The 71,668-nt window shown below is 47.8% G+C and overlaps 1 protein-coding gene across 2 annotated transcripts; it reads right to left on the reverse strand.

Annotated features, from left to right (window-relative positions):
• Positions 1 to 10,332: 10,332 nt before the first annotated feature.
• LITAF (lipopolysaccharide induced TNF factor) lies at positions 10,333 to 51,733 on the reverse strand. Of its 2 annotated transcripts, none has more exons than XM_045819633.1 (4): positions 51,506 to 51,733; positions 19,934 to 20,146; positions 13,553 to 13,709; positions 10,333 to 11,942 (listed from the first exon to the last, which is right to left on the reverse strand). In XM_045819633.1, the coding sequence occupies exons 2-4, from the start codon at positions 20,139 to 20,141 to the stop codon at positions 11,834 to 11,836; spliced, it is 474 nt and encodes a 157-aa protein (XP_045675589.1). In that variant the 5' UTR covers positions 20,142 to 20,146; positions 51,506 to 51,733; the 3' UTR covers positions 10,333 to 11,833. The 2 variants fall into 2 exon arrangements, with proteins under 2 accessions (XP_045675589.1, XP_045675588.1); XM_045819632.1 differs by lacking the exon at positions 51,506 to 51,733 and adding an exon at positions 42,081 to 42,226.
• Positions 51,734 to 71,668: the final 19,935 nt, after the last annotated feature.

Raw genomic sequence — 71,668 nt, forward strand, 5'->3', positions numbered from 1 at the left:
CAAGAGACCTGGGGATGCAGGTCTGCAAGAGCAAGGCAGCCAGGGGGGCCTGAGCCCTTGGCTGCAATGCACTTGGCTGTCACCAAGCCTGCTAGGGGAGACCAGCTTTTGCCCAGGGGGCTGCTAAGTAGCACCTTGCCTTTGTAGGCCTAGGGTTCAGGCCTGAAAAATCACACCTGGTTTTTCCACTAGGAGCTGGACTTCTCAGCTCTCTTACCTAGGGCCTGCTGGGACCAGACAGTTCACTGCTCTCAGCTGGCCCAGGAGTGGGCGTCCAGACTTCGGGTCTGCCTAGGACAGCCACGCTTCCTGTCTGGTGTCTGGTGTCACCCTAAATGGCAGCCCCTTTCGTTCTCTAAAGTTCCCACCTTTGTTTGCAAATAATAAAAGATTTTAGATGACTAAAGAAAACAAGCAATATGTTTAGCGAAGTAGCACACAACTCACTCCTCCGTGAATAGTCACCACAATGAGTAGCTTTTCTAGAACCATAAATTTCTTAGAAAAAGGTCACCATCCACAGATGAATGGATAAACAAATTGTGGCCTTTCTGTACAATAGATAGACCTCTGACCATAAAAACGAATGAACACTGTACAAGGATCAACCTTGAAAATATTATGCTGAGTGAAGAAAACCAGACATGAAAAACCACATACAATATGATTCTATTTATATGAAAGGGCCAGAGCAGACAAATCCAGAGACACAGAAAGTGGATTAGTGGCTGCCTGGGGCTTGGGGAGGCGGGTGGGGCCGGGGGGAAGACTGGGGAAGGCCTAAGGGTATAGGGTTTCTTTTTGGAGCGTTGAAACTGTTGTAATTTTGATTGTGGTGATAGTTGCAAGATTCTGTGATTATGCTAAAAAAACACTGAATTGTACACTTCAAACAAGTGGATTGCTAGTATGATAATTATGTCTAAATAAAGCCATTACAAAAACAATAGTTCCTACCTAAAAGCCCCTAGTCAGTGGCTGCTTACGGAGGAGATTCTGCGTGGAGTCTGAATACATCCTGCGTAGTTGGAGGCCTGCCTGGTTCAGCACGTTCTCCCCAGTATCTTATCTACTCAGAGACCCAGCAGCCACCTGCCTGCCCTCAGCTCTATAACCAACACCTGCTTCCAACCCCACCACGTCCAAAACGAAATACACCTGTCTGGCATTCTATTCGCACCACAAGGAATGAGCTCACGTGAGGACTACATCTCAGGCCTGAGCAGTTACTTGCACCTGCTTTCAGCAAATGGCACATTAATCATGACCCAGGGAGGAAACTCCTCTGCCTAGGTCAGCAAATGCAAGAATCACTCTGTTGGTGGCATTCCCAGGCTAGGCAGGGGGGCAGGTGGCACCCTAGGGCCCACCTGTGGAAGGAATGTGGAGGCTTTCAAATGGCCTGCAGGGAGACTTGCTCTTAGGTGCCAAGCCTGCCTCTTGAGAGGTTTCCTAGCTCACACAGGAGCTTGCCTCTAAAAGTTCAAGAGAGCCAGCCCCTGAATGTTCCAGCATGTTTCAGAGCCTTCCCCTGCATCTGCCCACTTCCCAGCACAGACTCTTTTTTTACTCCTCACCCCGAGGGCATGCTTATTGACTTTAGAGAGGGGAAGGGAAGGAGAGACAGATAGAAACATCGATCAGTTGCCTCTCGTACCCATCCTGACTGGGGACCAAACCCACAACCTAGACTTGTGCCCTGACCTGGAATCGAACCTCCAACCTTTCAGTTCACAGGATGACACTCCAACCAACTGAGCTGCACAGGCCAGGGCCCAGTACAGATTTAGAACTGGAAGGATCAGCCTGCCTCTTTTGAGACAGGAGAGCAACTCAGCCCAGGCAGTTTCAATGACTCATCAGAGCTGAACAGCAGGTCTCAGGTGGCTCAAGTCACCATTCTCGGTGGAACTGCTTTCAGTCTTTTCCCTCTCAAATCCGACGGCACAACTGCACACCTGCTTGAACCCAGTACTGTGCTAATTGCAGAACAGCAGCACTGAGGTCTGGTCCACAAACAACTCTACTCCTGATTTTAAAATAGTATCTAATTAGATGTTACATTCTTTTTTTAAGCTGATTATATTTTTACAGTTGTCTCATTTTCCGCCCTTTCATTCCCTCTGCCCTGCACTACCCCCTCCCGCCAGCATTTCACCCCCTTAGTTCACATCCATGGGTCATACATGTAAGTTCTTTGGCTTCTTCATTTCCTATACTATTCTTACCCTCCCCCTGTCTATTTTGTATCTACCGATTATGCTTCTTATTCCCTGTACCTTTCCCCCCATTCTTCCCCTGTCCCCTCCCCGCTGATAACCCTCCATGTGATCTCCATTTCTGTGATTCTGTTTCTGTTCTAGTTGTTTGCTTAGTTTGTTTTTGGTTTTTCCAGGTTCAGTCATTGATAGTTGTGAGTTTGTTGTCATTTTACTATTTGTATTTTTATCTTCTTTTTCTTAGCTAAGTCCCTTTAGCATTTCATATATTAAGAGCTAGGTGATGATGACTCCTTTAATTTGACCTTATCTGGGAAGCACTTTTTCTGTCCTTCCATTCTAAATGATAGCTTTGCTGGATAGAGCAATCTTGAATGTAGGTCCTTGCCTTTCATGACTTCAAATACTTCTTTCCAGCCCCTGGCTGCCTGCAAGATTTCTTTGGAGAAATGAGCTGTTAGTCTTGTGGGAACTCCTTTGTAGGTAACTGTCTCCTTTTCTCCTGCTGCTTTTAAGATTCTCTCTTTATCTTTCATCTTGGGTAATGTAAGTATGATGTGCCTTGGTGTGTTTCTCTTTGGGTCCAATTTCTTTGGGACTCTCTGAGCTTCCTGAACTTGTATGTTTATTTCTTTTGCCAGACTGGGGAAGTTCTCCTTCATTATTTTTTCAAATAAGTTCTCAATTTCTTGTTCTTGCTCTTCTTCTCCTGGCACCCCTAGGATTTGGATGTTTTAATGTTTAAACTTGTCCCAGGCATTCCTTAGCCTCTCTTCATTTTTTAGAATTTTGTTTCTTCATTCTGTTCTGGTTGAATGTTTATTTCTTCCTTCCACTCCAAATAATTGATTTGAGTCTGTTTCCTTCCGTTTGCTGTTGGTCCCCTGTCTATTTTGCTTTATTTCACTTTTCATAGCCTTCACTTCTTCCTTTATTTTGTGGCCATACTCAGTCATTTCTGTGAGCATCCTGATTACCAGTGTTTTGAAGCCTGCATCTGATAGGCTATATCCTTGTCATTTAGTTCTTTTTCTGAAGTTTTGATCTGTTCTTTCTTTTGGACGACATTCCTTTGTCTCAGTCCACCTGTTATGTTGTAAGGGGTGAACCCTTAGGTATCTGCCAGCATGGGGCAACCCCATTGCCATGTTGTAGTGCTGTGTAGGGGGGAGGGGTCTGAGAGGGAACAATGCCACTTGCTTGGCTCTCGACCTACTTTCAGTCACTTCCCTGCTACCCACAAGTGAGTTGTGCCTTTCTAGTGCTGATTCCCAGGTGGGTGGGTTTGTGCACATTCTAGAACCCCGTGGGCTCTCCTGTGAGACTGGGAGTTTCTCCCACCACCGTGACCCCCACAGGTTTTTACAGCTAGAGGTTTTGAGGCTTTATTTCCCCACACTGGAACCCTGAGTTGCACAGTCTGCCTCGATCCCGTTGTTCCTCCTGGTTTATCCGCATGCGAATGTGGAACCACCCAGTCTGCCAGCTGCTGCCTTGCCCTGCATCCTCTGCACCCTGCTGCCCATCTCCACCCCTCCTACCAGTCTGGATGAATGTTTCTTCTTTAACTCCTTGGTTGTTGGACTTCCATACAGTTCGGTTTTCTGGCAGTTCTGGTTGATTTTTGTTTTTAAATTTGTTCTTATCCTTCTTTTGGTTGCGCAAGGAAGTGAAGCATATCTATCTACGCCTCCACCTTGGCCAGATAGATGTTACATTTGTATTGTGCTTGTTAATGGTTACAGCCTTGATTGAATATCACTCCGATTTGCACTGCATTCACAATGCAGTCTGCCCCCACTTTACTGTCACAGTAAATCATAGAAACTGGCACATACTCATATTGAGGTGAAACTCACCAAACATAATAGCGTACATTTCAAAGTACGCTATTCAGCAGCATTTAGTACATTCACAATGTTGTATGACTTCCTTTGTCTAGATCTAAAATTTTTTCATCTCCCCAAAAGAGGCACTGTGTGAAGTAAGCAGCCACTCCCCATTCCCTCCTCCCCACAGTGCCTGGCTACCACCAATCTGCTTTCTGTCACTGTGGATTCATCTGTTCTGGATAAATGGAATCTTAAAACATGTAGCCTTTGTGTCTGGCTTCTTTCACTTAGCACCATGCTTTCAAGGTTCATCCACGCTGCAGTAAATATCAGTGCCTCATTTCTTTGCATAGAAGTTAGCATATTTTACATTTTAACCACACGAGAAATGTTTGCTTCAACCCACGTATTTAGCCCAGGGGTTCTCAGACGCGGTGACCTTGACCCCTGAGCATATTTAGCAATGTCTGAAAACATTTTTGGTTGTCACAGCTGAGGCGTGTGGCATCTGGTGAGTAGAGGCCAAGGACACTGCTCAGCAATGCACAGGACAGCCCTCAGCACAGCAACGACCCCGACTAGGTGCCAATAGTGCAAGGTCAGGATCCCACTTGGCCCAGGCCTCCCTTCCTTCACTCCAGCTGCTCTGGCCCCAGACCACATGGAGCAGCATTTCTTAAACTTGCCTGACCTTAGGAATCACCTGAGTGCTTTCAAAAACAAACAAAAGTGTATTTCTGGGCTCCCTCCTAGGCCTTCTGAATGTGAATCTCCGTGAGGGGAATGCTCCAAATCTGTATTTTAACGAGCCCAAGGTGTATTTTAGAACCAGGAGTCATTCTGCTACATATTGCTCAGTAGGCCCAGGCAAATCACACTCACTCGGTGTCTCTGTTACTTCATCTGTAAAATGGTGATGTTTTTCTTCTCCATCTGGAAAAGTTCTTGGCAGGATGGGTGAAGACAGTATTCAAGGAAGTGTTTTTTCACAAGATAACCTTATCATAACACACAAAGCAATCCTAAAGTGATAACGTCCTTGCTCCCATTTCCCAAGAGCAAAGGGCCTAATTCTATCTGCTGCTCTGTCCCCAGAACAAGTTCCACACCCAAAAGAGCATTTTCTGAATGCATAGGGGCATGATGGATCCTGTCACCTCGACAGAGCCCTGCAACCCAAACCAGACACCAAGGTCTGCAACCTGGGGACACGCTGGAGCCACATGCTGATGTCCCTGGGTGCCCCCTCCATAAAAACGTTTTCAAAAGTGTATTTTAAGACTGAATTGATAGAAGAATGTACTCCAAATTGAATTTATTACTATAAATTCATTATTATTTTACGCAGGCTTTTCCCCCTGATCAGAAAATAAAATAAAAGCATTTCCCTGGGTCCCTAAAAGTATCGTGGGTCCTCAGCACTTTGCCGGCTGTGCCCAGTGGAGAGGCCAGCCTAAGGCCCAGGGTTCTCTAGGCGATTCTGACTCATTGCTTTGAGGTGTGGCTCAGCACAAGGTTCCTAAATGCTTCCCCAGGGAATTCTGAGTGCAGCCCAGGCTGAGAGCAATCACCAGCCCCAGTCCTACCGTGCGGAGTTCAACTAGAACTGGAATTTCCCAAATGAAATCACCTGCCTGAAGCCTAACACGGGTAGTGATTGACACGGTGGTGAGGCCAGGCGTGTCTTCGTCCAAACCCCCAAAAGGTATTCCAAACAGCTTGAGTATCGGGACTGGGAGGAGCAATCACTTGTGTCCTTCAGTCCCCTAGACCAGCCAGGTGACAGCCATCCCCACTGCTGGCGTGGTTGGCCTGACAGTCCTTGCAGGGCTCCCAAGCTGGAGGTCTGAAGGCACAGGCTGGAGGCTGGGGGCAGTGTACGGGGGAGGGCAAGCCCCCAGACACACAAATGCAGAGCCAGACGCTCAAGGCAGCTAAGACATCCAGGGCCCCCCACACACCACAGACACCTAGGACCTCCCCTAGCGCCCACCAACACACACACACACACACACACACACACGCACTAACACCCAGACCCCTGCCCCCTCACAGAGGTGCACACACTCACACGTGCACGCTGATAAAAGCCTGAGTTGATTTAAGACGGTAAGACAGAGGGTGGGGTGAAGATAAAACAAGGAGGGAGTTAGAAAAACAACAAAGTAGCCCTGACCAGTCGCTCAGTTGGTTGGGTGTCACCCAAAGGTCCAAGGTCACTGGTTAGATTCCTGGTCAGGGCACAAGCCTGGTTTGCAGGTTCGGTCTGCAGATTGGGTGAGAGACAACTTATCTAATTGTTTCTCTCTCACATTGATGTTTCTCTCCCTCTCTCCCTCCCTTCCTCTAACTCTAAAAATAAATAAATAAAATCTTTTAAAAGAAAAACAACACAGCAGGGCAAGTTAACTGATACAACACACAGGAAAGCTCTCAGCGACGATGTCAGCTGGTGGAATACTAACAGAGGACCCGTGACCAGAGGAGCCCGGTGGCTGGGAGCCCGCTGCTGTGCTGAGATTTTGGGTTTAAGCGCATGCAGAGGGCTGGGCCCCCACCCCCCAACCTCCCCACCAGCCTTATGATAAGCATTTTTTCTACCACTTTAATTTCAGACATGACAAGAAATGTAAATTATAGCTTAGAAAACTCTCCTGAAGGGCTGTTTGTGTTCTTGCCATGTGCTCCCTTCCTGCTCTCACAACCTAGAACTCCTGAGAACAGAGCAGTGGAAACCAACCCACTGAGAGTGGAGAGAAATTGTCAAATGTTTCCCACTTTTGCTCTGGCCGGGTGGCTCAGCTGGTTGGAGCATAATCCGGTACACCGAAAGGCTGCCTGTTCGATCCCCGTTGGGGTGTGTGCGGGAGGCAGCTGATCAATGTCTCTCTTCCACAGCCATGTTTCTCTCTCTCCCTCCCTTTCTCTCAAGTCAGTGAATATGTATATTTTAAAAAACGTTTCCCACTTTCCCTTTTCCCAATTTCCTTCCTGGGGATGGCAAGATCTGGTCAGGTGAGCCCAGTTTCCAGAGGAGGTCCCACGCTCAGGGGCAGGCATGCAGTCACACCCTGCAGAAATCCCCTACTTACTGGAAGCCAGCCTGGCCCTTCCTGCTTCTTAAGTGGAAATCTAAAGGCCTCAAACCAAAGAAAAGGATCGTTTCAAGTGCTGCCACTCCTCCCAGGAAAATGGGACTTGGGCGATTCCCCCTAGAGAGGGAGAAACTGCCAATGAAATCGCACGACAAACAGAACAGAAACGAACTTTCCGCACACGTCTTTCAGACCCGTCTGGCACTGAATCCTAAGAGCTGCCTCCTCACCAGGAGAAGAGGACAGAATGATGATAATTTTAAAGGACTAGGGTACCTCATCCAATCTGTACAATATGCTGTTTTCCTGTCCAGTTCCTCCCTGGTTTGCACCAGTTTATGTTAGATTTTCTCACATAACGTCTCCCACTCCCCTCTGCCACCAATTCCACAGCAGGGGGACAGCATCCCCTCTTTGCTGCTCTATCCCAAGCTGGGTATACAGGTCAACAGGGCTGGCGGTCAGATACCTGAGAACTCTGTGTTCGAGTTCATAGCATTTTCTTAAAAGAGGGTCCACACAGAGGGGCTGAGATGCAGCAACCACCCTCCTCATTTTCCAGGCTCAGTGGGAGCCCCAGAAGGATCTGAATGGGGGTCAGATGAGTTGAGGCATCAAGGCAGGCCAGCCCGAGGGGCAGGTCATGCTCTGAGTCCAGCTTTGTTACCACCAGGCTGCTCCAAATGGCTCTTGCAGTAGAAGACAACGAAGTTCTATATAGCAGGGCAGTTCCAAGTGGGTAGCCCTTGCTGGACATGGCTTTGTGGTAGGAAATGTTTAAGAAGCCACCAGGTGGTTCCTCAAGAAGTGAAACTAAATTACCAAATGACTCAGCAATTCCATCCCCAAGAATGAAAACACATTCACAAAAAAGGAAACAAAAAATGGTAAACCCGAGGTCACAGCAGCATTATTTGCAGAAACCAAAAGGTGGAAGTCACGCAAATACTCACCAGTGAGGCCATAAACAAAATGTGGTGTAAACATACAATGGAACATTATTCCACCACGAAAAGAAATAAGGCGCTGACATCTGCTACATGGATGGACCTCAGAAACATGAGGCTCAGTGAAAGACGCCAGAATAACAGGTCATATATCATACAATTCCATTATATGAAATATCCAGAACAGGCAAATCCAAAGCAACGGAGGCAGATATGGCTAAGTGAAAGAAGTCAGTCTGAAAGGCTCCACACTGCACGACCCCCACTGCATGACACTCTGGGAAAGGCAGAACTGTGGGGACGGTGAAAAGGTTGGAAGTTGCGGCTCTGGGGGAGGGAGGATGAATAGATGCAGCAGACGCCTTTTAGGGCAGTGAAACTACTCTGCATGGTACTGTAATGGTGGACACACGCCATTACACACTTATCCAAGCCCACAGAGTATCCAACACGAGTGAACCACAGTGTGAACTACGGACTCTGGGTGACAATGGTGTAGCAATGTCGGCCACCGACTACACCGAGTGAGTCACTCTGCGAGGATGTTGATAATGGGGCATCTGGGTCTGGGGGAGGTGTTTGGGAACTTTCTTCTCGATTTTGCTGTAAACCTAAAACTGCTCTAAAAACATTCATTTTTAGAGAAAAAAGGATACTCAGGTGTGTGAACATTTTCCTCATACTACAGACAGCAAGCAGTCACAAGACAGGTAAATGCACCAGACTGTATACTTGGCCATGAAGTATTTTGTTTTTTAAAATCTTTCTGAGCCTGGGAATCTTCTTTCTTTAAAATTCTTAGACTAAATCTCCCTTCTCTTTCCTCATTCTCACTGGGTCTACCTGAAATTCACTCATGCGCCTAGGAAAAACAGACGACTCATTGTAAACATCTGAGTCATAAATGCAGGAGATAACTTTAATAGGCTCCAAAATGCAAATCGGAATTTTGTAAGTAAAATTCCAATGTCCACACTTAACTCCTAATGGAGACCTTTGAGCCCAGGAAGTCAGAGAAGGACTTTAACACCCCAAATGCAAGAGGCTGTCGCTGGGGAGAAGCCCAAAGCCAGACTGTGTGGGCATATGAAGCCACACTGATAAAGAGTTAAGCACCTGTTGGAATTGGTCTCAATAGCAACCGGGAAGCCAGTGGTCCCAGAAAAAACATTTTCACAGGTAGTGTTGGGTCAGCCAGGAATCAGTCATGTGCTTAAAGTTGGTTTAACAGACGAAATAATGGAATACTTTTTGTTAACAATACACAAACCAACACTTACGTATAAGATCACCTCGCCTAGATGAATTAACAACGTATAAGAAATACAGACATTTGTGGTTTGAAATTGGTAATCTTCTTTGAGGTCCAAGAAGATATAAAGTACTTTCATTAATTGAATGTGACTCAGTGTTTGCAACAAACTAACTCCAAAACCCCCAACAAACTTCGGTAGAACAAAAGAACCTTTAATTCAATGCAAACCTGTACGAAAGCCTGTACTTGAAACAATAAAATGGAATGTCCAATAAACGCTCATGTGAGCCCAGGTTCAAGAGGGGTCTCCAGGCATCTGACATTACTTTATAATTTCCACAGCCTATTTGACGGTCCTGGAAACAGAGTTGTTTTGAAGACTTTGCACATGTAACTAGTAACAACCTGAGAACCCTTCCATATCACCATCTGAACAAAACTGCTACCTGTGCATGGCCTTCCGTTTTGTCAAATAAAAGAAAATCACGTGATCAAAATGGAGGAGAAATTTCTCAAGACCAGAAGACAGGGCTTACATGACGACGTGAGCCACAGCAGGATGACGTTATTTTCCTGCGCCTTCCCAAATGAAGTTTTATCACCAGGTAGCAATAGGGAGGATGACATTCATGTTCCCGGTGGAGTTACAACGCTCTCCTTCTAGCATCTCACAACCACTCCGATCAATTAATAAAGTGTGTTTTGTTTGGAGAATGAATGGGGACAGCTTTCTTCTGTGCATTTTATTAAAACTTGAAAGCTATGGCTGGCTGCCATCGATGACGCCCGTGGAGCTCCGACAGCCTGATGTTCCAGCCTGACGAACAAGCAGCCTGCCCGGCTCACCATTGGTCATCCTGACACCGAGGGACATTCAGGGAGTCTGAAGTTTTTATCAGGAAGGATTTTCTCCTGTTATGGAGCAAATAAAGGTTCTTTGTAACGACGGCTAGAAACACATGAGACCTTTCTTCACACTGTAAGAACTGATAAATAGTTCACCAAATGAACCAAAGACTTTATTTTTCAAAAGCAGATAAACACCAAAGTGCGATGTAGTATCCATATTCGTTGCAAAAAATAATTACTGAAACTTTCAAAATATCAAGTGAATAAGCTGAATCAACGGTTATGATTCTAATTTTCAGCCAATATACAGATTTTTGTTCAAGGTCTAGGCTTGACTTCTACATACTATTATTCACATGCATCCCCTGTGCCTATTTATCATCAAAATGGGGACTCCTGGAAGGCGAGTCCCGCTTTGTCTTGATTTCAAAGATGACACAGCGGCAACCCAAGAACTCTGGCTTGCTGCTTGAGTCCTAGAAATCATGTCTTCCGATGGCATACAACAAATGAGATTTCTGAGAAATAAAATCAGACTTCGGGTTCCCTGGACACAGTTCTGGCCCCCACGCCCTTCAGCACCACGGCACCTGGAAGTGCTCCCTCATGCTCCTCTGTGTCTTCCCACGCACACCACCAGGAGCCCAAAGGGGCCCACGTTCCCAGCTCCGTCATGAAGGTTTTCCAGAACCACATTAACCCAAGTAAAGGCACTGGGTGCAACTGCCCATGACTGTTTTTGTTAAGAAAAAAATATATATATATATGAGAGTGCCTTGGCAAATGGGGAAATGATACCAATTACACAGTTTCAGAAAACGGTTCTATAAATCCCTTCTTTCAAAATTGTGTTCAAAGGTGTTTAAGACCAAAAGGCTGTAAAAACTGTTACTACAAATAATTCCTCCACAAGGAAAAGCCCTTCATGGAACCTGGCTGAGAGCCTGGCACAGAGAGCCGAGGGCAGACGGAGCAGTGGTGCGACCAGCCCCGTGTTTCTAGAATCGTTTATGACCCCATGGATCCTTGTCTGGGGGGTGTGGGTAGTCCCTCCATGTACGTAAAAACGAATTCAAAAATTAAAGTGAATTTTTGTGCTAGTGAAAAGCCTGCGGTTACAGAACCTGAGGGCCAAGGCCTGAGGCAAGCCTTTTGTCGTCAGACGTGAGGACAGACAGACGGACACGATGGTAATGCTAGAGGCTGGCTCGGCCGCATTCAGGCCAGAACAGTCTCAAACATAAGGCAACCTGTGGCTTCTCAGTTGGAGCCCACCACCAAAAAGGCCCACTGAGGCAAGAAAAGAAGCTGGCAAGGCAAATCACTGGAAGATACTCAGACAGGGCAACGATCACAGTGAGATGGGATGACGGCCTAGGGTGGCAGGCAGGTGGGACACCCTTGACCCAGCACTCAAGGTAAATGTCTCTGCATGTCCTGTGCACGACTCCAAGCAGCAATTTCTGGGGTTTGGAAGTGTGTTACTTTTGCAATATTTCCCCCCAAAAGAAGACACAAAGGTGGAACCCCTGGAAGGAAGAGACCACCAAGGCAGAATCTCCATCAGGGGTGGGACTGGCTGAGAGTCGGAGCGGACTCCCTGCCACATACAGCTCCCGTCAGGCCTGGTCGAGTCCTACAAACGCTTGTAGGTGCCCAGGAGAACTTTGCAGTTAGGACAGTAATGGTCCACGTCCTGCAGGGCGTCCACACAGAAAGGGATGAAGCAGCAGCCTGCTACGCACCTGGGAGAACAAAAATAGCCAGATAAAGAATATGTTAGTGACTGAAGTAGTTTGGATGGTGGCAACCCAAGGATACATCAGGAGTCCTAACCCCCCAGAACCTGCAAATGAGATCTTATTTGGAGAAAGGGTCTTTGCAGATATAATTAAGGATCTCAAGATGGGGTCATGCTGGATTAGGCAGGTGGGCTCCCCGAACCCCGATCACTGGTGTCCTTGTAAGAAGAGGGGAGGACACACAGAAATACAGGGGGATGAAAGCCATGTGAAGACAGAGGCAGTGATGTGGCCACAAGCTAAGAACATCTGGACAACCAGAAGCTAGAGGAGGCACAGAAGGGCTCTCCTCTTAGACCCTGCAGAGGGAGCACGGCACCTTAATTTTGGAAAGCTCAGCTCCAGAATTGTGAGAAAATAAATTTCTATTGCTTTTAAACAATAAGTTTGTGGTCATCTGTTATGGCAGCCACAGGAAACTAATACGCCAACTAATGCCAAGCTTGCTCCCACAGACAGACCAGACCAAGTGCATTTTCAAGTCTTGGGTTCTCTGGGCACTTTTCAAAGTCTTACACTGAGGTTAGTGAACTTCTTTTATAAAGGGCCAGACAGTACATAGTTCACATGCCATTGTAGTGTGAGAGCAGCCACAGATAATCCATATACAAATGGTGTGATGTGTTCTGATAAAACTTCAGTGGGCTAGATCTGGCCCTCGGGCTGTAGTTTGGTGACCTGTCTCAGACTGATCACTTTTCCATATGGAGAGGCTGCTTCTTACAGCAACAACCAAATAAAGTTCCCCCAAATAGCGCCCCTTAGCCTATGTAATCAGCAAATACAGGAAGGACCTTCACAAGGCCTGTGGCGTAACAAGAAATAGCCAGTTGTACAAGAGGCAAGGGATCCTGAAAAGAAACGCACAAACGTCATTTCCTTTGAGGGAGAAAACAGAGCCCATGGTTTTCTGAGATTCCCAGGGCCAGGAATAAGGTGGCTGCCTTTATCTGTTTGGGAAAAAAAATTTAAACTGTGTTTCTTCAAATTTCTCCCAGAACAGAAAGTTACTATCTCTTTCAATATAATACCCTTGGTGCAGACATAAATATTTACACAATCCCCTTGTGGATGCAATGGGAAAAATACTTGGGCTTGTAAAGGGACAAAAAGTTCTGAACAGATGACTATCAACTATTTTAATGTACGGATTGTTTAGAGCTTCTCTCAGAGTGAGGCAAGCACTGTTACTGAGGTCATGAAATTCTGTAAGAAAAAGAAATCTCTAGGGTACCACCCTACACAGATGCAAATGGCCTTATGCTTGTCCCTACACGCAGGGAATGGTTTGAGCAGATGAGCAAGAAGTGATGGGACAGCAGCTCCTGGGCATTGATATGCTTAGGAGCAGTGCTTTTCCACAGAAGATGATTTCTAGTTAATACGATGGGAAGAGGAGCCACTGGTGTAGAGTGGGTAGAGGCCAGGGATGCTGCTCAACATCCTCTACGCACAGGATGGCACCCCACAAGACGGAAGTGTGTGCTACAGGTGAGAAAGGCTGTGAGAGGAATGTGGGACAGCCGAGGGGTCTGAATGGACCCCAGACTTACCCGAGCAGGCACAGGCTCCCACAGGAGAGCCAGGTGAGGGCTCCGGCGTTATAGGACAGCTGGGTCACAATCATCTTGTTGCAGGAAGGGCAACACATCTGTACCGGGCGGTCAAAGAAGGAGACAGGCTGCTGCACGTAGACTGTCTGCACAGCAACTGATGGAAGGGAAAAGGACAGAGCCCGATTGGTAACAAGGAAAACGTTTGGTAGGCGACAGAAAGATACCGGCAGGGTCTTGACAGTGATTTGCACACCCATGTTTACAGCAGCACATTCACGATAGCCAAATGTCTGTCAGTGGCTGAATGGAACAGCACAATGTGGTCCATCCATACAGTGGAATAGTATTCAGCCTTTAAAAGGAATGCAGCTCTGACACATACGACTCGGGGGAACCCTGATGACGTCATGCTAAGTGAGATAAGCAGCCACAAAAGGACAAGCACTGTACGATTCCTGTCCATCAGGCACCTAGAGTTGTTCAATTCACAGAGACAGACAGTAGGTGGTGGTGGCCAGGGGCTGCAGGGAAGGGAACAGGGGGGTGTTTAATGGAGACCGAGTTTCAGTTTTGCAGGATGGAAAAGTTCTGGAAATGGGTGGTGGCAGTGGTTGCATGACAATGTAAGTGTAGTTGATGCCACTGAACTTACACTTGGAAATGCTTAAGACACCGTGTATTTAAAAAAATGGGGTGGGGCAGGCCCAAGGCTGCCGACATCTGGGGCAGCCACCATCAGGGAGCCCCTCAGGGGCCAGGACCTCTTTGCCAGCGTGGATTCCTCAAGTCAGGACTGCGTACCTAAAGCAGTTGCAATTTTTTTTACAGCCTTTTCCCCAAAATGATTTGTAGTTCTGTGTGTAGCACTTTGCCCTGATACAGGTGCTCCACAATAAAAACCAAATCTAATATTCAAAAAAAAAATAGGGGAGGTGACAAAAAGAAAAAAAGAAGAAACTGGCAGATTTCCAGAAATACAATTTGAGGGGGCGCAGAGAGCTGCCACATGAGAAGTGGAGGAAAGGACTGTGTGCCTGGAGGAGGGACTTGGCTCAGCTTGGCCAGGCGTTCAAACACAACTGTCTGTGCAATCATGTGGGAGCTTATTGAGAATGCAGGTTCCCAGGCCCTGCCCCCAACACAGTCTATCTCTGCAGGTCGGACAGGGTCCCCAAACTGCATTTAAAGCTCCCTGAGTGGTTCTATGAAGGTGGTCTACAGATGGTAATTTCAGAGACCATGACGTGGTGGGTTTTTGTCCCCATTTTCTTCACCCACAGATTAGTGGTGACCAGGGGCTGGGGCAAGGGGAGCAGGGAATGCTAACAGGTACAGGACTTCTTTCTAGGGTGACGGAACTGTTCTGGAATCAGTGCTGACAGCTGCGCAACGCAGGGAACAGACTAAAACCACCGAGTTGCACACTTGAAAACACTGAACTTTATGGCCTGGGAATTATATTTCAGTGACACAGTTATTTAAAAAACAGATGTAAACAGAGTTGTTTTTAGGATTAAATAAGAGAATGCTGGTAAAGAAAGAACCTCACACCATGCCTGGTACAGAGTGGCCCCTCAATAAAACAATTCCCTCTTTTCACAAAGAGCCTCCTTTATCAAGTCCAGTGCCCAGTGCAAAGGCTGGAGCGCACGGAGCCAGGGAGCACTGGCCCAGCTCTTCGGGCCGAGGCAGGGAGCTGTGCTTGTTACAGGGTGCAGCCAACAGGGGGGACCCCAAATGGGCATTTAAAATGGGGTCCGGAACTCAAGGTGTCCAGGAGATTTAAGGATGTCCTCACCACCCCACCCCCAGGTGTGGGTTGGGGGAAGGGACAAATGGAACAGGGCCATTGGGAGCTGTTTTGCATAGCAACAGCCTTGTAGCTAACCTCTGGTGTGGTCATTTAACATATCTATAGCCTTTGGCTGGTCACTTAGATATGTTAAATAGCTGTGGCCATGCTCTGTGCCAGGGGAATGGAAGTAATTACCCCACCAAGATATGACTGGGGGGCAGGTTCCCCCAAGTTACAGCACCTGCGCGGGAGCTTGGAGAAGATTGGCTCCATAACATGGGGTCACACCTGCCCAGACCCACGATGGCGACCAGAAAAGCTGGAAAAGACAGCAGATGGAGGACAAGTGTGCCCGAGTGTGGGAAGAGTCGAAAATGGGGCTGCAGAGGAAGATTGGCGCGGGGATTTAAAACCCAGATGCAGCAGCCATTGAGGAGAGAACCACGCAGCCTTGACAGAGTGGAGACTCCCGCAGCCCTGTGAGAGAGAATCACCATGCGGCTTTAGCAGAGAACCGCCACTCGGCTTTGGCAGAGTGGCGACCCCCACCCCCCTTGCAGCCATTGCGCAGGGGGAGAAGCACGCGGTTTTGGTGGAGTGGGGACTCCTGTGGCCCTGGGAGAGAGGACCACGTGCCTTTGCCAGAGTGGGGACCCCCGCAGCTTTAGAAAGGGGAACCACCACCTGGTTTTAGCAGAGATCCCGGGGACTCAGCTGAGGGTGCCAGGAACCCAGGGAGGTCTCCCAGTTGAGACGGAGTACTAACTGGGAATAACCAGAGGACTGCCTGAGCCATGGACTTCTATTTCCTTTCCTGAGATACGGTACTCTGGACTGGGCAAAGGGGGAAGGAAGGAAGGACTGTGTCTGTTTGTGGGTGTTTTAAGGGGCTTGAGGATTTTTGATAAAGACATCAGGTCACTACTTTAAGTTTTGTAGCATTAAATAAACACTTCCTTTCCTTTTCACGAACCTCTGGCATTGACAGACATCTTTCCTCTGGCGGCGGACATAACGGACCTGGGGGCTTCTTTTAATAATAGTATATCGTCCCAGGCCCCCCTTGTTTGTTCTGTTAACATGCTGACAGTGGAAGGGGTATGTGAAATCATGCTGAAAGAGAAAACTCGGTGGCAGGCAGGCACAGACATTCACAATCATCACAAGAGCAGCTAGGTTCTTATCAGTCCCAAAGCTCTTTGAGTTTTACATGGTCTTTTTGGTATTTGGCAAAGTTGTTTAAGCTTGTATTTCTGACAAAGTGACTTCCTTCAGTTCCTTTTTAGGCTGCTGGAATGCCATTGCTGTCGTCTACGTAGTAGATGGGAAATTAACGATTTCCCAGCACTAGCTGAGCCTAATACTCCTTGGGAGGCCTAGAAATCTGGGTGGAGCCTCCCAGAAAACACCGTCAAAGAAGCCTGCTTTAGTACTCACGTGTAAATTATATTGATTTTTTTTTTGGTACAAGAATGAGTTATTTATTGAGCAAAGAGTGAGGTAAAAGTCAAGTTATCTTGTCCTCTCCCTTCTCCAGGGGTCAAAGTTACTTGAGCACTTTTATCAAATAATTACTGATTAAACTTGATTTCATTTTGAGAACTCATTGGTATAGGTGCTTGATGAGCCCTAACTCACAGACGGGAAAACTGGGGCACATGGCAGTTAGGGGAGCCCAGGCAGACTCACAGGGCCACTCTCCGACCTGGCATTTCCGCCTGAGCTGCTGGTGATACTGAATCAGCAGCTGACATGGAAGCAGCAAGAAGTACTCAAGGGCAAGGCCATGAGGAAGCTGCTGGAGGAGTGATGTGACACATGAGGAGGACCTGGATAGCTATTGTGGCTTCAGAGATGGAGGAAGAGGGCTGTGAGCCACGAAGCTGGGAAAGTCAAGGAAATGCATCCTCCCCCAGAGACTAAAGAAAGGAAGGCAGCCCTGCTGAGACCTGGATTTAGCCCCATGAGGCCTGTCAGACTTCTAACCTATAGAGTGAATAACAAAAGGAGGAGGAAAGAATAAAAGGAAGACAGGAAGAGAAGAAAGCAAAAAGGAGTAAGATACGGGAATGTCACGTCTGTGGATGTGTTGAAGTTACTGAACCATGCCAACAGGCCAACATATTGCTTATTCCCAACTTAAGCATTTAACAGCAAAACTCGACGGAACTGGGAAGCTGCAGCCAATGCTGGAGACAGAGACCACCCTCAACTCCTTTTCCTTTATCTCTAGAAGGATGGATGCTTGGGGTAAAATCCAGCTCTTCCACTTTGGTCCTTCAGGGACCAATATCAAAATAAGTGCATGAAGAAGCACTCTGTCTTCTAGGAGAAAGGGGTACAAGACAGTGCAACCACACACAGCCATGGGAGCCAGCTTTAGCTAATTCCAGCAGAAAGGGGTTACTATGGGGAAATGCAAATGGGCTGAAACAAATGAAAAGATGAAAAACCTCCCTCATTATAAGACAGGTGAAATTTAAAACTGCACTAAGATAAAACTTTTTACCAATTACACTGGCAAAATTTCAAAAGTTGGACAATATACTCTCTTGGCAAAGTGGAAACAGGCACTCTCAGACATTGTGCAAAATAATAAACCTCTATGGAGGGCAATTTGGCAATATTTATCAAAGTTACAGCCCTGGCTGGTGTGGCTCAGTGGACTGAGCACTGGCCTGCGAACCAGAAGGTCACTAGTTCCATTCTCAGTCAGGGTACATGCCGGGGTTGCAGGCCAGGTCCCCAGATAGGGGTATTCAAGAGGCAACCTATCAATGTATCTCTCACACATCAATGTTTCTATCCCCTCTTTCTCCCTCCCTTCCCCTCTCTCTAAAAAGTAAAATAAATAAAATCTTTAAGAAAAATTATAAATGCACTTATCCTTTGACCCAGTAATACTGTTCCTGGGGATTTCTTCTAAAAGCACACCTACATACTTAAGAAATGACATACACAGTGCTGTTTACAAGCAAAAAATTGGGAACAGGCCCAACAGACATTAGTGGATACTGTTTAAAATAAACGGAGGCACACTCACATGGGGCATATCTATGCTGTTGTAAGAGAAGGAGAAAGCTGTCTAGGTACCCAACATGGGTACTTGGTTAAGTGAGAAAAAAAGGTGAAAAGAATGCACATATACACATATACCATGGGCATAGCATGCTCTCATTTCTGTAAGAAAAGGAAGGGACAATATTTATTTGTGTTCATTATGTCCACAAAAAGAAATGCCGGAAGGATACATAAGCCTTCAGAGTGGCTGCCTAAAAGTTGTGTGGGTCCATGGGGTCCGATGGGAAAGGGAGTGAAACTTCTTTGTGCATACCCGATTGTATCGTTTTGAATTTAGAACAATGGGAATGAATTTAGAACATTAAATAAAAAGCTGCTGCAATTTCCTAGAGGGCCTGGATAACCAGGCTTGGCGGCCACTCATGGAAACATTAGGCCAAACTGCACTGCCTGTTCTGTGAAATAAGCCTTGTACAGTGCATTCTGAGAAGGCAGCAGCAGTGGCCACAGGGCTTCCAGTTTCCAGAAGCATGGAGGCATGGTTCCCAGGAGGCGCAGCAGCCTCCTGTGTCCAGTGATCAGGGTCCGGGACAGCACATGCCATGGGTCCGCATGGCGTCCACACTGCTGTCCTCACCCTGACGCACTAATGGACGCCAGTGTGCCAAGACACTGAGCGCCGCAGCGTGCAGTGCTGCAGATGGCAACAGGGCTGGGGCTCCAAGCCTGATGCCTGCAGCAACGAACAGCCTCCACCATGTGCCCTACTGTGCACCACACATGGTATGCTTTTTTATGGAGGCTTACTTTTGAGTAAGTTTGGGAAGCAATGGATTAGAGAACAAGCTTTAAAAGAAAGGACCCCTCATTCTGGCAGTTGTGAGCTGATTATTTCACTGTGGTTTTAATTTGCATTTCTCTGATGATAGTGATGTTGAGCATCTTTTCATATGTCCATTGGCCATCTCTACGTCCTCTTTGGGAACTGTCTGTTCAGGTGCTCTGCCCATTTCTTAATGAGACTGTTTATTTTTTTGGTGTTAAGTTGTGTGAGTACTCTATATATTTTAGATATTAAACCCTTATTGGATGTTAAAAAAAAGTTGCTAGAAGACAGGGGAGCAACTTTTGCAAATGGTGCTGCTGGGCTGGGGTGGGTTTCAGCTCACCCTCTCCTCACTCACAACTGTTTCCTCCCTTCTCCTGCTCCAGCCCTCAGCTCAGGGCGCAGGGTTTCTATCAAACTCAGCAGGAAGGGTGAGGGCCCTGAAAAGCAAACTGTAATAGCCAAATTTCTCTGGCATGGTCGGTTGTGCCTCTGTGTAAGTGCCAAAGGATCGATTTATGGCGGACTGGGGAAAGCTCATAAACTGTACTTTATTATGGAAAAGCCACGAGACTCACCGATGCGGAACCTAAAGAACTGTATGCAACATTTCACACAAATGAAAACTGGACCGACTGGCACTTCGCTTAGGCTCAGAGTCACTTGGGTGGCTCTCATGATCCCCACAGAGCCCCCAAGGCCAGGGTGGTAAGGGGCCCGGGGAGGCCACACGTACTTGCGTTGGCGTTGGGGACGGGCACTGGCTGGGTGTAGTACGCAGGAGGGTTCATGCCCTTCCCATCAGGGCCAGTCACGAGCCCCGTGGTCGGCCCAGGCGGCGTGGGGAAGTAATTGTTAATGGCCACCGTCTCTTCATAGGATGGGGGTGCGGTGGGCACCGACGAAGGCCCAGCAGTCGCCTGGTACAATCCCGGAGCAGACATTTCACCTGAAGCAAAAACAGAAGATACCAGATCAGAAAGTCAACTGACATCTCTCTCTCCTCTCCACCCTCATCTTGAATTTTTTTCTACCTGTCAAAAAGAAAATCTGAGGAAATGACTCATGTCCAACTTTGTCCAAAAGCCAGAAAAGGAGTTCACGTCCTTTCAAGACCAAGAATCATCCCCTTAGCAAAGATTCCCTAAGTAAAGACAAAATATAAGTAATGACAGCTGCAAACTGCCCAAACCTATAAAAATCCCCAAAACCTAGAAAATCCCAAGGGCAAACAACTGAATTTGAGCAGAAGGTTCTTTGCAATTCAAGCCACCAATCTTTCACATCTAGAATTTTCTTCTTTTTAACTGCTGTGTTTTTTTACAAATAGTTCCAGGTGCCAGAAAAGATAAAGGCATCCAAAAAACAACCACAAGCTATTGCCAATAGAATGCCCAGCAAAAGAAGCCAGACGCGACAATGCATGCAGAAATGTACGTGAAATTCAGAAATGGGCAGAATGAATCACGAGGCTAGAAGTCAGGACAGTGGTGACTCTGGGGAGGCGGAGAAGACTGTGGAAGGGGCAGGAGGGAGGCCATTCTGGGGGGTTGGTCATGCTCTCTTTCTTCATCTGGGGGCTGGTTACATGGGCATGTTAGCTTTGTGAAAATTCAACTTGTGCACTGTTCTGTATGTTTGTCACAGTTTTTCAAAGTAAACACACACACACACACACACACACACACACACACACACACACACACACCACACACCAGTTCCCATTTTGAAAAATGGGTATCGGGGCAGCCAGGCACATATTCCCTTTTGTGAGGGCAAAGAAAGGATTTTTTTCTCCTAGAGCCGATGCCCGCCTAGAATTACACGGCCTGTGCCCAGGGCGTGTTCCTGTCTGAAGGCCCACACTCACAGCCCCGGGCCGCCATGGCGCGCACACAGTGCTGTCCTTTGTGTGGCTGTGTTTTCCAATGGGGCAGGGCCCGGGCTGCTGTGTGTTAGGAGATCCATTCAAACCTGTCTCAGGAGAAATGGGGATATGAGCTCCCAGGGCAGCAAGCCACGGTCTGGGAGCTCGGATGGGCCTGCGGCCCCTTCCCACGCACTCTGCTTCATCTTCTGGAACCAGTCGGAAGCAGAGGCAGCAATTAATTCTGCTGCAGGGAGAAGGGGAGAACCTTTCGAGGAAGTTCTGCCATTAAGCCAGCATAAAAAGAGAGATTTCTCTGGGGGAAGAGAAGAAAGGGCATACGTTTCAAAGTGGAAAGTGAACATGTGCAAAACAAAGCCAATAAATAAAGCTAGAGAGTTTGGAACTGGGTTCTAGAAAATTTTGAAAGTCCTTTTGAGGTGTTTGCACTTTTTAAGACGGTGTTGTCCAATGGAACTTTCTGGAAGGATGGAAATGTTCTCTGTTAGGACTAATACATTCGCCATCAGACACAGGATGCTGTGAACACTTGAAATGGCGGCTGGTGTGACTGAAGAACTCAATTTTTAAATCACATTTAAATACAAGCAATTTAAATTTAAAATAGAATATGGAATTCAGTTACCAGAAAACTTTTTGTAAGTCTGGGACACCTCAGGTATATGAATCTACTTTAACAACAGCAAATTTAATAAACTCTAGTATCCAATTTGGGATATGTCAATGTAAAATACACCCCGAGTTCCAAAAACTTAAAAATGTGAATGTAGATGTCGTTCATAATTTTTTAGTATCAACTGTATGTTGAAATGATACTATGTCAGACAGATGGAGTGAGATATGTTGTTAAAATTCATTTCACTTGCTTCTTTTAAACTTTTTAAAATGTGGCTTCTAAACAATTTAAAATTGCCCGTGTGGCTCATTTCCTGGTTCTATGGGACAGCAATGCTACAGAGCAATGGGAGCTATGGAAAATTATAGAGAAGAGGAAGGTCCAACCCCAGAAAGGGTAGATGACGCAGAAGCAAGAAGAAAACTGCAAAAGGCCTCCATGTGGATGGAGAGGATAGGAGGGCAGAGGGGAGGGGTTAACAAGATCACCGGACATCTTCGTGAAAATAGGCTTGGGGTTAAACATGAGAACACTGTGAAAAGTGCTCAAAGACTGTTGCCAGGTTCCTCTGACACTCACACAAAAATGCAGAAGGATGAAGACCACAAAGATCAGGCCCAGAACACATATCTATCAAGCTCACCTCCTAAATCTGCTGATGCTGGCCCCAGGGACTCCCCCAGCTGCTGCTCACAGGGACTGGGCTCCAGGAGCCTTCGGCTGGGGGAACAGGCCGGGGTGCTCTGCGGTAACTTACATCCACATTCTGCATCGAGGACGTGCTGTCCCTTCCCGTCTCAGGAAAAGGCAGACCCTAGCTGTCTACATGATTTATTATGAAAACTGAGTCATATTTAAAAAAAAAACCCACAAGAGCAAAAAATACCATGCATACAGCAAGCCTAAAATAGCCCTGTTTGCTGTGGTTGCAATTGGAGTGCTTTGGGAGGGAAAAATAAGGTGTGGGGTGCCCTAAATTGTGCAAATAGTTTGGGTCAAACCACTGGAAATCAGTGACTCAACTCAGAAGCAGGATTCCTCTACTTCAAAACCACTGCCTCTCTCCTCCATAAGTAAGGAAACGTGGCCAGAAATTGTAAAGACAGAACATACGAGTGTCAGGAGGTGAGAGCCTTAAGTCCATCAACGGTCAAGACTCATTGTTCTGGAAATTAAGGCCAGGGTCCCCCATTCATTGACCAGGCATCATCTTGTATCACAATCTATTTTCTGGAATTTCAGGACGATGTATGTTGGGAGTGATGCTTTTCATCACATAGCCACAGAAACATGCTTATAATTTTGAAAGGAACAAGAGCAACAAGCTAGAATAGTAAAAAATAAAAAGAAAGAAAAAAGCAACAACCCATAACTAGCTAGTTTAAAAGCTTTCTAAATAAATTCCAGAGCATTCCTTCCCCAGGCCCCAGGCCAGGAAATGCCACTTCACTCAGTTCCCTTTCTCTCCCCTCCCCATTTCTTTTCATTTGGCTTCGGCCCACCTAGCCACCCACCTACTCACCCTTCCAGAAAGGATTTGCTCCACTGGCCTCCACCACCCCCTCCCCCTAATCCCAACAAGGTGACTCTTAAGAGCAGCAGTCTCTCACCCCGCCCCCCCCCCACACGCACAGCACGCACATGCATACCCACACTCCACTGTCACCAGAGAACCCTTTGTCACTCCAATCAGGATGCCTGTGTGATGTGGCACTAGCACAATTACATCTAATACCTGTGTCCCTTTTTCTGGAAGAAACTGCAAATCCTAGAAAAGCATCTCTGAGTTTAACAAAACTCAAAGCCACAGTTTTTGGACATAAAAGCACAGCCTTGAGAATCCTGGGTGATTGGGGCGGCTCCGAAGAGCCCTGGTTGCTATGGTTACTGGGGGCTTTGTTGGGGGGGATAAAAGGAAAAACAAGGGGGTCTCCTTCTTCCCTTCTGCTGTTTAACTTTGTTTTTAAGCTCCCCAGGGCGTGGCTTTTCCCAATTGTCAACTTAAGAGAACACACTGAATATAGGTCTCCATTCACCTTCCACTGGCCCCCATTTGAAATCAAGAAAACGCTAAAGGCTGGAGATTTCTGTTTTCACCATCTCAGAATGGCTGTTTTATTAGTTACATCCAAATCTAGGGATACATTCCAAACCCATATTTTAAATATGGAAAATGTGGCCAGGCCGGCCTGCTGGGCGGTGACCTGAGCAGCCCCTCCGGGCCTTTGCTCAGAAATGCGCAGCCGCCATCCTGAAGTTCCGACTCCGCTGCAGGATCCCGCGGTCTCAGCGCCGCTCTGAGCCCAGGGTCAGTCCCCCATGTGACTGCTGGTCACAGGAAAGGTACTTCCTTCCGATCCATGGAGCTGCATTTCTCACGTGAGAAGCACTGGGCTTGGACTTGGAAATTGGCTCATGACCAGCTGCATGATCCTGGCCCCCACTCCCTCATCTGTATAAATATGCCACTTGGAATTTGGGGGTCCCTGACTGAAAATTTCCCTTGTTCCAAGTCTCAACCATTTGCCTAGTAAATGACATTCTCTTACTCGGGCAGTAAGGGGATATTCCTCGGCCCAGAGCATGTCTGGAGGCAGCTCTGTCATCCCACTGGGCAGAGAACAGGAGTTCTAAATCTTGTTTTCATTACAGCTGCTTCCCCACTACCCTCCTGCCCCTGCCCCAAGGAGAAAAATTAAATTATCTTTAAATTCAATTAATTAATTTAAAGATAATTTAATTTCTGCCTAACCAGAGAAATGAAATACTAAGAATTAAGATTTTGTTCAGTAGGGTTGGATTTTGGAGGGCCACACACAACTGTAATATCTAAGATACTTTTCCACGTCTCCTCCCCACCGAAGACCCAGTTTTTGCTCCCCTGGGTCCCCACCGAGAATCCACTGTGCAATCCACTGTGCGGTCCCAATGAGTGCTCCAAATCACCAACATTCATTGGTCTAGTATTTCTAAAACACGCCTCCTTTTTCTTGCTGTCATGGATACAATCATCCAACCACATTTTAACCTTTTACTGACCAAGTCCTAATATCCCTTACATCCGCACATTCTTTTTTTTAACTAAGATTTTATTTTTTATGGTAAAATACCTTTTTATTATTTTAAAAAATTATTTAAATTACATTTTATTGATTATGCTATTACGGTTATCCTGATTTTTCCCCCTTTGCCCTCCTCCAGCCAGCACCCCCCCACTCCCTCAGGCAATCCTCACACCATTGGTCATGAGTAAAAGTTCTTTGGCTACTCCATTTCCTGTACTGTAATTTACATCCCCGTGGCTGTTCAGTAACTACCTATTTGTACTTCTTAATCCCTATTCATCTCTCTACCCATCCCCCACAACCCCCTCCCATCTGGCAACCATCAAAGTGCTCTCTGTATCCATCCGTGATCCTTTGTTCTTCTTGTTTGTTTAGTTTATTTTTTAGATTCAATTGTTGATAGATTTGTATTTATAGTTCATAGTGTTGATCTTTTTAAATTTTTTAAAGATTTTATTTATTTTAGACAAGAAGGAAGGGAGAGAAACACCCATGTATGAGAGATATATCGATTGGTTACCTCTCACATGCCCCCAACAGGCATGTGGCCTGACCGGGAAACCAAACTGGGGTTTCAGTCCACAGGCAGCACCCCCCACTGGGCCAACCAGCCAGGGCTGCTTCTTTTTCTTAAATAAGACCCTTTAACATTTCATATAATAATGGTTTGGTGCTGCTGAACTTGTTTAGGTTTTTCTTCTCTGAGAAGCTCTTTATCTGCCCTTCGACTCTAAATGACAGTTTTGCTGGGTAGAGCAATCTTGGATGTAGGTCCCTGCTTCTTATCACTTTGAGTATTTTTTGCCAGTCCCTTCTTGCTTGCAAAGTTTCTTTTGAGAAATCAGCTGACAGTTTTATGGGAACTCCCCTGTAGGTAACTAATTTTTTTTCTCTTGCTGCTTTTAAGATTCTCTCTTTATTTTTAAACTTTGGCATTTTAACTATGCTGGGTCTTGGAGTGGGTCTCTGCATCCATCTTGTATGGGATTCTCTGTGCTTCCTGGACTTGCATGTCTATTTCCTTCACCAAATAAGGAAGTTTTCTTTCATTATTTTTTTCAAAGAGATTTCCAATTTCTTGCCCTTTCTCTTCTTCTCCTTCTGGCACCCCTATAAGGCGAATGTTGGATCTCTTGAAGTTATCCCAGTGGCTGCTTATAGTATCCTCTTTCTTTTGGATTCTTTTTTCTTCTTGTTCTGATTGGTTGGTTTTTGCTTCCTTATGTTTCAAATCATTGATTTGATTCTCCTCTTCATCCACTCTACTATTGTTTCCCTGTAAATTGTTTTTTATGTCAATTAGTATACCCTTCATTTCTGACTGGATTTTTTTATGCTGTTGAGGTCCTCACTAAGTTCCCTGATCATCCTTATAATCAATGTTTGGAACTCTGCATCTGATAGATTGTTTATCTCCATTTTATTTAGCTCTTTTTCTGAAAGAACAGTGATCTGTTCTTTCATTTGAGCTGTGTTTCTTTGTCTCTTCATTTTGGCAGCCTCCCTGTGTTTGTTTCTATATAGTAGGTAGAGCTGCTTTACCCTATGTATTGGTAGTGTGGCCTAATGTAGTAGATGTCTTGTAGGGTCCAGTGGCACAGCCTCCCCATTACCCAGGCAGAGTACTTGAGATATGTCCTTTGTGTTGGCTGAGTACACTCTCCTCTTATAGTTGAGCTTTGGTTGCTGTTAGCAGACCAACGGGAGGGGTTTCTCAGGCCAGTCAGCTGCAAGGATTGGCTCTGACCACTTAACCACTAACCTCTGCTCTCTGTGGAGGATCAGTTGTGCGGGGGCAGAGTGGTGGTGCTCCTACACAGTCTGCCCAGCAGTCCACTAGGTGTGCTGACCTTGGAGTTTCCCAGGTGGTGCAGACCAAAATCAGCCCCCACCTGTGTTTTGTCCAGGGCTACCCTGACTGAGCTATAAAGCAATCTGAGATGGCTGCTACTTGTGCTGGGCTTGGAGATTCTCAGGCAAAGCCAAGCTGTGAAGCTAGGCTGGCTACTGCTAGTGCAGTCCTGGGGTTCACTGAGGCCAGCTGTTGCTTGCTTGAGAAGATTTGGGAAGTTGTGAAGCTTGAGCCAAGACGGGACATTCATATGTAAAAGCAGCTTGGCTGGGCTTGTGAGATGGGTGGGGCAGAGTCTCTGGGGATCTCCAAGGTGTGTCAAACAATGTCAGCCAGGCTGATGGAATCTCAAATATGGCTCCAGTTTGCTGTCTCTGTAGGGGGGGTGTTTAGAAAAGGGACAATGGCCTCTGTTCACCTTGATGCCAGACACTTCAGTTTCTCCCTGTCTACCACTGGTACCTCTCAAGCTGCTATCCTGGTGCTGGAGCTCAGAGGGAGTGAGTCTGAGTAGGTGAGTCTGTGGTGTGTGGATTCTTTAAGAAGAACTTCTTGGGGCTCCAGAAGTTTCTTCCACTGACTCAATCCCTGCTGGTTTTTGCAGCCATAAGTTGTGGAGACTTATCTTCCTGGGACTGGAACTCTGGGCTCAAAGGGGTGGTGTGGAGTTGGGACTCCTTGCTCCCAACATATCCCTCCCAAATTTTTATCCACTACATGTGGGTGAGGGGCCAGCCTGTTCTGCATCTGAGTCCCTCTCACCAGTGTGGACGGATGTGGTTTCTTTTAATTCTTTGGTTGCCAGACTGCCATTTAACTTGATTTCTGATGGTTCTGAGTGATGGTGGTTCTACATTTTAGTTGTAATTTTGATGTGCTTGTATGAAGAGGCAAGCCATGCCTGCCTATGCCACCATCATGACCAGAAGTCTCTCATCTGTACATTCTTTTGAAGGTGTGTCCAGCCCTCTTGCATCTTAATCTCATAAGCCACAACTGAGGGAGGCAGGCAGGACAGGGTGACCAGCCTGGGGATATTCCCCTCTGCTGCACTGGGGCCAAGCAGGGCTGGGCTGTCTGAGCTGACCAATTCCTCCTGTCTCCAGTCACTTGTCTGTCTGGGTCTTTAATCTGCTGAGTCCCCATCCCACAAAGAAACTGAAGACTGCTAAATGGTACCAAATAAGGAGGCTATTAAAACCTTATTTTGGCATCTTCAAGTCCAGAGGTTATGGCCTAAGCAAAATCTACTGCTCTTCACAACCACCCCAGATTCACAACTGTGTTAACAGGAAAAGCATATCGGGCTCTTACTTTGTTGTAATGGGCCCTGTAATTCATGCCCTTACACGTGCTATCCCATGTAGTTCTCACCACTGAGTCAGGAATTATTGTTACCATCATCAACCAAACAAAAAAACTGGGGCCTAGGGTGGTTACGCAGTTTGTCCAAAGTCACACAGATGGAGTGGCAGGGCTGGTATTTGAACCCATGCCCTCACACTCCAGAGCTCTTTACCTCATTGAACACCTCCCAGGCTCAGAGATCCAGACACAATCAGCAGCCTGGTTTTGCATACTTTGCCCCCAAGGGAAACAAAAAGAAAATAAATTCTTCCCTAGCCCAGGTAAAAAGGTGCATTTCCTGCAGATTTTCACACCACACAACTGAGACAAAAGAAAAAAGACTTGCCTATAATGGATTCAAGTAATTTTGTCACTGTGGACTCTGCAATTCAGAACAATCCACTTCTTTAATAATGATGGGGCCAGGATCTCAGTGACCAACTAACAGTATATGTCCACAAAGCTGTTCCTTCCCCATTCTGGGGAGACAAACAATAAAGGGGGAACCTCAATTTCTAAGATGCAACTTTTGTGCAAAGCTGCCTACTTAAAGTGATGGTATAGGCTGGGATATCTCAGACACATGTGACAACACCAGGGGAGAAAAAGGCAAAAGCCTCTAGCCAGCTGTATCCCAGAGCAGCTCAGTCCCAGCTTCCTAATGTCACTCTGTTGAAAGAGAAGGGACAGGCCCTGGAAGTCCTAGGGAGAAGCCACACCTTTGAGGCCAGCGATCTTCATGCCCTGAGCTGATCCTGAAACCCTGGAAAGTGGGAATGAACTCCTCGAGGAACCTCACTTTTACCAATCTATCTGCTCCTCAACAGTTTGGCCTAAACAGCTTTAGAGTTTAGGGCCAACTAAACATACCGGGAAGATCTGCTGTTTCAGGCGCTCACTGAGAGCTCGAGAGTTGTCTCACACACCCGTGCCTGCACCCGCATTCTTCAGTGTTTTGGGAGCCAAGACTGGCAGCAGTCTGCCTGGAATCCTAAATTCTAAGGGAACAATCTGAGTTCTGGGAAGTCTACGGATGGCTGGCAAGCAGCTTTATCACTGCCAACTCAGCTCAAAGGCATCACCGGAATCAGCCTTGAAAACATGAGGCTAAGTGAGAGAAGCCAGACACAAAAGCCCACATCTTGTATGATTCTATTTACATGAAATGTCCACAACAGGTAAATCCACAGTCACAGAAAGCAAATCAGTGGTGGCCAGGGGCTGGAGGAAGGGCGTTGTGAGGACATGGGGAATGAGTGTTAATGGGTACGGTTTCTTTTGGGGGAGATGAAAATGTTCTAGAACTAGACAGAGGTGATATCTGCATAACGCTGTGAATGTACTAAACGTCACTGACTGTACACTTTACAATGGTGTATTCTATGTCATGTGAACTTTACTTCAATAGAAAGAAAAAACAAGGCATTGCCAGAACTATCTGATCTCCACGTCAGAAGCCAAGGTCTGCAACCTGAGCCTCCAAATTCGCTATTCGTCTCGGTTCAGCCCGTTTACCTAAAGTCAAGGCCACTGGAATCTTTCTGACCCCCCAACGTGTCCCACCACAGTGACCAAAGGTCCTGGGTTGCCCAGGGTGGAGGGGTTCCCAGGACACAGTGGACCCCTTCTCCCCACCTCTCTCTCACTTTACTTCCTCCCACCATTCCAAGTGCCAATCATTTATGAATCTTCAGCCTTGCTTAGACGTTTCCTACAGGCCAGGTATGCTCTTTCCTGTCTGTCCTCCTTTTCTTCCTTCCTTCCTTCCTTTTCTCTCTCTCTCTCTCTCTTTCTTTCCTTCCTTTCTCCCTCCCTCTCTCCCTCCCTCCCTCCTTTCTTTCCTTCCTTTCTTCCTCCCTCCCTCCCTCCTTTCCTTCCTTCCTTCTCAACGTGCCTACAAATTCCTCTAACTTATCATATCCCAGCATGCATGTCACTCTCTCCAAAAACAACCTCTGGCCTTCCCAGGGTAAAATTCCTCCCCAAACCTCTCTACATAGTGCAGAAATCAAGGCTGCAGGGTCTGGAGTCAGACCACCTGTGGTCACATCCAGGTTCCCCCAGACCCCACAGGATGATGCCGGTGCCTCAGTTCTCCCACCTGTAAAATGGGCACAATGGTAGTTTCTTAAGGTTCTTAGGAGGATGAAATGAATCCTTATGAAAGGCATCCAGAACAGTTAGGAACAGATAAGCACTCAGTGTGTGTTAGCTGTTGTACAGTAAGTGTTCCTCTGCCATTCTCATCACAGAGCATTTTTACTTTTCTGTCTTCCCAACCAGTCTGTGGGCCCCATAAGAGCAAGGATTCAAATTTATTAAAATCTGCAACTCCAGCACCTAGAACTAGGCTCCAAACATCACAGGTGCTTCGTAGGATGGCCCACCATTCCAGTTTGCCCAGGAGTTTCCCGGATAAGGGACTTTTGGTGCTAAAGCTGGGAAAGTCCCAGGCAAACCAGGACAAGTTAGTCACATTGACGCTTCAACAAATGTTTGTAAAAAATACCTGGATAAAAAAAGGATACCAAGCCCCACCTTGGATGACTTCAAGATCTGGAAGCTGACACAAATGAGGTCTTACCCTGAATAGCCTCAACTTAGAATCTGAGAAAGCAGCTTAAAGGAAAGCATTCATGTGGCAACAGCCTCCATCATGGATGGTTTCCCAGTTCGGCTCAAGGCAACATGAGGGTGTGGCCAAAGCCTCGTTAAACATGCCCCAGAACTGGAGTCACCCTTCATTCCCTCCAGGACTCCTGGGGGAGCCATGTCTCCCAACAGAGCACCCTGGGATGTGAGGCAGGGCGTCAAGTCCAGGCATGGGTGGAAAGGACTTGGAAGGGGAAGTGTGGAGGCCTGCACACACCAACCAGATAAGCTCAGGGAGAAAAAAAAGCCCCCGTCTCTGAACCTCACTTTTACTCCCCGATGCAAGATGGTAACATTGCTAGCATCCTGGATCTGCAGAGGCACCTGGTTTCTGATGACATCCATTCCCGCTCCTGGTTGGGGTTACGAAAGTGGCACTTCCTGGCACCGACTGTATCAGCCATTCAGGGTCTGGACTCGCAATCACTGCCACCGCCCTCAACTCAGAAAGACCTGCCACTGTGTGTTCATTATCTGGTCCTGGGCGTGGCTCCAGAGCCACAAGTTTGACATGGATGATGTGTCATCCATTCTCCACAAATAACCATCTGCCAAGAAAATTTGGAGACTCTAAGTCGCATGAACCCTGAGATGCCATAACGTCAGCAACCCCTACGGACTTGTGTGGACAGGAAGGGGAAATGGGGTTCACACCTTTGCAGCTATCTCCATTGTCAGTGCTTGGAGGCACCTGGTGAGAACTGAAAGCCTACTAGTGGTAGATGAGGGAGATACGGGATTTTGAGTCATTTTTCCTGCCCAACCCCATCCCTTTCTGGTGAAATGTGACCAACAGGCAGTCAGGGCCCAAAAGCAAAAGAGGAAGAGGACAGAGAGATAACGTCCACCACTGAGAATTCTCCTTGGCTACTCTGGCTGACATAGCTCAGTGGATTGAGCACAGGCCTGCAAACCAAAGCGTTGCCAGTTTGATTCCCAGTCAGGGCTCATGCCTGGGTTGCAGGCCAGGACCCCAGTAGGGGGGCATGTGAGAAGCAACCACACATTGTTTCACTCCCTCTCTTTCTCCCTCCCTTCCCCTCTCTCGAAAAATAAATATTTAAAAAAAGAGTGGATGGGTACCACCCATCTCTCAAGGGACAGTAGGACAGCAATTGGCCTGGCCTGCTGAATACCCAACAGTCACTCTGAGAAAAGAGACGACACAGAAGAAATGTGAGCAGGCAGGGTATGGAAAGGGGAATGAAAAATGCCGAATGTTTAGGAGCAGACTGGCACCAAGCTCCCTCGGTTCAAATTCCAACTCTCCCAACTTAGTGAGTTGCTTCATTTCTTTGTGCCTCGGTTCCATTATCTGGAAAATGGACTGAAAAAGTATCTACACCTCAGAGGACAGCTGTACTTACAAAGTTAGTGGATGTACTCAGAATACCAGACAGTCGGGTTACTATAAACATGTTAGTTCTAATTATTTACGGGAAGCTGAGTGAAGCCGGGGGAGGAGTTCGCTTGCCCACAGTGACACAGAGATTTTACAGCGAAGAGTCGGGAAGACCCAGATACAGACCTCATCACACTGTGTGCATCCTGTTCTCTCTGATGGTGCAAATGCAGCTCCCCGCCGCTCTCCTACATCCATGGATTCACCTCCCACCACCGGCCTCCTTCCGCCCTCAGACTCAACCCATACAAGCCCACTCTGTTTCCTGTCCTCCTCCCCTGAAGCCGCCCTGCCTGGTTTCAGAAGCTGTAACCCCCACCAAGGCTAAGGTTGAGGGAGCAACCTTCAGACCATAAGCCACTAAGGAGACAAAGCTTATCTCCCTGGCAGGAGCGCTGCTTCTGCTCCTTTTACTTCATCCATAACTGGCCCCCAATGCTTGATCAGTTAGCCAATGTTGGGTAAGATTCCCCAAGGGGGAGATGACCTAAGACAGGCACAATCACGGGGAGGCCCCAGGGAAGGACTTGGGGGGCTGCAGCAAAAGAGGGTGATGGACCCTCGTCCCTCGGCTTTGACATAGCCTGAGTCCTCATTCTGTCTGTGAGAAGTCTCCTTCAGCCTTACTTTCCCTGCCTGACTTAATCCTGAAACAATGACAGAGGGTGGTGCAGCCCTGTGCTGGAAAGGGTGGGTTCCCTGGGTGACCAGGCCTGAGAAAGAATACATAAAATCCTGTGAAACCTGCTTCGCTGAGAATGCTCTCAATTAAATGGTAAGAGTCCAAACAGGAAATGAGTTTCCCAAAGTTTTGTAGCCCTTTAGCTAACAGACCCTGACTCAGAATAAGCCCTTGTAGTTCTTTGTGTGCTATCTATTGTTTGATCCTTACTGCCTGACAATGATTAATGAGCTTTACCTGTATTCCTGTGCAAACTGAATCCAATAAAAGCTTATCAAGGCAAGGGTCAGTGCGCTCTCCTCTTGAGAGAGTGGCCGTGCCCTCCCTTTTCCTCCACAGGACTTGGTAGTCCATGTGAATGTATCTCGTCTCATCCACAATGCCATGGACACTGCGGGCCGGTGCATGCGTCACTGCCAGGCTCCTCCTCTGAAAGGACTTTCTCATTTGGCCTGGCCTTGAACTTCGGTCTCCCTCAGGGGCTGCTCCTTCCCCATCAGCCCTTCTGTAACCAGGCCCCAGGGACTCAGGGGTCTGCATACAGTACTTATGGTCCCCCCATCCTCAACCCCTCACCCATCTAGCTGACCATGACCCATCCCTGGACAACTTCAGCTTCACATATAAAAAGATGCTCCCCTCTCTCTAAAGTAAGGAGGAGCTGCAGTTAAGACAACGCAGAGACAGATATGGAGGCTTAACACCATCAGTGAGAAGTCATGTGGACATCACATCCTTGCACGTCAGCAATGTGGTCTTCCTCCCACACACCTCTGACCCCAGGCTCATCGTGAGAAAACATCAGACAAAACCCAGACTGGGCAACGTTTTACAGGAGACCAGGCCAGTACTCCTCACAACTGCCAAGGTCAAAGAAAACAAAGAAAGTCTGAGAAACTGCCACAAACCGGAGTTGGAGACATGACAACTACATACAATGCAGGACCGGGGAACAGAATCCAGAAGTGAAGTCTGGAGTCCGGTTAATTGCAAGTTAGGCAGCAATGTCAGTGTCTCAGTTGTGACGCACACGCCTGGTGATGTGAATGAAGGGGGAGCCAGATGGAGAATAAGGGCCTTCTACACTAACTGCTCTGCAAATCTAAAACTACTCTAAAACAGAAGATCTGTGTTTTTAAAAATCTCACCACTGATACCAGGGCAGTGTCACCCAACATTACATCTGTCATTTTCACCCTGGCAAAGAGCAAAATGTTTGGTTGCACATGGAGATGGCCTGCTTGTAGATGTCACTCACACAGGACTGGTGGGAAGGTAAACTGAGGCTCACACAATGGAAGCATCTACCAAAATTTAACATGCACGAGTCCTCTGACCCAGCAAGTCCCCGTCTAGGAGTATGTATTAGAGATAACCCCACGCGTGGGCGAAGTGACAAGACAATGAGGACACAGAGGTATTCACTGCAATGTGGCTAGAAGCCACCTAATTGTCCATCAGCAGGAAGCCGGGTAGGTTGCTGGTGGTCGATCCACCTGAGGCGATGGTATGCAACCACCAAAACAGAACAAAGAAGCAATATGCAGAAACGCAATAATCCCCAAGACAAACCACTACATGAAAAAAGCCCAAACTAGCCCTGGCTGGCGTGGCTCAGTGGATTGAGCATGGGCTGCGAACCAAAGTGTCACAGGTTCGATTCCCAGTCAGAGTACATGCCTGGGTTGCAGGCCATGACCCCCAGCAACCACACATTCATGTTTCTCTCTCTCTCTCCTTCTCCCTCCTTTCCTTCTCTAAAAATAAATAAATAAAATCTAAAAAAAAAAAAAAGCCCAAACTGCATTTACAGCAAGCTACTGCTTGTGTATGAGAAGGACATACGTATTTCCTTATATAATATGCGTGAGATACCACCAAAAGGACACACAGGAAACCGTAGCAGTGGCTGCCTGTACGCAGGGGAGGCGAGCAGGCGGTGCAGTGGGACGGACACACTTCACGTTTACACCCTTGTTGGTCTTTTGTATGTTGAACCAGAGCAATACTACACAATCAAAATTAAATTAAGGAAAATTAAATAAATTACATATATTTATTAAGTACAGCTCAGTGAATTTAAAACTTATTGATATAGCTTAATATATATTTATAATTATATAATATTTATAATTAAATAAAATAAATTCAATTTGTTTTAAAATGGGGGGAGAAAAGGCCCCCTTTGTAAACCCTTATCTGCCTTCCCCAAACTGGCTTCCTAGACATCCTCCCTCTGGGTGAAATGACATCATCACAGCCCTCAGTCCCAGGAACTGTATCTAATGTCCATGCCCGGCACCTCGCCCTTTGGCCCTGCCCTGAGAGTGTGGAGTGATTAAGGCTTCTGATCACTTCTGTTTAGTGAGAAGACGTGCACTCTACCATTCCTGCTGTATAATTCCCAAGTTTGTACTAACCACATCCTCTTTACCAAAATAAAGTTCTTCTCTTTGCACTTTGTGCTACTGTCCATTTTTCACGCAGGAGGTGCTGCAGGCTGATGGTAGACGAGGGATTGGGGCAACGTGGACCCTCCCTCGACAGCCCTAAGGAGCCCACCTGGGGAGGTAAAGTTAACCCACAGGGGGAGGTATGGGGCAGACACAAAGGGAAAAGTGAATCCAGGTTCCCAAGCAAGTAGCGGGTCTGGAGGGCAGCCTGGCAGAGCATGCAGAAGCAAGCACACCTGTGTCCCGTGAGGAGGCCAGCAGGGCGGGTTGGGCGATGGGAACACTCACACCACCAGGAGCCTGGTCTGGATGAGGTGGGCACCAGGCTAGACCTTCTGGGAGGGACTTTACACAATGGTTGTTTCATTAACCGGTAGCTCAAGAGCAATTTCAAAACCCCCCAAAAGTACTCAACTCCTGACAAGGAGAGTTCAGATTCTAAAAATAAGCCTCAAAACCTGTAATACTGGGAGAAACCAACCACAGCAGCAGCCACCCAACACCTCCCACCATCACTTCACAAACTTCAAAGGCCCCACGGCCCACAGCCAACAGAGTCCTCCTCCCCCCAGATCATGTCTACACACAATGAAAATGCCAATCTCATAACTTCTGGTGTTGCTTCACTCTGACTGACAGCCTCTTTCAACATCCCTCCCCAGCAAGAATCTTAACCACGTTCTAAAATCAGTCCCATGTTTCCCTCTGCTTTCTTAAAATGCACAAACATAAACAAGAAAATGCTTGTGTTGGCTGTGCTATCCCAGGCTGCCCATCGTCCAGCCTGGGCAGGTGGCCATCCCCAGCCCACCTCTCCACCTGCCAATTCAAAGCCTTGGACTGGGCAGCCAGACCCCGGGGTGTAAGGATTCTAGGTGAGTAACAGTTACTGGTTTGCTTGGGTGCCTCCTACAAGTAAGGTAAACAACCTTGAGCATCTGGTTTAATGAAAACATCTGTGATACTGGGAAGTCTTATATTTGCTTTAAAAAGCAAATATTGGCTCAATTTTGGCTCTATTCCAGATGACAGCAAGTATTGTAACTGTCATGTCTTTGAAAACTATGGAAAACAATGGTGTCTCCTTTAGCAAGACTCAGGAATCAAGTGAGACAGGGTGGTAAACATTAACCTTTGCGTTGTTTTCAAGCCATCCCACTTCCCCTGACGGAGCCCACACCATCTAGTCCTCGATGACACATGCCTTCCTCATGCATCTTAATTACTTCCTGTCTGCAAGGCAGACTCTGTGTCCAAACTGGACCACATTACACTCCTCCAGGGCAAGCTCGGGCTCTGTTCTACGTTTCTCTAGATTCCCCACAGGTCTTTGGGAAAGCAGTATACACAGCCCACCTCCTTGCAGAGCTGAGATTTTGTGAGCACGTGTCTGACCTATATACCCCACAGATGATGGGCATATTTCTAGTGAGCGCCAGGTCTTTTGAAGTGTGTATTTTTTAAATGAAGAAGAAACGACAGATCTCCCTTACAGAAGAATTCCAAATAATATTGTGTAGATACCCTCCCCTCCCGGGTATGAGCTGGATTTAGTATCTTGATTTTAAAGAATAATAAATGAAAAGAGGAAGAGAGTAACTCTGCAGTGGAGAAACCCGGCAAAGCCCACCTTCACCTAGAGATGAAGGCTAATGTTATTAGCGATGTCACATGGCTATCACAGACCCCCTGAGGGGATGTGATGAAAAGGGCCCCTCATCTCTGTGGCATTCTTCCACAGACCCGTAACCCCTGTGTGATCATGAGAAAAACATCACACAAATCCAATTTGAGGCACATGCTACAAAATCCCTGCCTGGTACTTCTCAAAAGCAGTCATGAAAAACAAGGAGAAACTGAGCAACCGTAACAGACCAGAGGCGACTGGGAGACGAGGGATTAGATGCAAGGCAGTGCCCAGGGTGGGAGCGGGGCAGGAAAATGGACAGCAGCGAACAGCTGGTGAACTCCGGTAAGATCTGGTGACTGGTGAGGCACCAACGTCAGTGTCTTCGTTTGACGCACGTACCGTGGCGATGATGTAAGATGCCAGCTACAGGGGAACTGGGCGAGGGCCGCACAGAACCCCTGCATTAACTGCAACTTTCCTGCCAATCTAAAATTAAACTATAAGGTGAACTGAGGCAGGCAGGCCTCACCCAACGGCATTCAAGTTCAATTTTTTAAATATACATACTAAAAAGATTGTTTTTTTAAAAGTATTTTTAGTGTATTTTGGTGAAACATAAAAGATTAAGTGGAGGCGGGGTTTCTAATATTTCTAATTGGGGAGGTTGAAAAAGAAAGAAAGAAAAACATATCCCCAAATTTAAGTGAATGATCAAGCCTTAAATTTTAAGGAATCTCCAAAACTCCTCCTAGCTGAATGCACATTGACACTCCACAAATCTGTACCCTCTTTCTTAAAATATATACTTCAAAACTCTAAAAAAGCTGTCTTAACCACATGTGAGTAATGAACTTCTAAAAATACATCTCTGTGCTGTGTATAGAACTGTTTTCCAGATTTAGGGATCAACCAGTACACCAAAGGGCAAGGCCTTCAGAGAGGAGATAAAGTAGTGTTTTCACCACCGACTTAATCCTCCAAAATCAGTTGTTTCAGGAAGAAAAAAGGAAGATTATTCAATTCCATTCACCGCCTCCACCCTCCAGCCCCAGAAAAGAAACCAAGGAGACATCCTGGAATATGCACATAACAGAAATGACCCCAGAAGACCCCAGGAAAAAAAAAGGGATTTCTTTGGCGAAAGGGCACACATGCGGATTGTCAGGTCTCTGGAAAAAAACAGCCTTGTTTGTACACGAGGTGGAGGACCAGCTGGGAACGACCCAAAATGTCTGGTCTTTTACAGTCTCTGGAGAAAAATGTTCTTTACAATAACACGAGCATAAGTGAAACCTGATTACAAAAGCCCTAAGGAAGTCTTTGACTCATACATTTATTATATCGAATGTAGCTCAAAATTCTTCAAGGAAGGGCCACTGGCCAGCCATCTTTAAAATACAAAGACTCGGCGGTGCTGCTTGTGCTGTGATGGAGTTTAACCTGCACGTGGCTCCAGAGAACGTCCAGCATAAATGGCGCTTCTTAAACTCTAAGTTAGGAAGGAAGAAGAATTTAGACAAAAGAGGAAATCGGGGTCTCCAGTTATCTTGGGGAAGGAAGTGAGAAACTGCACCACAGTTGTTAGGCTACTGGACAGCCCCCCCACCCCCAACAAATTCAAATTCAGCACACTTCCATACAAATTCAGTACACTTCCATACAAATTCAGTACACTTCCATACAAATTCAGCACACTTCCATACAAATTCAGTACCCTTCCATACAAATTCAGCACACTTCCATACAAATTCAGCACACTTCCATAAGAATACAGAGGCTCGCAGTGAAATACCTCAGAGAAACGCTTTCAAATTCCACTTCTGAATTCAGTCTGTTTCTGCAGGGCGATATACTCCACAAGTCAGAGATAAAGTTACCACAATCTGAAAGCCAGGTTCAAACGTGGCACAAGTACAAATTACTGTGAATTGTGGAGTGGAAAATGCTCCAACTGGGGAATTGGGCCTCTCCCCCAAAATCAGAGAGGGCAATTTCCCTGCAGATTCCTGGGGAAACCACATCCCCAGTTTCCACGTGAATGAGGGTTTTTGAAGAAATGGTGCAATGAGAACATTAATGGGATGGCGTCAGGAGACAACACTGTGTGTCCCCTGATTGCAGCTTCATAAAAAAAACAGGCACCATGACAACAGATGAAACCGCTGAATTTAAAAAAAAAAAAAAATGCTAACTGTTCATTCACACAGTAAGATTATGCCTCCTTTTCTTCTTTATCTTCCACATTTTCTGTAATAGTTATTTTTATATAACATTAAAAAGTATCGATGCACCATCTACAAATAACCTCCCTGGACTCAAAGTTCAGGTAAGTCAATGCTAAGCTCTTAAATTTTCCCCAGGAACACTGTCAATTCTACAGCTCCATGAGCTAAACGGCTTAAATTCTCCACCACTCTGTTCTCTGAAGTTAACAATACCATTAAAGAAAGTGATAGAGGAGAAAGTGCCTCAGGCTTTCAGGATCATGGTGAATTAATTTCTGCCTACTAGGAGGAGGCAGGGAATCACTAGACACCTTTGATTCTGTCCATGCCTTAAACTTATGAATATTCCCAGTTCTTCCACTGAAATAAATAAGTTGAAGGGACAGCTTCATTAGCTACTGAAGTGTTATCACAGCTGCCCAGAGTGCCAAGGCAGATTCAAACACGATGAAATTTTGAGGACTCGGGCAAGTACCACTTTAAGCTCAAATAACAACTTTACGTAAGTAAACACCAATCAAGTCCAGAACAGGCCACGGGTGGCCAAAGGAGCAGCAAAGACATCACAAACACATCTGTGCTAAAGAAAGACGTAGTTAAGGAGGTCTATTTGCCCAATGAGATTGATTACCTCGCCCACAGGGCTATTTTCACGGCAGCAAAAGCAAAACCAGAAGACAAGTCGCAGTACCAAGGCTCCAGGATTACCTCATGTGGACCTCCTTTTTTCCACTGTCACCACTGCTTTGGGGAGATTCACCTTGGGTGGAAGAATTTTAAGTCCTGATAGGCACCAGCCTATTCTCAGAATGGCCTTACCTACACCTCTGGTCAGCAGGGACAGTCAACGGCTGCAGTGCATGCACTGTTTATGTCCTTGAAAATTAACTTAAGCTAGAAATACCTCTGGCTCCCCTTCTCAGCAGTCCCCCTTTCCCTGTCCTCAACCCTGGGAATGTCTGTGCCTCCTCCAAAGCTTTGCTGAGACTCTTCTGCAAACGGTGGAATGCTGCCCACCATGTCCACATTGTCACTCTGCCAAATGTGCCCAGGCCTCAGGTTGGCTACTAAACTTTCCTTCGTTAACCTGGCCCATGCTCATAGCAACCTCCCTTTCATTCCTCCCAACCCCCTGCCGGACCTTGGTGAGTGACTGCTCTTTCCTCTGTGTGTGTGTTTCCACTTTCTACCCACTGTGTCAACCCCTCAGGACCAGGAGCCATTTCTTCTGTGTCCTTTCCAGGGTGAGGGTATAGCACTTAATTTCCCCACAGCCAGCCTATAAAAGGGACTGAAGGAACAGAGGGAAACTTACTCACCAAAGAGAGTGAATTACTTCAGTCTAGTATTTTAGAGACTTAACAAATTGATCCTCCATCTTAGATCAATCGCCATGTCACTTAATCCACAGAAACCTTACAAGGATACTTTTTCAAATGTGAATAAAAGCATCTATTATTAATGCCTTAAAGTAACAGGAAAGAGGGAAGATGGCCATCTCCCATAGTTTCTCCCATAGGAGAAACACTCTCCTAAGTGTTTCTTAGAGTCTGGTACACATTAGATCCCAAAGCAAGGGCTGGCTGAGAGGAAAGCCGAGTGCAACATGGGTGTTATTCTAGGGGCGGTAGAGCCAGATTCAGATCCAACAACGATAAAAACCAAACACAGTGGGAGAATCCCAGATACTGGCTCTCTTTACAGGGATCCAGGTTAGCCCTATTTTAAAAGAGCCACCCAAGATGGCTCACTTTCCTAAGTGAGGCACATATTCATGCAAATCATGAGTTTTCCTTAAAAGCCGCCCCCCCCCCCCCCAGAACTACAGGGCCAATCTTCCTTCCAGGCAGCCCCTGAACCAGCACCAAGGCTAGAGGAGGCATTTATTCCCCAAGGGAAGACTGGTAGGAGAGTCTAACCTGATGAGTTACACAGGAAGGGCCTGTAACTTCCAGAAACTGGATTTCCCAATAATCAAAAAATAGTCCAACAGTGAATGACATCAGCCCACTATCCCAAAGCACAAAAGCGACCAGAAAACTAGCCAAGGTCCAACTGGCCTGATCCCTGGATATTGAGCTTCCAGGACTCACCATTTTCCCCAACACCTCCCCTCCCTAATCTGATCAGTAGCTCCCGGCATTAACATCCAACCCAATGCCCAGATCCACGCTCACCTGGAAAGCTGAGGGGAGGGCACCTGCCAGCTTGACAGGAGGGGCAATGTCCACCTCTGCCAGAGGTTCCCCGGCCTGTGACACCGGCCCCCAACCGACACCCGCAGCGGACAGGGTCTGGGTAGACTCCTGTGCTCATCGGGTGCCAATCTTACCCCGGGAGATGGGACCTAGCCGGGCCAAGACCCCCTTCGAGTTGTGTCCCGATTTTCACCTCCCGGTGCTCTCCCCCAGGCCCTGAGGTATCCATATAGGCGCCCACCGAGGGTGGTCCTGAATTCTGCGTGGATCTCCTGGGCCAGAGGGATGCTCTGGACCCGACAAGCCGAATTTTGGGACCTGGGTCCGGAAATTCGTTTTTCGTTGTTTGCTTTGGTTTTGTTTCTGAATTCCCGGGTGATGGTTCTGGAAAACCCAACTTTTAGATCGCAGTCACCACAGGGAATCGCAACGTTCCGAAAAGCCTCGCGACGTCCTTTCCCCGAAGGGGACAACGTGGACCCGCAGGAGCGGCCTTCCAGGTTGGGGCCAGGAGACCCCATCGCGCGCGACCCGCGGACCACCGGCTCGCTCAGGGGCGCAGGATCGGAAATCAGTCTGTCCTACATCCTAGACAAGCGCTGAGAGGCTGGAAACCGGCCCGCACCGGTCCCTCGAGAAAGTTCTCGGTCGGACCCCTGCGCTCTCCACCCCGGGTCGAACTCCGGGACCGGCCAGGGTTATCGACCGCCACCACCCGCGCGATGCCCGGGTCTCCCGGCCTCAGCTGCTCCCAAGCCCCGGGCAGGTGCCCCCGCCGCAGGGACCCGGCTCGCGGCCCAGGACACCCCTCAGGTTCCACCCCCGCCGCCGCGCCCCCCACTAGTGCCCTGGCTGCCTCCACGCGGCACTCACCGCTGCTTGCGCCACCACTGAGCCGGTAGGTCTGAGCGCGGCAGCGCTGGAGGGCGGGACCGCTGCGGGGATGGGAGCGGGGGCGGGGGGCTGCACCCACCGGGGCGGAGCGTGAGGCCCGGGCTTCCGGCTTCTCCCCGCCTCCGCCTCCTCGGGCAGCTGAGGCTCGCGTCTGGGCGCTCACGGGGCCACCACCTCGGGCCCACGCCATCCCGTCCGGCCCGGCCTGTAACCCCGAGAGAGACCACCTACCCTTCCGACTCTGCCTTTCCCCTCCACTTCTTTGGTTTCCCACTGACCAGATTACACCCCGGCCTTAGTCATTCCTGAAACCCTCAGTTTCAGCCCTGGCTCCTTGTGCTGACCTCGGAGCATTCTCCCCCCACCCACTTCTCCATCCAGGTTTCTCCCCTTTCGGATTCTGCTGCTGCGTCTCTGTCCCTGCCTCCTGTCCCTCCTGAATTTGGCCCCTGCCCCCCACTCCGTCCTGACTCCCCTAGATCCCCGCTCTCTGGCATTCCTTCGCTCTCTGGCATTCCTTCGGGAGTGCTGGAGGAACTGGATGTCCAAGGACACAAGAATGAAGTTGGAGCCCTATCTCACACCATATACAAAATTTAACGAAACAGAAAAACTGTAAAACTCTTAGAAGAAAACAAAAGTGTAAATCTTCATGACCTTGGATTAGGTCATGGTTTCTTAAATATGACACCAAAAGCACAAGCAACAGAAGAAAAAAATAGTTAAACTGATCTTTATCAAAATTAAAAACCTTTGTACATCTAGGGACACCATCAAGAATGTCCCACACAAAGGGAGACAACCAACAAAAAGGGAGAAAATATTTGTAACTAATATATTTGATTACAATCAAATAGAATGCTCAATTCATATTTTATAAAGAACTCTTACAACTCAACAACAAAAACACAAGCAACCCAATTTTTTAAATGGGCATTGAGATGACCAAAATATTCTGGAAAAGAGCCCTGGCTGGTATGGCTCAATGGATTGAGCACCAGACTGCAAAGCAAAGGATCATTGGTTTGATTCCCAGTCAGGGCACATGCTTGGGTTGCAGGCCAGGTCCCTGGTGGGGAAGACACGCAAGAGGCAACCACACATTGATGTGTCTCTCCTTCTCTTTCTCCCTCCTTTCCCCTCTTTGTAAAAATTAAGTAATTTTTTAAAAACAAAAAGAAAAAATGTTCTGGAAAACTATGGAGACAATAATAAGAGCAGTGGTTGCCAGACACTGGGGAGGGAGGGCAGGGAATCAGAGACAGATGAATGGGCAGAAACAAGAGGAATTTTAGGACAGTGAAAATACTGTTGGGTACTTGTCATTACACGTTTGTCCAAACCCATGTAATGTACAATACCAAGACTGAACTCTACGGTGCACTGTAGACTTGGTGGGACGGTGATGTGCCAACGTCAATGTGGGGTCCTCAGCTGTACCATGTGCACCACTCCGGTGGGGGTGTTGGCAATGGGGGAGGCTGTGGGGTGGCGGAGGGGGTGTGGGAAATTTCTGTACCTTCCTCTTACATTTTCTGTGAACCTGAAACTTTCTTTTTAATTGTCTTTTTTAGAAAAAAAGTTCTGGAGATAGTGGGGTAGTTTCACAACATGGTAAAAGCACTTAATGCCACAGAAATGTACACTTAAAAATAGTTAAAATGGTAAATGTTATGTTGTATATATTTTTACCACAGAACAATAAAATTGAGTTAAAGTAAAAACGGGCCAAGGATTTGAACAGACATTTCTGCAAAGAAATTACACAAATGGCCAACAAGCACATGAAAAAGATGCTTACCATCGTTAGTCACCAGGAAAGTACAAATGAAAACTATAATGATGTAAACCCTCATACCCACTATGGTGGTCATAAAAACTTTTTAAATAGAAATAGCAAGTGTTGGGAAGGATGTGAAGAAATTGAAAACCTCATGCATTGCTGGTGGAAATATAAAATGGAGTGGTTACTGTTTCACCCTTAGGCACATACACAAAAGAACTGAGAACAGGTATTTGAACAAAAATTTGTACAGGAATATACACATCAGAATTGTTCATAATAGTCAAAAGGTGGAAATAACCCTAATGTCCATCAACTGATTAATGGATACATGAAATGTGGTATATCCATAAGATGAAATATTATTTGATCATAAAAAGGAAGTACTGATACATATTATGACATGGGTCAACCCTAAACATTCCAATCTGTGAAAGACACCAGACATAAAAGGTCACATGTCATGTGATTCCACCTACATGAAGTCTGGAGAATAGGCAACCCCATAGACACAGAAAGCATTAAGTGGTTGCCAGGGGCTAGAAGGGATGAAAAGTGACTACTAATGAGTATGGGCTTTCTTTTGGGGGGTGTTAACAATGTTCTGGAAGTTGATAGTGGTGGTTGCACAATATTGTGAATGTAGAATGGTAGAGTTTAAAGTGGTTAAAATGTTAATTTGTGTATTATGTGAATTTTACTCAGTTTTAAAAAAACTAAGGCGAGCATCTCATGTATGCCCTGTTAAGACACAGAAGGAGGGGGTGCCACACAGATCTACATGATGTCTGTGACTATTTTCTCTTCCCACTGCAGACTTTGCATCTGTGTTCCAACCTGAAAGGGCTCAGAATGAGATCTGGGAAGCAGACACACATGCGCCAATACCACTGGAATAACAGGGACCAGACAGAAAGGGAGAGATTTCCTCTGCATGAGACTTGCTCATTCTGTGTACTTAAAAAATGACAGCAGCTAGGGAAGAAAAATAGACTGCTTTAAAAAATACAGAATATGATACATTTTTGTTACAAAGAAAAACATACACACACACACTTGGAAAAACATCTTCACACTTTTTCAAGGATAAAGAACCTATCAAAGGTCGTTGCTGAGTGATGAAAATTAGAAATCTTTTCCTCCTTTAGCAACTCTCCATTTTCAAAAACAAACACAAATTGCTTTCAAAAAACTAATTTTCAAAAAAAAAACTCAGTTGCCAGAAATAGCCTCCACTGACTGGTGTGTGTTATTCATAACAATGAATTCTGGTAACTCATGTTTCCATAACACCTTTTCCATTTCCAAAACACTTTCCCACACACATCACACAGTTCATCCTCACAAAAGCCCTGTGCAGCAGAGATTCTGCCTGCTGAGTTATACAGGTGGGGAAACTGAGGCTGGGGGGGCGAGTGATTTGCCCAAGGTTGCACCCCCGCCTGGTGCCTGATCCCAGCTCACTGTCCTTGCTGGGCCTGGGGCTCTGTATGGTCAGGGGCAGAGAAAGGCCTTGGTGGAGTTGCCAGATGTAGCAAATAGAAACACATGTGCCCAGTTAAATTTGAATTTTAGATAAATAGCAAGTGATTGTTTAGTATAAGCACGTCCCAAATTTTACGGACCTGCAATATATACCCAATATTGCACAGGACATACTGAAACTTAAAAAAATCACTCATTGTTTGTTTAAAATTTATATTTAACGGGGTGTTCTCTATTCTATCTGGGAATGTCAACTGTCTGGTCTGCTTCTCACCAGGGCAGGAGGCCCAAATCAGTCCCTGGTCTCTGTGGTCTAAGGCACTGACAGCCTGTGCCCAAGTGGAGGCCCAGGTAAGCTTCCTGGGGCCCATAATGACCTGGTCAGCCTTTGCCCTGGAGGTGTGGGAGACGGACCTGGAACTCATGACACCTCCGTCTTCACCAGGCCCACTGAGTAGCAGGTGAGGCCTTTTCTGGCCTGCTCAGAGAGCGGACACGGTTACCTGCTTTGGGTGCACTATAACCAACAGGGAAAATGTGACCTCAGGATGAGACGCCTGACCTCCTTAACAGCAGCACCCAGATGTCACATTGCATGCCTCTGCTGCTACTAAACAATTCACACACCAGCCACAGCAGTCAGCAAGGGGCGCAGGATGAACACCTGTACAGACTGATGATGATGACGATGACAGCAATGACAGTGATGGGAAACACTAACTGGGTCCCCAGCTGAGTGCCAAACCCTGAGTAAAGTGCTTTTATATTCACTATCTCATTTTCATCCCCCCAAAAAGCCTGCTGTCCTGTAGATGAGGAAACTGAGGTCACACAGCAAGAGGGGGACTGAAGACACATTCGTACCAGGTCTGGCTGACTCCTATGGCACTCAGACAGTCTCTCCATTCCCTCAGCTGCTCTGTCCTGTGTGCCAGGACTGTTCCAGGGGTGAGGACCAGGGTACTGAAATAAAGGGCAAGGTCCTGACTCCCCTGGAGTTCATGTTCAGATTGGGAGCATGGAAGATAGATAAGAAATCAATAATAAGTGAGTGCCCTGTGACTGCGCAATCATTGCTGGCTCCTTCTCATAGCCCCTGAGAAATACACAGCTTTGTAGCACAGAAAAGCTTCATTCTCTGAGATCCATTCCACAGCCCGGGGTGAGGAGGGGCCATAGTGGGGGTGGAGCACGCATCCCAGAATCCTATTTATTTTACAAGCAATCCCATGGTGCACTAGTCTGCCAACAATTCCATGATGAAAGTATTATCGCTTCATTTCACAGATGTAGCAACTGAGGCCCAGAGAGGTTAAGCAGGTTGCCAAAGGTCACATAGCTAGTAATGGTAGCAGTGGCATGTGAGCCCAGGCTGCCTGGCTCCAAGCCTGTGTTTAGTCACCATGCCATGGAGAGCTTCTTGGAGGAGCTTGGAGCCTTCTAGATCACCCAGACCTGTGTCTTTCAGGCTATTGGACCTTAGATCATTTCCCTTCAATGAAGTCTCTACAGAGCCCCAACCCACAAAACAGAAATAAGCAGTTCTGTGTGAGTTGAAGCAAACTCCAGTCTGAAAGGAAATGGTCTGCCAGCTATCCCAGTCCAGCCCAGGTCTCCACCCACACAGACTCGTCCCCTCATTCAGGACACCCACGGAGGCCCTCTGTCACTTGCACCATTGTCTCTCTAGGAGCCCTGGACACGGGTGCCACCTTCTCATCCAGCTTTCAAAGGGACTTCCTCATCTGGGGTTTTCTCCCAGGCACACCATTGCTGGGCTGTTTCTCTGTTTCCTGGAATTTGAACCTGAACACCAGTGTTTGTCCAACAGTTCTAGGTTGCCTGGCACCAGCTGCTGACCTTGATTCAAGGTGGGTTTCTCTTCTAGCCAAAAGGCCAAGTGCAGGCCAGGGGCAAGCCTGGGGAAGCCTGGGATTGCACAATGTCCAGAGGGCCTAACCAACCAGGGCTTGGGGGTGGGGGGTGGGCATTCAGTCCCCTTTGGTTTGAGGAAATGCTCAGAGCACTGGTGATGACTTTGCGTTTGGCACGAGGCCTAGAACAGAGTAACCTTCCTGGTGGCAGGATCTTGGCCAAGCCCTCCTGCCAGACTCCCTGTTTCTCAGTTGTCCTGCCACCAGTATAGCCATGACAGTGAGGTGAACTGCTGAAGGGAGGCAGCATGGCACCATGCGGGGCACATGGTAATGCTTCAGTCATTCACAGCTATTGTTGTATTGTTTATAAGCTCCCCTTCCACCAGAAACAAAACCACAAGGCCTGTGAATGTGCCCCATGTGTTTCTAGAATCAGAGTTTTCATCTGTTAGCAGCAGCCACAGTATCCTGATAAGAAAATGGTCCCACCCAAGCAAATGTACTCAGGACAGAAACCACCAACCACCCCCAGCCTGAGCTCCTGACTCAGTTTCCTCACTGTCTAGAGAGGCACCAGGACCTTCCCTAAGGCCTCCAGAGCCCTATATGACCTAAGCCAGATTTCTTCTCTGCCTTCACCTCCAAACACCCTTGACTTTGCTCACTCTGCTTTAGCCATGCAGGCCTCCCTCTGTTTCAGCACAGTCCTGCCTTAAGGCCTTTGCTCTGGCTGTTCCGCTGACTGGACCACTGGCACCTCGGGTATCCTCGTGGTTTGCTCCCTTCTGTAAGGCTTTGCTTAAATGTCGCCTTCTCACCCAGGCCCACACTGACCACCCTACCTGAAATTACAGCCCCTCCCCAACTCTCTTGACACCTCTCCTGTTCTTCCGTACCACTTGCCACCTACTGATTAACGACATTACATTTATTATCCCACGTCTGTCTCCCCAGCTAGACTGTCAGCTCTGGGAGGACAGGGATCATTGTGTGTTGCTCCCGGTGTCTCCCACAGGCCCAGCACTGGCCTGGAAAATGAATAAGGAAAAGGCGGTGTGGAGGGAAGGGGGAGACCCCTGACACCCTCCATACGCTTTGCTCCCCCTTTCCGCATCCTGCTCCCACACAGGTAGCCCCGAGGCCCCTGCCTGGGAGCATCATCAGGGGTCTTTGTTACCTTGCAAATTTACACACAAACAAGGGGTAAATTATGCTGCTTCCCCTTCCACCTACCCCCTTTCTGAGATGAGGTTGTCTCCCCCTTGGCCACCTCCCTGACCCCCTCCCCCAGTGCACCTTCTTGGGGTACCTAAATGAGACACTGAAATGTGGAAAAACCTCTATGGGAAAACTGCTGGGGAAGGGACCCTAATATTGGTTCTCTGCTTGGCTAGACACAGTTAGGACTAAATACTCATTACTAGAGCTCCTGCCTTCTGAACCACAAATATTCTTTCTAAAACCATAATTTTTAAATTATTTTATCTATTTACTTTTAAAGAAGGGGGAAGGAGGGAGAGAAACATCAATGTGTGAAAGAAACATCAACTGGTTGCCTCTCATATGCCCCCAACTGGGGGCCTGGCCTGCAACCCAGGCATGTTCCCGGACTGGGCATTGAACTGGTGAACTGTTGGTTCACAGGCTGGCACTCAGTCCACTGAGCCACACCAGCCAGGGTTAAAACCATAGTAAAAAAAATTATAATTGTTTACTACATGCCAAATGCAATAATATCATTCTTAATAATGACAATAGTAATAATAAATGCATAGCCAGGCATTAATCTAGCATGATATTAACTCACTTAATCCTCACAAGAACCCTATGAGGCAGACACTACAACTCTCCTTATTTTATAGATAAAGAAAATGAGACACAGAGAAGTTAAGTATCTTGCCCAAGTTCACACATCTAGTTAGTGTGAAGTCAGGATCGAAATCCAAATAGGCTCTTTCTAAAGTCTATGTGCTTACCCATTGTTCTACCCTTTTTTGGCTAAGAATTATAATCCCTGTTTTATAAATGATGATGAGACCAAAACCTAAGGTTTTTCCATAAGATTTTATAAGTGTCAGCGGCAGGATTTGCACTTAAGGACTGAAACTAAAGGGCCCTTTCTAGCTACTTCACTGCAGCTGTGGGTCCCATTGTGATTTGTGCGCATGCGCACACGGAGCCAGCGCTTACCACTTGGGTACATACTGGCCCCTGAACAGCACAAAAGCCCTGAGGCCTCTGAACGGAAAGACCAGCGATGTGGAAAAGCTTTGGAATTAGGGTTCAGGAGGGTCCCCTCCTCTGATGCACTCGAGTGTGACGGAAGAGGAAGCAGGGGAGAGGAAAGGAGAAGTGAACTGGGGACCAGCTCATTTCTAAATGAGGTATTTCCCAGCACCGTGAGCAGGTTGCACAAAGAAGTCCTGTGTGATCACTGTATGAGTGAAGGGTTCCCTGCAGGGGAGCAAAGGGTCCTTCACCACCCCCAGAAGCGCACATCCACGATTCCCTTCCTGGGTCATTCCCAGCAGCAATCAAGATATTTGAGGGGCTCACTTCACTGCTCGGATGTCCTAGGACCAGTGCATGGATGGCAGATTCCCTAGAACCTTCCTGATGACAGCCCAAAGTGGGGAAAACACAAATAACTATTAAGAAGAAGCTGACAAATACGTAGTGAAATACCACTCAGCAAGTTCCTCTGTTGCTTAAGGAGGAAGAAATAGCCCCACATGTCCACTTATGGAAAACAGGCTGTGAAATCCTCAAGGGCAAAGAGATTAAGAAGTACAAATTGCCAGTTACAAAAACAGTCAGGGGATGTTAAACACAGCATAGGAAATAGAGTCGACAATATTGTGATAATTATGCATGGTGTTAGGAAAGGTACTAGCCTTATCGGGGTGATCCCTTTCGTAAGTCATACAAATGTCTGATCACTGTGTTGTACACCAGAAACTAATATAATACTGTATGTCACCTGGAATTGAAAAATAACTTTTTTAAAGCAGCAGCAGGGAGCAGTCAACGTTGTGTGTTCATGTCTACAGCGGCGGTTTCACCGACGGTCACACCAAGCTGCGGGACAGGAGGCCATCTGACTGGGCTCCGGCCAGCCACTTTCGTTATGGGATGGGATGGGATGGAACAAAGCAGAAGAGAACAGAATAGACAACTCCAGAGAATGATCCTTATCATAAGGATATTGCATAAAACTTCTGTTTCAGTAATATGCCAGTATCTGCATCCTGGCTTACAATGCAAAATCTATTTCTTTTCACTGTGTTTTGGAGCTAAAAAATGAAGTTTGAAAACCCTTGATATGGAAAATACCTAAAAGAAAGAAAGGCCCTGAACAGTTGGGGGGAGGCCTCCCTCTGAAGAAAAGGGAGCAAGAGCTTTATTTTATACAATTTGGTACTATTTGGGCTTTTTCTTTTAAACAACGAACATGTATTGCTTTTGCAATAAAATAAAGACCTTTTTAAACCATTTAGAAAAAATAAACACCCCTGCCTCAGGCTCCAGGAGAGAGGCTGTGCTGTGTGAGCTGTCAACAAGTTTTTGATGTGAAAAAGACCAAATCCTTGCCCTGAGGGGCTCTGCCTCCCAGGGGGCTTCCAGGGCCTCCCTGGTCTGTTTCCGAGTCCTTCCCATCCCCTCCAGAACGTCACAGGAGCATCCAGAAAGGAAATGTGCCTTAGGATGTCAGTCTTCGTTTTTGAAAATGGAACAGACACCCTGGATTTTAGTGTTGGATCTGCGGCAGAGCCCTGGGGATGCGGCTGTCAGCTGGGAAGTGGGGCTGGGACACCCACCTCCACCGCCCCCCCCCCCACCGCCTCACCACACGCAGGTTGTTTTTCCTACCACTCAGAGAAATGTGACAACATCACAGACCATTAGGAAAGCCGATGGACACCCCAGCCCAGCCAGGCCATGTCCACATATCAGTGTTGTGTTTTCAGCATAGCATTACGTCTTATTTTCCATGTTGATAAAGAATTCTCAGAATTGCCCTGACCAGTGTGGCTCAGTGGGTCAGCAAAGCAAAGAGTCATGGGTTTGATCTCTGGTCAGGGCATGTGCCTGGGTTGTGGGTTCAGTTCCCTGGTGGGACTTGTGCACAAGGCAACCAATCAATGTTTCTCCCTCCCTTCCCATCTCTCTAAAAATAAATAAATAATTTTAAAAATTCTCATAAGTTTTCTTTATAAAAACTTACTTAAGGCTCCACCAAGCAGTTACAACATACATACCTGTCGCTCACGATGATCTCAAACGTGGGCTGCAGTGGATAATGCTGGGCGCCAGTCCTTTCTTTTCTTTATTTAGGATTAGTTCCTTCGGGCAAATCCCCAGAAGTGTGACTGCTGGAAAGGAAAGTGAAGACCTTTCCAGGCCCCTGAAGCGCTGCCAAAACTGCTTTTGGAAAGGGCAGGGACCCAAGCCTTTTTAAAGAACTGCCAGCTGGAGTGATTAAGTCACCACCACCTCTGTCACAGGATGGGGAACCGTCTGCGACCCCGGAGCCCCACCCACGTGAGAAAGCTGGAGGATGCAGGAAAGAGAGACTTCCGCTGCTCCTCCAGGCACCAACCAGGGCTTGTGACACAGCAGTACGGCTTTGGCCAAAGGGCTCTGCGGGCAGTGAGGGCACCCTTCCTCTCCTTTCGCTTCCGAAGGCTGGAAGCCGGGCCCTCGAAGCCAGGGCTGGGAAGATGGCATTTCCCTTGAATTACACAACGCAGACTTCATCGGTAGTCTGTGGCGGTGAAGAATGTGGATGTGGTGCAGCGCTGCGTGTCTGAGTCCATTCTGGCTGCTCTAATGGAATATGACAGACTACGACTTACAAACAATAGAAATTTATTTCTCACAGTTCTGGAGGCTGAGAAGTCCAAGATCAAGGCCCAGCCGATTCGGTGTCTGGTGAGCACCCACTTGCTGCTCCCTAGAGGGCTGTTTTCTCACTGTGTCCTCACGTGACAGAAGGGGTGAGGGAGCTCTGTGGGGTCTCTTTTGTAAGAACACTAATCCCATTTGTGGGGACTCCCTCCTTATGATCTACTCACCTCCCAAAGACCCCACCTCCTAATACCATCATATCAACGGTTAGGTTTCAACAAGTGAATTTGGGGTGAGGGGGACTCAGACATACCACTGGGCATATGTTGTGCAGAGAAGACAGGGACATCATTTGTCCAGATGGGGCCAATGGGTGGGTGGGGACATAGCTCAGGGTCAGCTCTACCTTTTGGGGCCCTCTTGGACCCCCACAAAACTTTAGTTCCTCACATCTGAAAAGCTGCTGCTTCCTGCTTCCAGACAACACCCTCACTTCTCTGAGGTTTGGCAAGTGCTTTCCCTGGGCCACCCGCTGCCCCCTCCCAGTGTGTGGTCCCCCTCCCAGCCCTATCTCTGCAGCACAGAGCGGGCCAGGAGGAGAGGTCCAGTGCGAGAGAGCAAGAGTGTGGGTGACAAAGAAAGACTGAAGAGATGGAGAGAAGGAGGAAAAGAAAAGGAGTTGCAGAGACATGAGGAGTGATAAAGAAGGGAGGAATTGAGGGGAGAAAAAAGAAGAGAGGGCCCTGAATGGAGAGCTCGCCTGTTCTGAGTGGCTCACACACATGACTCCCCTACTCTCACAGCTGCACCCAGGACCAGTGCCACCATCCCCGCTGAAAAGCTGCCATTGACCGTCCACTTAGAACCAAGGCACAGACCACTAAAGCCTTTCTCTTCCACCTCGCATCCCCATTTTCTCCTAGAGCATAGCTCACACAGGGTGCATAATCATCCGTTTAATTCAGGGGCTGCTTTTTTGTTAAACTCATCACGGTCTATTACAAACACCTTCAGTATCATCTCTGTGTGGTCCATCTGATGTCACCTATGGCCCCCATGCTTCCTTCCACCACTGGACATTTTTAATGAACTCTTTGGGGATTGCATCACACTGGAGCAAATCCCAGCCATCACATCATTTCATCTGTACACACCTCAGTCTGAGTCTCTCAAAGATGAGGACTCTTCTTTAAAAACAAAACCACAAAGCTATGACATCCCAGAAAAAAATGAACAACTACTGAATTTTGTCCATGTCATCTAGCTTGGGTTGACATTTCCTCGATGATCTCACAAGATTCTTTTAAAAGAATCTGGTTTGTTTGAAACAGGATCCTGTTCACTGTGTCTCCAGCGCCTGGCAATCAGCTCTTCTGGCAAATACTGATACTCTGTGCATGTTTGCTGGGTGAACTGATAAGGGTAGAGAATGGTTTAAAAATCCCTCACATTTCCAGAGAACTTCTCAAGATGGACACTATGGATGTTCTCATCTCATCCTACTGGCCATGCCGAGAGGTAGCACCTTTTGTTGTCCCTTTTTGAGGAGGATGCAACTGAGGCACAGAGAGGCGAAGTGACCTGCCCAAGGTCATACAGCGAGGAGGTGACTCCTGAAGGAACAGGTGGAGAGGGTGTGGGGAGCCAGCACTCTGTGCCAGGTGCTACACTTCTGTTGACAACAGCCCTCAACCTGCAGGTGAGGAAACAGGCACACGCACCGCCGGGCCGTACTAGGCCAGCCTCGCCCACTCCCACTCTACCCAGCAGCGTGAGGACAGACAGGCATGTGGCACAGTTTCCAGGGCTGGGAGTCACTCCTCTCTCTACCAACACCCACATGGGCACCCTTGGCCTCCCCTCATTGGTGCCCCAGAGAGGAATCCATGCCCGGCTTTCCCTCCTCCCAGGGGACTACAGGAGTGTCTTCCACTGGGTCCCAGAGGGAGCAGCACACGCATCTCAGTCTTCCCTGTCCTCGTTAGGCAGCACAGCAAATATTTACTGACCACTATTAGATGTCAGCTACTGGGACAGGCCATGGAGAACAAGTAATGGCCAAGACCCAATTTGACAGTGGGGACACAGGCCGAAGGTGAGACTATCAGATGCATTCGTAATAGTCAATGGGAAAAGGAAGGCGACAGAGGCTCTGGGTACACCTGGGTGGGGTGGTCAGGGAGAGCTTCCTGCCCTAGGTGAGGCCAAGGCTGAGGAATGTAAACTCCTGAAGCTAGTGGCTCTGTCCCCTTGTTTATTTTGAACAATTTTAATGAAAATAAAGCACTATTAAAATAATAATTATGAACAGTAATCACAATGACCAACAATTATTGCATCATGTTGTTTTGGCTTGCTTTTTCACATATGGCATATCCTTTAATCTTGATAATAATCCAAAGAGACTATTGCCAATCCCACTTTATAGATGAGGAAACTGAGACACAGAAAAGTGAAATAATTTAGCAGTCACAGAACTGGCTAGGTGGTGAAGCTGGGATTTGAACCCAGGCCACCTGGATCTCCAGGTGCAGTCTGATTATGGCCTTTCCTTTCCATTAAGAGGACCTGCCACTCTGATGGACTGCTCACTGGACCCTGGTCTGGGCCTCATGGCATCGTTCAAGGCCATCTCCCTTCTCTGGCCTTGGACCCTAGGTCCAACACAAGGGGTTAGGAAGATGACCAGCCTTCAGAGCCACAGGCCCTGCATAAACAGCACCCAGAATCCAGGTGCTGGCCTGGATGGCCTCTGTAGTCAGGAGGATCTGAGCTCGGCAATGGCTCTGAGGCTCTGAGGCCAAAGTTGGCTACGTGACCTGAGGCAGGCTCTGCAACCTCCTGAAAAGTGGGGATGACGATGGAGCCAACTTTGTGAGACATTCCAGGCAGAAGGAACAGCAAGAACAAGGAGATGGGAGCCTGTGGTACATGTTCGGGGGACTAAATAGCCGTGTCCCTGGGACATGGGGCATGGGGCTGGGGAAGCCAAAGATGGAGTCAGAGAACTTTACACCAGGTGGTTTATTGAGTACCTACTAGGTATAAGGCCTAAAGACAAGTCCAAAAGCAGGGGATTTATGTCCATTTTGTTCACAGCTTTATCCCCCGTGCCCAGAACATTGGCTAGCAAACAGTAGGCCTACAATAGTTATTGATGAATGAATGAATGAATGAGTGAGTGATTGAACCAATAAGTGACTGAGTGACTGAGTGAATTAATGAATGAGTATAAGAATCAATGAATGCGTAATGAATATGCATTCTGACAGCAGTCTTAGTGAAATAACTAGGGAGTGAGCTGATACAAAGAAACTACCATTCCCTAGGGGGCAGGAATTCCAACAAAGACTTTGTAAGGGGCTGATGCTCAAGTTAAGTCTTAATATGTAAGCAAACCAGATAGGGAGGGAGAGCATTCCAGGCAGAGGGCACTGCATAGGCAAAAGCCTGGTAGGTTGACAATTTTCTGGGGTTTGGAATTACTGGGGCATAGAATAGAGGTGGGTATAGAAAAGAAAGGTTTGTGATAAGTCAGGGATGGGGCCCAAGGGTCTGGGATAAAGTATTTGAATGTTGCCCTTATATGATAAGGAGTCAGAGGTTTTATGCAGGAACCCAGCAGAATCAGATCTGACCACTTCTGGCTGCAGGTTGTCCCCTAGCCAAAAACCTTCACCCCCTCACTGACTTGCAGAGCAGGACTGGATCCCAAACACATTCCCCTGCTCCAAAGGCTGGATCTGAAATGCAGGTGCCCCAAAAGTACTTACTCACACCCTCCAGGGCACAGAAATAATAGCTTATGTGGATTAAGCATTTATTTCTGCCAGCCCTGGGGTCAGCCTTGGGTACATACTATCTCAGCACCGTGAGGTTAGTACTATTTCTGCCCTATTTTATGGATGAAGAAAGTGAACTCAGAGAGGTTTAGAGAATGGCCCAAGGTCACACAGCTACTGGGGAGTAAATCCAGGTCTTGACCCCAGGAAGGCTGGCTCCACAGCCCCTATTCCCATCATTATTCTGAACTGTCTGGGCTCTGTTTTCTGCCATCAAGTTGGGAAAGTGAACCACCACACTCAGGGCAGCAGCTGGAAGAAGGACTGCCTTTGTCAAACCACTCTCAGCGTTACATCACAGGCCTGCTTTGGAGAATGTGACTCTCACTATTGTGTTCCCTGTAGGGCTATTGTTGAGGACGGTGCTATCGTCTCCAGCACTTCTCTGTGGTGCCTGTAGACGGGCCTGTAAGAGAAAAGCCTTGAGTTCATCTGGCCCAGGAAAGCCAGGCTTCCCTGGAACTCTTAATATGTTTTCAGCTTTAGAAAGGTGAGACTCCTGAAATTGATTGTTTCTGTTTTTGCTCTGGCCATGAGGAAGCTCAGACCAAATGTACAGCCCAGCTCTGCAAGCAGTACTATGTGTTAACATAGGTGTTGTTTCCTTTTCCTTCTCATTTATTAATTTTTTTTTACTACAGTTTCCTCATTTAAAAAAAAATCCCAGTGTTGCCCTGGCTGGTGTGGCTCAGTGGACTGAGTACCGGCCTGTGAACCAAAAGGTCCCTGGTTTGATTCCCAGTCAGGGCACATGCTTGGGTTGTGGGCCAGGTCCCCAGTAAGGGCAATGTGAGAGGCAACCACACATGGATGTTTCTCTTCCTCTTTTTCTCCTCTCTAAAAATAAGTAAATAAAATCTTTAGAATAGAATGAAATTAAAAAATCCCAGTGTTTTGTTGCTATCTTTGTTAGTTCTGATTCCTTTTGGCAAGAGGCAAGATTACAAATAAATATATACACACATGAAAAATTAACGAGTAACAATAATATCATTAGATCAGGGTTTCTCCACCTTGGTGCTGTTGGTATTTGGAGCTGGATCATTCCTTGCTGTGGGGGGCTGCCTGTGCATCGTAGAGTGTTTTGCAGCCTCCCTGGTCTTCGCCCACCAGATACCAGTACCACCTACTTCCATTGAGACAACCAAAGAGGTCTGTTGTCAATTGTCCCCAGGGGGCAAACTGGCCCCTGGTTAAGAACCTCTGTTCCAGTTTGAGCTCCTTAAAGGCAGGGTGAGAGTGGCTTGACAGCAGCCAGGGACAGACTTACTGAGGTGGGACTTGGCAGGGTGAGAATGACTAGCTGATGAAAGATGAACAAATACCCGCACAACACCACCACGTCGCCCCTCCCCAGGCTTCCAGCCCACAGAGCTCTTGCCACCTCAATCCTCACAGCAGCCCCAGGGGGTCAGAATTAGATCTTCACCTCACAGATGAAGGGTCCAGAGAGGCTAAGCAAGTGGCCCAAAGCACACAGCAAGGGCAACAAGGCAAAGGATGCAAGTGCAGAGTGAGCTCCCTGCCTCTTGCCACAGCTGAGAGGACAGAGAGTAGTCGCTATAAGTCAAGGATGAAGCTGAGACCTGAGGAGTAAATTGGACTTGACTGGGCAGGGAAGTCCCAGAGTGCACAGACTTATAGGGAAGCATTTGAATGGCTTGCTTAAGACCAAGGGACTTCTGTGTATGTGAATGTTCATAATAGCATTAATCATGATAATCAAAGGTGGAGACAATTCAAATGTCTACCAACTGATGAATGGAAAAAAATGTAGCCTATTCATAGAATGGAATATTATTAGTCAGTCATAAGAGGAATGAAGTTTGGTACATGACACATACTATGACGTGGATGAGCCATGAAAACATGATAATGTGAAGTGCAAAAAGCCAGATGCAAAAGGTCACCTAGTGTAGGATTCCCTTTACATGAAATACTCTGAAGAAGCAAATCCCCAGAGACAGAGAGTAGATTAGTGGTTGCTTATGGCCAGGAAAACAGGTGGTTGGGAGGTAATAGCTAAAGGGTGCACAGTTTCTTTTCAAGATGATGAAAGTGTTCTAAAACTAACTGTGATGTTTGCACAACTCTCCTTACACTAAAACCCACTAATCGAACTGTATACTTTCAATGGGTGAATTGTATGGTATGCAGATGATAGCTCAATAAAGTTGTTAGAAAAAAAAAGAGGGAACTGGTACTCCCAAGGAAGAAAGAGGATTCAGGCTTCAAGCTGGCTGCATGACCATGGGCAAGTCACCTCCCAGAGCCTCAGTTTCCTTATCTGTAAGTGGGTACATCGCCGGCCCCCTGCCTGCCACTGGAGAGAAGATAAAGAGATGAAGCACACAGCCCAGCATCCACCACACAGGTGCTCCATAGATGTCAGTCCCTGGACCTAAGGCTCTGAAAGTGGCTCTTTCTACCTGCTTCTCTCTCAGACTCCAGAAGCCCTGAGAATGCCCATTCCAAGAACGAGGCAATTCCTTGAAATCTGAAAAGACTGTGCAGGCTTTCCTGGTCTGGGAGGGAAACAAAAGTCTTGACTGTTGTCCAAGCCCCTAGTCCTAAAATCCTGCCAGGCTTCTTTCCCCAGGCCCAGAGGGCCCAGCCCCTCATTTGCAGCTTAAGACACCAAATGACCTCGGTGACCTGCAAAGTGGTCCTTGTGGCCACCACTGCCACCTGGGGCCCTCAAATCTGTAGACCCCACTGCTCCTGGTGGCTTTGGGGACCTCAAAAAGGCAAAGAGAAGCTGGTACTGACCCTGCAAAACCATGCAGGCCGGGTGGGATGGGGTGGTGGGGGATACCACAAAGAAGTGAGTGTGTGAGGAGCTCATCGGTGTACAATGGTCCCTCAGAAACCTGTCCCCAGGGAAAACAGAGGATCTCTATTGACAGGGCCCAAGAAAGAAATGTCTGTATTCTGTTAGGACCTGCCCCCACAGGCTCCAGGCCAAGAATGTGCAGTGCAGCAACTATTACGTTTCTAAAATTATGCCTGGGTGGTGGGGGGTGGGGCAGGGAGGGTGGCCAGGGTGCGGAGCAGAAAAGCCAGTCTTGGGCAGGGGGCAGGAAATCTTTAATCCCACTCCGTGCACCCCAGGCGGCACGCCGGGCAGTGGGAAGGGAGCGCCCCTCCAGCAGATGTCAGGTCGGCCCCAAGAATCAAAAGCCCTTTTGTACCCAGCCAGGGCACTCAACCGTTTTTAAACAGTGCTGGGGTGCCTTCCAAATTGCTCGAATTTTCTTGGGGTCCAGGGAGTTGGGGGTAATGAGACCATGTCTGTGGACAGCCCGGTTTGAGGAGTAGATGAGAGAAAGGAAAGTCCTGGTAGTCAAAATCTAGCTGTGAGAACAAGGTTGCTGTAGGCAGCGGTGTCCAACCCACAGCCCTCGTGCAGCCCAGGATGGCTGTGAATGCAGCCCACACAAAATCTTAAATTTACTTAAAACATTAAGAGATTTTTTGTGATTACATGTCACAATGCATTTAATGTGTGGCCCAAAAGAACTCTTCTTCCAGTGTGGCCCAGAGACACCAAAAGGTTGGACACCCCTGCTAGAGGGCTATGCAGGTGTGTACCGCACAACAGCAGAGGGCGCTCTTCTCAATACGGAGTCACCCTGCGCACAACCTGTACAACCACTTGAGGTGGCCTGTGATGGTCCGGGGGAGGACCAGCTGGCTCCTGTGGCCAGTGCCTCACTCTTGGCTGGAGCTTGGGGGTGTGAGTGAGTAGCAGGCTTGCAAGACCTCATCACAGATGTCAGTCCTGACTGAACTATTTAGATGCCACCCCCACAAGTAACTGCATCTAAGAGGGAGGGCAGAGAAGGAACAGTCAAGAGGGTAGGAGCCTCCAAATCTGGGGTTGTCCTACCACACAGATTTGGTTGCCAGCAAATACAGAGTGCTCCTGATTAAATTTGAATGTCAGATCAACAATGAATAATATTGTAGCACAAGTATGTCCCAAATACTGCATGGGATATGCTTACACTAAAGAATTATCTCTTGTTTACCTGACATTCAAATTCAACTAGATATTCTCTATTTTTATTTGCTAAATCTATCAACCCAACCCCCAGAGGACATGCCTATAAAAACTCCTTCCCGCCCACCATTGCCTGGAAATAGCTATTAAACCAGCAGCTAATTGGGAGCATGTCCCCCAGGTCTCTTGGCTGCACGCAGTAGGCAGAGCGGGAGGTATGACAGCACCCTCCGACCACACGCCTGTCATTGCAGTAGCCTCCTTCCTCCCCTGGGGGCTCTGAAACCACCACAGGCCTAAGAGTTTTATCAGCGTGTGGGAGCCCAGCAGGGCCACGTGTTCCTGGGGGAGGCTGGAGACACAGCTGTTGAGCCTCAGGATCTCACAGCCCTGCCCACACCCCGAAACTGGAGAATCGTGCAATGCCTGTTTGCTCAACCCAGATCTACGGTCAGGCCTGCTCAGTAAGTAAGACCAGGTGGTTTACTCAGACGGTGACATTATGACTCCTGGGAACCTTGGTGGCCTTAGGCTCCAGTGTCCTCTCATTCATCTGAGGTGGGATGGGGGGTTTGGCCTGGGAGGGTGGTGCTCTGGTCCCTCTGGGGTTGTCCTGGGCTTTAGGGGAGGCAGGTAAAGAATGAGAAAGGAAGAGCCTTAGGCAACTCCCAGGTGGTTTCCATGAGAACAACTGGCTGACCTTTTGTGGGGCCACCTGCAACCAGAGCAAACTGCATGTGGCCTATGGGCGTGCAGCCAACCCAGCTGGCAGGACACACACATGCACAGGGAACCTGGGTGGAAAGTTACCCAGGACTCAGGCAGGCCAGGCCTGGATCCTGAGCACCCTACCCTGCTCAGAACAGGCCATCATCTCCCCGACTCCTGCTCCTCACTTTTCCGTTTGCCTGTGCCCCTGGGAAGGGCAGGTGGGCAGGCAAGGAGGGGCTGGAATGACACGCTTAAGGAATTAGCCAGCCCTTTAGTACAATTCCACTCTGCTAGATTAGAGGCGATTGGGTTCCTGAAGACTTGTGGGTCTCCTCCCCATCATGGGAACAGATTCCTGTTCCCTGGAGAGGGATGGGCACTTGGTCCCTGCAAAAGCTGTACCATGTAGGACACAACTGGAGGCCAGAGGTGCCTTCTCACCAGAGGGCCAGCCAGCTGAGTTAATAACTCTAGTTGTTTGTTGCCACTTCTCATCCCTGTGGTCTGGGGAGAGGGAAGGACACCCCCGAGGACAAAGAGACCAGGACTGCAGCATCACTTGGGGAGACACAAACATAGCCAGATGCCAGATGTCTGCTTTTTCCTAATTATCTGGATACTATGGTCACAACCAGGCTTCAACCATCAGATCCTGCTGTTCTGCCTCTTTAGACAGACCCGCCCCACTATGAGCATAAGTGATTCACATTCTCCCCTCTAACTGCCAACTCCGGGAAGGCAGTGACCCTACTGACTTAGGCTGGACTTCTGGGAAAGTCTCCAGAGACAGAGGGCAGTCAGGGAAGACTTCCAGGAGGAAGCAGCTCTGATTGAAGCCAGGGTTTGTTGGGGTAGGAGCAGGAAGGGCATTGTGAACAGTAAGATCGAAGTTGGGGGGCATGTGCAGACTCAGGGGGCAGGTAACCCTGGGGTAGTTCGGGCTGGTGGAATTCAGAGCACAGTGTGTTGGGGGTGGGGGCACGCAAAGAAAAGGCTGAATAGAAAGGGCATCCTGGAAACCAAGATCACGACTCAAAGAGCAGACCTCTCCTTGACACATGCTGCCTGATGACAGATGACTCCGGGCAAAGTCACTTCGCTCACTGAACCACAGTTTCTCCATCCGTAGGATTGTTACAGAACAAACAAGGAGGGGGGGGGCCCTGGGACGATATACTATTATTGAAAAAAAAGCCCCCAGGTCCATCATGTCCGCCGCCAGAGGAAAGACATCTCTCAATGCCAGAGATTCGTGAAAAGGAAAGGAAATGTTTATTTAATGCTACAGACTTAAAGTAGTGACCTGATGTCTTTATCAAAAATCCTAAAGTCCCTTTTAAAACACCCACAAACAGACAGTCCTTCCTTCCTTCCCCCTTTGCCCAGTCCAGAGTACCGTATCTCAGGAAAGGAAATAGAAGTCCATGGCTCAGGCAGTCCTCTGGTTATTCCCAGTTAGTACTCAATTTCAACTGGGAGACCTCCCTGGGTTCCCGGCACCCTCAGCTGAGTCGCCGAGATCTCTGCTAAAACCAGGCGGTGGTTCCCCTTTCTAAAGCTGCAGGGGTCCCCACTCTGGCAAAGGCACGTGGTCCTCTCTCCCAGGGCCACAGGAGTCCCCACTCCACCAAAACCGCGTGGTTCTCTCCTTGCGCAATGGCTGCAAGGTGGGGGAGGGGTGTTGCCACTCTGCCAAAGCCGAGTGGCGGTTCTCTGCTAAAGCCGCATGGTGATTCTCTCTTGCAGGGCTGTGGGAATCCTCACTCTGCTAAAGCTGTGTGGTTTTCTCTCTCAGGGCTGCGGGAGTCTCCACTCTGTCAAGGCCGCGTGGTTCTCCCTCTGCTCAATGGCTGTCATCCTCTCTGCACTTCCATGGCTGCATGGATCTCCCTCCCTATGGCTGCTGCAACTGGGTTTAAATCCCCGCGCCAGTCTTCCTCTGCAGCCCCATTTCCGACTCCTCCCACACTCGGCTTCACATGCCAGAACTCATATCCTTCCAGCTTTACTGGACTGCCATCATGAGTCTGGGCAGGCGTGGCCCCATGTCATGGAGCCAATCTTCTCGGGGGACCTGCCTCCAGTCACATCTTAGTGGGGTAGTTACTTCCATTCCCCTGGCTCAGAGCCTGGCCACAGCTATTTAACATATCTAAGCGACCAGCCAAAGGCTATAGATATGTTAAATGACCACGACAGAGGTTAGTTGCAAGGCTGTTGCTATGCAAAACAGCTCTCAAAGGCCCTGCTCCACATGTCCCTTCCCCCAGCCCACACCTGGGGGCTGGGGGTGAAGACATCTTAAAATCTCCTGGACACCTTGAGTTCTGGACCCCATTTCAAATGCCCATTTGGGGTCCCCCCTCTTGGCTGCACCCTGTAACAGGATGGGAACAATGATAGAGACGAACATCACCTCTCTGTGGGGCCCTTGTCGGGCCTGGAATTGCATGATCACCCGTTCACCCACACATCTCATCCATTCCCCCGAACCACTGGTAAGCAGGTGGCACTGTTATCCCATTGTACAGACAGGACAGCAAAGGCCCACACAGGTCCCAAAAGATGGCCCGGGTTCCAAGGTGAACAAGCTTTGAGCCCTGGTCCAGCAATGCAAGGCCCAGGTTCTAATTGCTCCACAGAGCTGGGCGGCGGGGGAGTGGCACCCATCTGGAACATCGATGCAGTTCACTTTTGCTCTCCTTCCCTTCCTGGGGTGGCCATAACAAAGTACCACACACTGGATGGCTTGAAGTGGCTTGAAACAACAGAAATGTATTTTCTCTCAATTCTGAAGACCAGAAAAGTCTGGAATGAAGGGCTCAGCGGGGTTGGGTCCTTCTGGGGGCTCTGAGGAAGAATCTGGTCCACGGATTCTTCCCAGCTTCTCCCAGCTTGTAGAGTTCAGGACATAGCACCCCAAAATATGGTGCCTGGTTATCATGAGTACCTCCAGCTGAAGGAGTCTGAGAATACAGCAGAAACAGGAAGGTACTCTGACCTTGGCCTTTTGCTGGTTTTCCCTGAAACAGGTGAATGAAACCCCCGGTGACCAGTACCTTCCCCGAACCAGGAGGAAATGAGGCATTCCCATCACCAGGGATCGGAATTTGGGAGCCAGCAAATCTGAACAACAGCCTTGTTAGAGTTGCCCTTATCTTCCTAGTTACCTCTTCACCACCTGCCACCCCCAGCACCTTGTCCTGTCGCTCTTCACAAATGCATTGCTTCTTTGTCTCAAAGGTATGCAAGCTTCCTGCTCCGGTCACTCTTCAGGTCCGCATTCCCTGTGAGGGCCCCTGGGAACATGTAAAAGTTCAATCAGACATGTGTCCTTTCCGCCCATCAACCTGTTTTTGTCAGTTCCATTTTCGGGGAAGGTCAAGGAAAATTTTCCTCCCCTGCAGGGCGAGCCTGGGAGTTCCGTGGCTTGAGGCTCACCCCCCTCCACCCACACAGGGCCTTCTCTGGCTCTGGGTCTGCTCCTCATCTTCTAGGGACACTTGTCATTAGATTTGGGGCTTACCTACATAATCCAAGGTGATATCATGTTAAGATTCTTAAATTAACTACATCTGCAACAATCCTTTTTCCAAACGGGGTCCCGTTCACAGGTTCTGGTTAGACACATCTTTGTGGGGCCTTCGTTCAACCCACTGCATTCATCTCTGGGAAGGAGGACTGGCCGGAGAGGACAAGGCCCCACAGGCGCTGTAAACAGACCAAGACTGAGGAGTTACACTGAGGGAGGGCTTCTCAGGAAAAGGTTTTCCTCCTGGTGGCTCCTCTGAAGAAGCCAGAGGCCCTCCCCTCTCCCTAGTGCTGCGCAGAGCAGGGCGGGAGTTGCCGACCACACGCAGCTGCTGAGAACCTGAACAGTACCTGGTCCACATGTGGCCGTGGTGCCGCGTCCAACACACAACGCTTTCAAAGACTGAGCCCAGCAGGAGAGTGGAGAGTCCCGCTTTCATGACTTCCCATGTCGATGACGTGCTGCAATGATGACATTTTGGATAGGTCAGGCTAAAAAGAACTATTCAACTGAAGTTCACCCATTTAGTTTTATGTTTGTAATTATAGTAGAAGTCACATAACATAAAACGAACTATTTTAAAATGAACAATTTGGTGGCATTGAGTGCATTCACAAGGTTGTGCCACATCACCTTGACCTGGTTCCAAGGCATTTCCACGGCCCCAGATGGAAACCCGCACCTGGCGGCAGCCACCCCCGTCTCCCAGGCCCTGGCCTCCTCTAAGCTGCCTTCAGTCACTATGGACTTATTTATTCTGGGCACTTCGTCTAAGTAGAATCACACAGTAGTTATCCTTCCACGACTGGCTTATTTTACTTAGCATAGGGCTCATCTGCGTTGTAGCACGTATTAGAAATTCACTCCTTGTTAAGGCTCTATAATATTTCACTGTATGAATAGACCACATTTTGTTTATCCATTCACATACATTGGTGGGCAGGAGGTTCTTTCACCTTTTGGTTATTATATTTTCTTTTTAAAATGTGCCCACTAGAAAATTTTAAGTTGCCTATGAGGCATGCACCACATTTCAGTCGGACCAGCTCTATCCTACACAGACAGCAAAGAGCTCAGTGGCCACCAGGTGTGGGGGGAAACCCGGCTTCCACGACCTCGAGGAGTGCTGCTAGAGGGGCCGGCCCACACCCACCTGAGCCAGATCCACGTGCCTCCCACAGAGCTGTTTCTCCAGCACCTGCTCAGCTTCCAGCACAGAGAGGATGCTCAGTAAACATGTACGAAAGAAGGAAGGAAAGGAAGGAAGGGGGAAAGAAGGAAGACGTACACTGAGACTCTGAGGGAAATTGAGGCAGGAGAGTCCATGGGGATGGGATGGTGGGGAAGCAGAGAAAGGGAATTCTAGGAAGAAAAGTGAGTCTTGGAGCCCATCATTGCTTTGGTCTGAATGGCCTGGGTGGCAGCGCAGTGGAAAAGTAAAGATGTAGATGAATAAAAAAGTATACTTGGTCCCTGTCCCAGGTTCCTGGCACAGAGCCCCTAAAACCTTTGTAATTTCCTGAGTGATAAGAGTGTCTTTTGTATGCTAGCTGAGATGCCTCGAGGGGGGTGCAGGCTGGGGGCTGCTCACCAGAAAGACCAACCAAGTGGTTAGGGTGGGAACTACCAGCCCTATCCCCTGACCTCCAGGGAAGGGAGAGGGGCCAGAGTTCAACCACCAATAGCCAATGATTTAACCAATTGTGCCAGTGTAATAAAACCTCAATAAAAAGAAAACTTAAATGATGGAGTTCAGGGGACTTCCAGATTGACGAATACAGCCACATGCCTAGAGGGTGTCACGCTTCAGCCCCACAGGGACAGAGACACCTGTGTTCGGGATCCTTCCAGATTTTGCCCTATGTTGCTCTTTACCTATATCTTTTTATTTATTTGTTTTTAGAAAGAGGGGGAGAAAGGGAGAAAGAAAGGAAGAGAACATCAGTGCATGAGAGCTGTTGCCTCTCGTGTGTCCCAACTGGGGACCTGGGGGCCTGGGTTGTGGCATGTGCCCTAACCAAGACTTGAACCAGTGACCTTTTGGTTCATAGGCTGGCACTCAATCCACTGAGCCACACCAGCCAGGGCTCTTCACCTATATCTTTTATAAATAAAAGAAAGTAAGGATGGCACTTTCCAGTGTTCTGTAAGCCCTTCAAGTACATTTTCAAAGGTGTTCTTGGCTGGACAGAAGTGCAGGAAGCCCAGGGACACCATCACGGCTGGCGTCTGAAGTGGCGACAGTCTTGTGGGACTGCACTCTCAACTTGTGGCGTCTGTGTGTGCTAACTCTGGTTAGTGTCAGAATTGAATTGCAGGACACCCAGCAGGCATCAGAGAATCAGGGAGTGTGTTTGACAGATTTCTCTGGGCTTCTGTTGTGAGGGATGAGTTAACGGCAAGACGGTTTTCTTCCTGGTAATGAACTCAGGTAGTGCCCTTGCTTCCTGGTGGGAGGAGTATTTCTGGGGGGCTGCACAGACCTGTCTTGAGAATGGATGGGAAGATGCAGGGCTGGGAGCCTGGCACCACAGTGGGCTCAGGGGAAGACATTCCACATGGTATTATCAGCTGAAAGCTGGTGTCCCCATGGCCCTAAATGTCATGTGAACAATGGGGCACTTTACTCTGTTGGGGAGAGGCTGCCAACTCAGCCTCCATCAGAAGCCAGGCCAGCAACAGAAATAGGAGAAGTGAGCAGAGTATGATTCTAACAACAGGACTTTGTTAGCTAATATTTCACTTTCTTATTTTTGAAGATGATGTGGGCAAAGGACATTTCTATTCCGTAAGAAAATCAGCAGACAAGAATAATGATACGAGGAACTAAAGCTCAGCCTCCTGTCAAGGAGACAGACAAGAGGGAGTGGTGGGGATTGTGGCAAACTGGAGAGCAAGGCCCCTTAGGCACTGTCATGGTCCTGCCCACATGCCTTTGGCAGCTGCCATTCTAGTACATGTCAACAGTGTGAATGATGACTCCTCATCTGTGACTTTTGACCTGAGGTTTCTCTCTTGGGCAAACTGACAGTGCCAGGGAATTAAAACCCCAGATGTAACCCTCCACAAATGATAGACAGGAATGGCAGGGAAATACTCCAATTCTCTGGCCCCTCAGGCAGTAGACTCTGAGGCATGTTCAATGCAGTCTCACACACATCCCCAGTGGGACTGAGCCCCAGCTGCCTGCAGCAAGAATTGCTCTCAGACAGTCAGTCAATATTGTGTGTTGGCCCCTCCCTTGGCCTGCCCCTCTTTCCCATCTCCCATCTGTGCTTACTGGGATCCCCTCCCTACTAAACTGCTTGCACTTAGATCCTGGTCTCAGTCAGAACCTGCTTCTGGGGCAACCGAAACTAAGATAAGGGACCAACTTCTCCTTAGCTGCAGCCAGTTTTTGCCGGATGGTAAGGCATGTCCAGTATTGCAAGGCCTGCCAATTTTTTTTAAGAAAACCAGAATCCAGAGTTTCCTATGAAACCTTCTGAGTTTTCATTGTTAGCTCAAATTAAACAAGATAAAACAAAATAAGACAGAGGAAAAAAACACATCTGTGGGCTCACTCTGGTCCTGGACAGACCGGCCAGTCAGAGCTATCAGCGGCTGGGGTAGGGACACAGAAAGCTGTGAGCCGTGGGACTCCATCAGAGGAGTACTTCGGCAACCCACCCCACTGACCTGGGTGGGGACAGGCAGAGGAGGCCCTGTGGTAGGCCAGACTGCATGGCTATTTATGGGCCCCCAGCTGGATGCATCTGAAGGGCCTGGCATGGCCACCCGTGGGCCAGCAATAGTCCCAGAGTAAACAATCAGCCTGAATGCTTTTTCAAACATGCAGACCCGGAGCCTCCTGCAGCCGCCCTGGCCCGCAGGGTGGAGTGAAATCCCAGAGCCCCTCCACCAGCCTGACATCCAAACTCTGGCCCAGGGAAAACAAACTCGGAGGGTGGCGTGGCCAGAATGCCCAAGGAGGAGGCAGAGGCAGTCGTGAGAGCCCCCACTTCCAGACCCCACACTTGTGAACTTCCTTTTCACTCCGTGCAGATGGAGGAGGCTGTCTTTACAGATTTCCGTCTCCCTACACTGCCCTCCCCACCCCCCGCCCCTCTTGCAGAGAAAACAAAAAGGGTGTCTCCTGAGATTCTTTTTGTACCATTTCACATGGTTATTTAAAGCCATCACTTTTCTGCTGCCTTTTCAGAATTTAGATTCAGAATATAGGGTGTCAAGAGTATACTCGGGTGATGTGAAATTTTGGTTCTGTGTGTTTGCTGTACTACAACCAACCAAACCCATCCGTGCCTGTTCTAAACTGTTTAATGCAGTCAGTAGATTTTAATTTGGAACTGTAGAGGGGAGAAGAGAAATTCCTGAAAGCTGACTTTTAATGGGCTATCTATGAGCCACATGTGTCATATATTGTTAGCTCATTTAATTGACCTCATGACCCAAACAGCTGCATAGGACTGTATTATTAAGATATCTTCTGGTTGCGAGGGACAGAAACTTACATCAAGAGGGATTTATTGGCTTACATAAGTGGAAAGTTCATGGTAAGGACTTCAGACATGGATGGATCCAGGAGTTCAAATGCTATCATCAGGAATTCCTCTCTTCGTCTATTTGCTCTGCTCTCCTCTGTAACCGTTTAATTCTCAGGCAGACCCTTATCTTACAGTTGACAACACGGTTCCCATCAGTTCCCACCTTCCAGTTATTCTAGCAACCCCAGTAGAAAAAGAACACTTCTTTCCTAAAAGTGTTGGCCAAAATCCCATGACTGAATCTCACTGGTCCAGCTTGAGTCATATGCCCATCCTTCAACCAATCGCTGTGGTTAGGGTGATAGAATTCCTGACCACATGTTCACCCTTGGAGTTTGGGAGGGTCAGGTCCACTGAAATACATGTGGGGACAGGGAGTTACAGTACCCAGGATTTGTGCTGGACACTGGGCATTCAAAAATAACAGATGCCTACCACAGTGAGGCGTCTGAGCAGTAGATGACCCTCGCAGCATCTGCAGGGCTGTCGTGACCATCGCACAAGCCGTGTACTGCACATCTCTAAGGAATTCCATTCACATTCACTGTCATTGCGTAGTAAGTGTCTTGTGACTAAAAAACAACAACAACAAGAAGAAGAAAACTATTGAAAAACATGGGCACAGTATTTTGTAGCTCTTACCATCAAGAGCCTATGTCCTTTCTCTGCAAATGTGGGCTAGCCTTGTGACTGGCTTTGCTCAACAGAATGCAGCGGAAGTGACATTGCAAATTGTAAGGCTGGGCCTTTGGAGGCCAGGTTTCCACTTCCACCTCTTGGACTGCTGCCTGAAGCCAGCGTGTGAGGAAGGGAATAGGCCACAGGGGGATGAGAAGTCACCTGAGGGAGAGCCAAGGTGCCCCAGCTGCCTAGCACTGAGCTGAAGGACCCCAGGAGGTGGGACAAACTTCTGAAGTGAACTATTCAAGCTGGGTTTAACTCATTTAAGCTGGGAAGTCAGTTTCCCAGAACCACTTCCCCATGTGGTTCCAGGTTAGAGTCAGCCAAAAGAGGAACATGCACAAGATTGGGAGGGAGGGTGAGAGTTTCATCCAGTGGATGAAACTATATAAAGGTCGATGTGGTTAATGCAGTCGTGACAGCGTCTCCCAGAATGGCCTCCTAAACAAACCATGTGTACACAAGTTGTCCTTGTCCGAGAGTCTGCTTCTGGAGGAACTGAACCTAAGTCAGGTTTCCCAGGGGACCGCAAGTGCCCCTGTGTTGGGTACTGACGGAGCCCAGTGACAGCTCCAAACAGGAAGAGATAAAACTTTCCTTTTAATCATTCATTCATTCATTCATTCATTCATTCAACAAACAGTCAACAAGCTCCTACTGTGTGCCAGCACTGGGGGTAAAAAGAGTCCAGAACTCAGAATCAGCCAAGCTGGTGCTCACCCTAGCCTGAGACAGGGGCAAGTCACCCAACCTCCCAGAGCTTTACTGAACCCTCACAGGGGTCCTCTGAGGCATGAAATGTCATGGTTCCCATTTTTCAGACAATGAAACAGAGACATCAAGAGGTTGAGTGACTTGCCAAAAGTCACATAATCAGTCAGTGGCATGCTGAAGCCAAGATTCAAACCCAGGAGTCGAGTCCAGTTCCCACATCCTTAGCCACTTCCTCAGGAGTTTCGGGCTGATTAAAGAAAGTCTCAGAATTTTTTTTTAAGATTTTTAGAGAGGGGAAGGGAGAGAGGAAGAGAAACATCAATGTGTGGTTGCCTCTCGAGTGCCCCCTACTGGGGACCTGGCCCACAACCCAGGCATGTGCCCTGAGAATTGAACCAGCAACCCTTTGGTCCACAGACCAGCACCCAATCCACTGAGCCACACCAGCCAGGGTGAAAGTCTCAGAATTTAGGACTTGTTCCCATAAATGCTTTGATTAGTTCTAGAAGATTTGTGAGAAAAATCTTGTTTACTTTTCTAAGTCTGATGAAATTGGGATCTGTTGTCCCTTGATGGGGGAGGGGGCAGGACTTTGCAACACAGAAGCCTCCCCAGAGACCCTCGATAAGCCTCCTCTAGGTGGCCTGGTTCCACTCCCCCAAGGACCCCTGGTGTAGACAGTATCTCTTATCTTTGCTGCCAAAACTTTCCTTCTTCCCAGCCCCTCCCTAGGCTCTCAGGGCTGAGTCATGCACATGACCAAGGCTGATCACAGCCATTGCTTTAGTAATGGTCATGTTACCCAAGCTGAGCCTCTGAGACTCAACCCCAAGACTCTTGCTGGAGTTATTGAACAAGAGGAAACCTCCACTAGACTGGTAAGAAGGAAGCCTGGGGCTACAAGGCACCATCTTTACCAGCAGGTGGAGAGAGCCCACCTGAGAATAAAGCTAACTCAAAAGAAAACAGGGTCGACAGATGGAAACAGATCTCCAACAATGCCTCGGCCCCTGGATCCACTTGTGCCTGAAGTTGTTGTACTCCTGACTTTCCAGTGACATGGAACAATGTGCTCTGCTTTGGCATAAGATAACTTCAGTAGAGTTCTGTTATTTGCAGCTGGATAAGTCCTGACTAACACACTAACTAGGCTTTAACTGGCCCAAGGCAAACATAGCCTTTCAGAACATAAAGACACAGTTGCTCTTTGAAAAGAGTTGAAAGGAGGGAAAAACACTGCTCATTCTTTTGTGATGAATCAATAGCCAAAATAAGACCAAGTTCATTTCTCAAGCAGGTCCTTCTGCCTAACAGCCATTACTCATCCCAGCACCAACGAGCTCTAAAGTTGGTGTGGCCCCAGAGAACCTGCAACACTGGGAGCCTCCCCAGATTTTCCATGGTCATGTGAAAAGAATGTCTGAGCCATCACTCCTTTCTCCTTCAGCTCAGGGTCCTGGGAGTTGGGTTTTCCAGGGCTCCAAGAAAACACCTTATAGAATGTCCAGCCAAATCAACAGCCAGCAAATGCTTGCAATGCACAAGGA

Source organism: Phyllostomus hastatus, unplaced genomic scaffold (genome assembly GCF_019186645.2).
Source record: "Phyllostomus hastatus isolate PE091 unplaced genomic scaffold, TTU_PhHast_1.1 phas_scaffold_385, whole genome shotgun sequence".
NCBI lineage: Eukaryota > Metazoa > Chordata > Mammalia > Chiroptera > Phyllostomidae > Phyllostomus > Phyllostomus hastatus.

What these genes read in the sequence shown, in the direction of transcription:
- LITAF (XM_045819633.1), bottom strand. Translation starts at nt 20,141, where the DNA reads ATGTCTGCTCCGGGATTGTACCAGGCGACTGCTGGGCCTTCGTCGGTG. An exon ending in CGTCCCCAACGCCAACGCAA is followed by an intron (nt 13,710 to 19,933) that starts GTACGTGTGGCC and finishes CCCTTCCATCAG; the next exon opens with TTGCTGTGCAGACAGTCTAC. An exon ending in GGGAGCCTGTGCCTGCTCGG is followed by an intron (nt 11,943 to 13,552) that starts GTAAGTCTGGGG and finishes TTGTTCTCCCAG; the next exon opens with GTGCGTAGCAGGCTGCTGCT.